The sequence below is a fragment of the Pipra filicauda genome, unplaced genomic scaffold (genome assembly GCF_003945595.2).
Source record: "Pipra filicauda isolate LSUMZ 115617 unplaced genomic scaffold, ASM394559v2 scaffold137_size4652046_pilon, whole genome shotgun sequence".
Lineage (NCBI taxonomy): Eukaryota > Metazoa > Chordata > Aves > Passeriformes > Pipridae > Pipra > Pipra filicauda.
The window spans coordinates 85952-150588 of record NW_024103851.1 but is presented as its reverse complement, the minus strand read 5'-3'; the positions used below and the strand labels follow the sequence as shown (position 1 = coordinate 150588).

General features: G+C 40.9%; 1 protein-coding gene across 1 annotated transcript; it reads right to left on the bottom strand.

The window, feature by feature from the left end:
- Window positions 1-43582: 43582 nt before the first annotated feature.
- PDIA4 (protein disulfide isomerase family A member 4) lies at window positions 43583-56677 on the bottom strand. Its single transcript, XM_027729068.2, has 10 exons — window positions 56324-56677; window positions 51104-51281; window positions 49128-49333; window positions 48317-48455; window positions 47597-47802; window positions 46773-46931; window positions 45715-45866; window positions 45154-45310; window positions 44826-45059; window positions 43583-44258 (listed from the first exon to the last, which is right to left on the bottom strand). The coding sequence occupies exons 1-10, from the start codon at window positions 56427-56429 to the stop codon at window positions 43843-43845; spliced, it is 1953 nt and encodes a 650-aa protein (XP_027584869.1). The 5' UTR covers window positions 56430-56677; the 3' UTR covers window positions 43583-43842.
- Window positions 56678-64637: the final 7960 nt, after the last annotated feature.

Sequence of the window (64637 nt, the reverse complement as noted above, 5' to 3'; positions counted from 1 at the left end):
TTTTAAAAAACTTAGAGGTGTTTTCCCCTTATGGCTTTTTTTTTCCTTCCTGAAGACTTGCTTACCTTGCCCTTTTTCTCAAACAAAAACAAAATAATTAAAAAAAAATTTAAAAAAGATTAAAAAAAATTTAACTTCCAGTAGTAGAAAAGGTCAAAGAAAATAGATCAACCATTAGTAGTTACCAGAACTTCAACAACTCTGATGTCTTGACCTGAGCTGCAGAATGCTTTTAATTATTGTAAATTATTCTGAATTTGAAAATTGAGTTTATGGGAAACATATGTATGTTACATAATTAATCCTACACTTTTTTCAGGCTTTTTCTTGCATGTTGGCTGATTGTTCCAGTACAAGATATTTCCTGATTCTAAGCCAATTTCTGCCCTCTCATCTGCGCTGCACTCTCTCAGAATGTTTCAGTACATTGAGCAGCTGGCAGTATTTTTTCATATATCTTATGATCTGACAATATTTGCCATTCTTTAAAAAGCAGGAATCCTTTGCTTTTTGCTTCCTCCAGGTATGAGATGGCAGTCCTCCAGAGAAGGACATGATTTGGCAAACAGATTGATTTAGCAAAATGCTGATGTTCTGCATATGTTGCCATCTTTTCCAAGTGTACTTGATCTTGATTTGGATGTCTTAAACTACGTGGCTAGCTTTACAGGGAGTAGCAATTTTAGGATTTCTGTGGGTTTACCTAGCCAAAAGAGCTATCTGACTTTATGAGCTAAATCAGTCACTGATGTATGTTCAAGCCCAATGCCAAAATCAAAAATTTGTGACTTATGCTCTGATGGAAGTCACGTAGGAATGTTCTAGTTATCCAGGCACTGATAAAACTAGGGTGGTATTTCATCCATGAAAAAAATTATAAAACCCAGGAATAAATAAAGGTTAAAATTATTGAAAAAGTTTTATCAGTTTATGTTTTAAACTGATTGGTAAAGGGCGAAAATCTTCTAACCAATCTCTTCAATCAAAACGTGTTCCTATCTGAGGCTACTACTAGCAGCTATTTTATTAAGAACTGAAAATTGGCTAACATTCTACTGAGTCTCCTACTACCAATTCCAAATATTACTACTGAATACAGAAGGCTGAACAACACTTCTATGAAATGGACTGTGTTTCAAAGAAGAGGGTTTGTGGGTTATTTCATTCTAGTTCTTCAGTTTAGGATTAGTTGCTGAGAATTTGAGGCGTGAGGAGTAGATGGTTCAGGATAAGGGAACAGATGTGATTTACTCTTTCTTTAATTTACTTCATGTGTTTTTGCTACTGCACTTTCATGTGCCAATTCTCACATTTTCAAAATGAGGATGGGATTAATGAATGTTTGTAAAGTGCTCTTGATGCCAAGAGAAAAGGAAGCTTGGGATGTAATTGTTAGAGTGGAAACTTACTTGTGAAATATTTAAATTATTTTCAAAGTACATTCTGTATTGGATGATTTGAATGCAATATTGAAATCAGTATTGGAAGATAAGTAGGAGTTAAATCGTGTCATATTTGGTTTAGGTGGCCAAATATGCAGAGAGAGAAACCTTGCCCACAGCCGGATCAACTTTTCAGATAAGAAAGGGCAATGTTACACCACAGAGCAAGCAAATGCTTGTCTGCATGTAATTCTTGCAGATCTTCAGAAGGTCACAGTCGGGCAGTGGCTTGACGTCTACCATGGATTGTGGAGGTTAACTGAAGAGCATTTGCTTCATGAAGTTATGACATGGTTTAACCTCAGCCTAAGCACCACACAGCCACTTGCTTAGTCCCCTCTGCCTTTCCAGGGGGATGGGGAAGAGAATCAGAAAAAAAGATAAAACCCATGAGTTAATAACAGTTAAATAATCAAAATAAATTTAATAATAATAATAATGATGAAAAGGAGAGAGACAGTAATAAAGACCAAGAGAAAAGGAGAGAGACAGAGAGAGAGTAATAAAGACCAAGAGAAACAAGTAATGCACAGTACAATTGCTCACCCCCTGCAGAGACATGTCCAGCCTGTCTCTGAGCAGCGATCAGTGGTTCCCAGCCAACTCCCACTCCCCCAGTTTATATACTGAGGGTGGCATTCTGTGGTACGGAATATCCCTTTGGCCAGTTCAGATCAGCTGTCATGGCCATGCTCCCTCCTGGCTTCTTGTGCACTTGCTCACTGGCAGATCATGTTTGACTTAGGGTAAGCACTGCTCAGCAACAATAAAACATCGGTGTGTTGTCGACATTATTCTCATACTGAATCCAAAACACAACTAGGAAGAAAATTAACTTTATCCCAGTAAAAACCACAACAGTATCCACACCTTACTCCATACCATTTACGTCATGCCAGGTAAGCATCATCATCCTTCTAGTCCTTTGAGATATAGATAGATAGATAGATAGATAGATAGATAGATAGATAGATAGATAGATAGATAGATAGATAGGCAGAGATATCATCTTAGTCTATGGACCATCCCTATAAAAGTCCATTTAGTTACAGTCTTTCAGGGCAAGAAAAAAGGGAGTGTGGTGTTGGATTGCTGCAGGTTTAAGCCAGCTCTCTTTCCGTCACCAATATGCTTGTCCAGTTTCATCAAAGTTTCATTCTTCATTAACTGTATTACCCATGATATGGCATATAGTCACCACAGAAGTGATGATATACAGTGTTGTGTAGCAATTAACATCATACAATGTAATTCATTGGCTATTCTCATGCAAAATCAAATTCCCTTGAGGCACACACCAGACTTCCCCGTTGTCCCCCATTACTCAGCAAGTGCACCCAGGTTCTTGAGGGAAAACAGTTGCGCAGACGTGTTTACCTTTGTCTGAGGCAGGAATAACTCAATAACTGTTTTCTCCAGTACATTTTTAATGTACATTACTGGAATTTTTTCCTTTCTACAGTATGTAAAAATCTTGATTGGACAGTGCCAGCCAAATTGGCAGTTCCCCTACTGTTGACTAACAGGTAGCTTTTGCTAAATGTATATCCAGATGTTTGAGGGTCCCACGACCCATTGCTCTCAGTGTCATCTTTAATAGTCCATTGTATCATTAGATTTTCCCTAAGGCTGGTGCAGGATAGGGGATGTGACACACCCACTCCATGCCATATTCTTTGGACCAGGTGTCTATGAAATTGTTTTAGAAATGAGTCCTGCTGTCTTACTCAGTTCTTTTCTGGGGTATCATGTCTCCATAAGCCTTGCTTTTCAAGGCCCAGGATAGTTTTGGACAGTGGAAGGATATGTGTCCAGCCATCCAGTGGCTGCTTCCGCTGCTGTAAGCACATGGCACGGGCCTTGATGGGCTTTTAGGAGTGTGCTATAATCAGTCTGCCAGGCTTCCCCATATTTACATGGCAAACATCATCCTCCATATCAGAGATGCTTTAACCACTTGGCTTGCTTAATTGCAGAGCATGTTTCACATTCATGGGAAAACCTTTGTGACAGCGTCCATGGTCGTCCACCCCTTGGTCATGAGCCCATCTGTCACTTGCATCTCATCCTTGATGGCCCAAGGTGTCATGGGCCCACTGAACTAGAAATAATTCACAGTTATGTTGCCAATCCAGATCTACCTGAGACACTTTAATCTTAGCAGCCTCTTCCATCTGCTGATTATTCTGATGTCCTTCAGTGACCTGACTCTTCGATACATAAGCATCTACGTGATGTACTTTCAAAATCAGGTTCTCCACCCAGGCAGCAGTATCTCACCACAGCAGTATTGATGCCACAATGGCAGTGCTGCCAGTTATTCTGCTTCCATCGCTGCAAGCAGTCCCACAGGGCATTTGCCAATATCCATGAGTCAGTATGGAGGAAAAGTCTTGGCCATTTCTCTCATTCAGCAATGTCTACAGCCAGCTGTATGGCTTTCACCTCTGCAAATTGACTGGAGTCACCTTCTCCTTCAGCAGTTTCTGTGACTTGTCATAGGGGTCCCCACACAGCCGCTTCCCATCTCCAATGCTTTCCTACAGTGTGACAGGACCCATCAGTAAACAGGGCATTTTGCTTCTCACTTTCTGATAATTTATTATAGAGTGGTGCCTCTTCAGTATGTGTTACTTCCTCCTCTGGCGACAAGCTATGAGATTGCACTCTGTTTCTTAAACTAGGCTAATAGACAAAAATAAATCAAAATCTGAGTTATTAATTCTGTATTTGATCTTCTGCCTTATAGTGATGCGTGCACAAAAGCAGAACCTCATGAATACTTTTTTGCGTGGGGTCATTAAAGATAATGGACTACCATCTGGTAGTGCTGCACTTTGCCACCTTCTTAGCCCATACTTCATGTAACCCATACAAAATTCTCCTCGTGCTTCCTCAGAGTGTTAATCTAAGTTAAACACATAGATTTTGTGCATGACATGCTCTTTCGTAGTGCCTCTTTCACAAAGTGTCTCTCTCAGGTCGAGAAGTTCACATTACTGTGAAGATAGAGAGGATCAATAATGAAGAACTGCTGCCATTTGACAGCTGCTCATTGACTCACTTTATGAGTATCCAAATTTATTTCACCAGCTTTTGCTGCCATTCTCTGTGTATAGACTCAAGGGACCAGAAAACTACTGCAAAAGCTGCATCTTTAAAACCAGTTTTTACAATATTGTAGGAATGTCCAACATGAACAGCTTCAGATTCATGCTTCGAGTAAATTTTGCATGTTCTAAGAGTTGTAACTTGATTATTTATAGTATGTACAATGTTTTCCCGAGAAACTGTATGAAGGCAGGTAAAGAAACTTTATTAATCCTGAGATTCAAGCTGTATCCAAAAGACACTGCCAGTTTAGAGGACTTTTCTAAACCACACAGCTAAGAAACACTTATCCCTGTGTGCCTTATCCAGCACACAGAGAATACCACATCAAAAGCACCAAATCAGCTTCATTTGACTGCATAAACAGAAGGCTTTGTGTTTTCATTTGCTTTCCTTTTTTAAAAAACTTAGGAAATTAGATGCAAAAATAAATAAATGAAGCCCTACACCCATACACACAAACAGTTACCCAGTTAAAATGGAAAAAGTCAGGAAATGCAAAAGTTAATTTTCTTATGTCAGCAATCCACACTGAATGGAGATAGTCTTTCTTGTACTGTTTTCTTTGTTACATTTTTTCAGGATGGTGGCCCCTCTCAAACTGCAGAAACTTCACAATTTTTGAGAAAAAGATACTAACATCTGGTTCAAACCAACAGAACTGCCCACACTTGTTTGGAAAAATATAACTAGACCCTTGCTTAATAATAAAACAGAACTCTAATAAAAATAACTGAATACTTTGATTGCTATACTTCTTTTGTATAAAGTGTACTGTAAAAAAACCCCAGATGTACATTGTGACCAAATTAATGTTGTTGTAGAAGCTTGATATTTGCATTAACATCCTACATTAGTGAATTAGAGAACAGTTCTGTGCTGTAAGATTTGAGTTTTTTAATTATCTTCTACTCATTAACCCAAAGTGAACAGCATCCAGAAAGTTACTAACAAAGAGAGGAATCCCAGCGCTTCTCTGCTGAAGGAGCTTCAAAATATATATCCTTTAAAGGACTGCTGAAAGGTCTGTATTAATTGGCATTTTCTTCATTAAATAATGTGTGACATTTGGCAATTCATTATCTGAACCATTTTTCACACACAATAATATATAAATAAATGTTTGGGACCTCAGTTAAGTGGTTAGCAATCTTTCTGACTTCAAGTGGTCTAGGGTATATTTATAAAAAGATTATTTTTTTTTTTTTGTGGCAGGGGAGGGGGTGGGGTGAGGGGACATGGTCCCTGGTTTTGTTTAATTTTTTTAATGGAGGAAACATCTGAACTTTTACTATTTACTGGTTTTTTTTAATTAATTAGAAGATATTTCATTTGATTGAAAGGACCAGTAGAAGTAGCATGTACAAAAAATCCCAATTATATTAGGATAAACACTGCACTGCTGCCCCCGAAAGCTACTTACAGTCATGTCTTCTAGTTGAAGTCAAGTCCACCAAGAAACACATAATTTTGATCTGTTTAGAAGAAACAGTCTTATATGTTAGAGCTGGATTTGCAACCTAACTTGCAAATAAGCCTGCCTTGAAATTATGAATGTTTCAAATTAACAGCTACTCCTAAGCTTCTTGTGTAAGTCTGCAGTGGCTGCTGAGTAAAGAAAAATGCAGCTTGTAGAAGCAAGTGGAGACCTTGAGTAGCTGTTATTTGGCCATTCAGTATTCATTGTCCCTAACCAATGGCAGTAAAAGTGTTTATGAACCCTGACCATTTCCCATGGGATTAGCAATGTAAGAATTGGTACAAGAGCACTTTATTTTCCATTTATATATCATACTATAGTTTCTAAATTTTTATCTATATGTTTCAAAATATGATGTGTGTGTAAAGGAGTCAGTTCTTTTTTATAATATATGTAGACTATGGAGCACACCAATTTATCAACTACAACAAATTTTCTTCTGTTTCATTTCAGAAATCTGACCCTTTTTTAATCCTGTCTTCCCTGAGGAAGACATCTAGAATTCACATTTACTGAAAGGAAAGAAAAGAAACCCAAAGCCTACGCACATGCTAGGAGAAGGAGGGATCAATAGAGGATTTAGTTCCAGTTGTTGAATAGCCAAAATTTAGACAGTGATGTCGGCAGCAGTAGAGACTGCTTTGGTACTAGGTTTGAAAAATACTCAGATTTAGTCCCAGTACCCTACAAAATGAATAATATATACATATAATATCAAAAATGAGTGTAGAAGTGGATAGTGAGGTGTAATTGAAAAATTATAGAGGACCTTGTTATGACAATCTGCCACATTAGACATGCTATATAAAGATACTGTAGGCCTGCAGAAAAAAGTCTTTACAGGATTTTTTTTCCCTGATCATGTTGCTGTTGACTTACTGAGAATGTGTACTTATTCAGAAGGTGTGTTTTCTATGCAGACTTTGCATCAGCCATGGTAAAATGGAGGCTCCATAAGGCATCTCAAGGTCAGAGTAGTTCAGAGAGAGAGAGACTACCTGCTCTGGGCTAAAGCCTACCACAGCAAAGTTCTCCACCCGAGACCATAAACACATTTGAAACATCTGGGAGAGTTTATGTTGGTTTAGTGTTTCAAATTACAGTGGCCATTGAGGGTTTTGTCCAGCACTGGTCTAAGTGTTAAATTCAAGTTTATGGTATCATGGAATCACGGTCAGACATTATATTCATTTAACATCGCATGCCGCAGTGAGATGTGATCATACCTCATAAGCTGCTGGTGTCCTAATTTAGGAAATAATGTCTGAGATTAGCCAGAGATCTAAAATGGATTAGCCCAAAATGTTAATGCTGGGAATAACCAAAAATAATGCATGTTTTCTATCCTTAAGGTCAATAACATTTTCTGTAAATATACGTCTTGTATTAAAAGGAGCAGCTTATTTCTAATTACAGAACTTTTTTTCAATTAAAAAAAAAAAGAAAGCAGTGTATTTGTTAGTCAAAGATACCAAGACAAACTCTGGAAAGAACTGTGCACCTCCTTACTACTGGAAAACAATAATAGGTGCAGCCGTTCAGTTCAGCATCTTTCAAAATTTAACGCATTATTGGTATCTGCCTTGCTTCAATAAAACCATGGTGTTTTGTAAATAGAATAATCCTAATAAATTTATGGATTGTCTCCAAATGCCTTGGTTTTTGAAGATCAATCAGCTGAAATGTCAAACTCTGGAAAATGACAAGCACACTGTGTCCAGTGTAGAATATTTGTCTTCCTTGATACTTCATAGGAATTTTTATATTGTAAGAATATGACACTTCATTTCATCCAAGTTCTTCTGGGGTTTGTTATCTGAGTGTTTTGTGCTAATATTTACACCTGTTTTTTAAGTATAAATTTATTTAAGATTTTTGTGGAGTACACAATAATGTCTTCAGAGTTATGAAGAAAAATATTTTTAGTATTGACAATTTCATTTTGTAAACTAATCATTTCAAGTGCTTTTGGACTGTTAGACCTATTTCCTGGCAGGCTTATCACACCTGGGCAAATCAAACACACAGAGTATTTTGTACTGGGGAAAGAGCCAAGAGGAAGAGCATTTATCATTAAAAAATAAAAATTACAAATTCTAGTCTGGTCTGAAACTTGGAAAGCTATGATTTTGTCAGATTGCATGATGCTCTCATGGAGTAATTCATTCTACAGTTTAATAAGAATGACAGATAGAGTTTTACAATTTACTGATTCTTCTCACTGATTTCTTATTTTATTGAATTATTGTCCTTTCTAATCGCTGGTTTCCAGCTACTTTTCCCTGATTTTGTCTTCTGTTCTGTTTTACTTAAGCTTACCCAAGCATGGATCAATCCACACATTATCTTTTCTCTCTTGCCTGAGTATCCTCACAGTTGGCTCTTGAGAACTGCAGGTCAGGCCTAGCAAGTCAATGAGATGCTTCAAGACCGTGATTATGTGATTACACGATGGTCTGAAACAGCCAATTTGTTACCACATATTGTATACACATTCAAAATAGGCAATGAAATGTATAACAGACCAGAAAGAGTTGAAGATGTTTGTAGTATACCTGGTCAAATTTTCTGATCTTTTACAAAGTGTATAAACTGTAAAGATTATTTGCACTATAAAGCATACATTTGCTGTGCAGCTGATTAAAAAAAATTATAGACTGTCAGATTTTTGCTGGAAAATGAAAGAGGTATTTACCATTTGATTTGCTTTTTAAGAATCGAGTTTGTTTGCTTTCACCTCTTTCGTTGAAAGAGCCATCTGGTAGCTTACTCACATGCCCAGACCTTGGGCTCCAGATGCTGAGACCTGCTCTAAATCTCTGCTAATTCCATATTGATCAAGAGAGGAGAAGAAATTTGCGTATTTGTAGAGGATCAGGGAACAATATCAAAACTTGAGTCTTAAGCTTACAGAGAAGTTATTTTTAGAAGAAGCCATGATTTTGTGCCCCTGTATATATCAATAAAGGTATACACAGAAAAGGACACTTATTGCAGGCCCTTATGTGTGTGTTGTCAATCTCAGCCTACTGAACGGCCCCAAACTTTGGTAAATTGTATGTTACATAACTTGACTCCAAGCAAGAATTTGATGGAAAGGGAACCGCATAGAGGAAAGTTTACAGCAGGGAAATGTATTATCATAGGTGAAGACCAGAAGAAATCATGTTCATATGTACCCAAGACTCCTGGAATTTTGCTACTCACGCCAGGCCAGACAGATTGGTGTGGATGAATTATATGGTCAAGAGTTGATCTTCTATGGATTTCTTAGCTGGAGAAGTATGTGTATCCAAGTAAGTTACTGAAAATCATCTTTACCCGTAGACATCTAATAAGACATAAAATAATTCACAATTTGTTGTGAAAATGGTTGGAAACAGGCAAAGCATGAATAAATTAAAACCAAGACACTGTAGACACAGCTATTTCTTCTCTAGATTAAAAAATGTGCTCATGCTTATGTAGGCATGCAAGACTGGTGATAGTGTACTGTTTAATTGATGACTGAAAGAGGTCAACTATATGTAAAATTATTAAAAGAGTGGCACAAATGCACTTTTTTTATAGCTAATAGATACACTAGCAGTCCAGTTTCTAATTTAGTATGAATGCAAATAAGTTTTAAATAAAGTCTACCTTTAGCTGATGGAATAAAACTCTACTTAGCAGTAAATTCATTCATTTAATAAATTGTAAGACTCTTTTCTGAGGTAATTGTGAAGTTGTCCCTCAGTGAGCCCACAGATAGCTGAGACATCACTTCAGCTACAAGGTGCACAAGGAAGGCCACCTGAGGTAAGTTTTGTCAAGTACAAATACACATTCAAGAATTAATTGTGTAGCTGGGGATTTCCAGGGTTTCAGTTTGTTGCAGCATTTTTAAGCAACTCTGATGTTCCTGAAATACACTGAAGTGTTAACCATTATGCAGGGCTTTCCCTGAAATGGAGCTGCCCTGGTGCAGCCAATAAGGACTAAGGACAAAAGAGAACGGTAAGCAGGGGGAGGAAGGGAGGGATTTCTCTGCATCCCTTTCAGGAAGTCAGAGTGGAAAAGAGGAAGGAAATACAAACATTTGAGTGTAAATCAGTGAAAAAGAAAAAAAAAAAAAGAGAAAAGGATGGATGCACAGAATGGGAAGGGAAAGGCTTTGAGATGTTGAATAATCTGTAAATAGGCAAAAGGAGGAAGAATTATGGATCCAGCTAGGGTTGTGATACAAATTACAGGATCTAGTGCTTGTGATAGCCAGCGTTAGACCAGATGAGCTAGAAAATAACCTTTAAGACTTCTGTCCTAAATATAGCATCTTAGGACTTCAGTCATGGGGGATTACTTTGTGAGGTATAGCAGTGATTTAATTTTTTTCTCTTTGGTTTTGATCTCGTTTTCTCTAGTTGTTAATATGTCTGTGTATGCCAACCATCTCCTGCAAGGTGCTGATGAGTTTTAGAAAGGCCACCAGCTCATCTACCAACCATAAACAAAATAATTTCCAGCACCCTTTCACTATTACCTCCTATTTAAATCCACTCAAATCCACTCAAAGCCTACATATCCTTTTCACGTCTCACTGGTACTCTGTTTCATTGGTGACACAACAGAGGAAATGGGTAGGAATCTGGAGGCTTTGTGTTTGTTCTTTGCTTTTCCAACTGTATCATGGTGTTTGGAGGAATTCACAATTTTTACTCCTGTTTCTTTATTTTTTTATCAGAGAATACTGATGATGCAGACTTTCATAAAACACTTCATAAACCTAATTAGCTGAAAAATAACCCCATTATTAGCTAAAAATTATTTTAATTTCCCAACATGATTTTAAAATACCAAACATTCCCTAAAAAAATAGTAGTAGTAGTAGTAGTAGTAGTAGTAGTAGTAGTAGTAGTAGTAATAATGGCAATGATGATAACGATGACGATGATGATGAAAATTCACAGCTCACAGTACTTAATTTTTTTCCCCAGTCTTTACTGTTGTTTTGATTTTTTTCTTATGGAAGTAAAATTTAAATAGATGTCAGAATGCAAATGCTCAGATTGGCTTCATGTAAGTTTTGGTTTACTGCATTATCCCAGAAAATTAAACATCATGTTATATATTCCTTATGGATTATGTAGTATTTTTAACACACACAATATATTACTGCAGGTTATGCACTGGTAATGAGGACAAGGGATTAAATTAATAATACTGTTATTTTCTGATTTGAGTTCTGTTAGTGCAGACAAAAACATAGTGTACAAACACTGATTTGAATGCAGGTTTCTAGTTAGAAAAATAATACTTTCACCAAAAAAAAAGCAGTTAAAATGTTTGTATTCATAATTAAAGTATTAGTTTTAGAATACTGTATTTATAACATATTGATATTTAGAAATATAAAGGATTTTAAGTCTTTGTTTTAAACATTTTAAAAAATGTTATTGTACTACGTGATCTCCCTCTTCACTCCCTGAATTTTATATGCTTGTACTGCCGACAAAAGTGGACCCTTAACTACTTGTTAACACTCCAGAGCTGCACAGCTGATGGAGAGTCAGCTGGGGTTTGCTGAGAAATATGAATCCCTAATGAAATTACCATTAAAATTCCAATTCCTTTCCTACCAGAGGCAATATGTGGAGCAGAGGGAGTTCTCAGATCACTGTCAGGCCACAGTAAGCAGGGCCCTGTGATGAGAAGGACAACGCGAGGCTCCGTTTGGGCGCTTGCGCTACGGTTTTCTTGGGGTGCTTCTTGTCGGCTGAGCGCTGTTTAAACGTGTTGCTCAAATGCCACTTGGCACGTGCACAGCTGCTCTCAGTGGAGGATTTGTAAAAAGGCCATCCAGCATGCTGGGGTCAAGAAAATCCCAGCCAACTTCTTTTTTGACTGAGAAAAAACCCCAGCCATTGTCTTGACAAACATGAAGAAAATCTGCTTGCTGTAGGTTCAGGGAAAATGAGAGATGAGAGAATCCATGTTTATCCAAATGTGTTGCATTAGTAAATGCAGTCATATATAATCCAATCCCCTCCATACTCAAAACTACATAATTTTCTACAGTTCTTTGCTTGCAATTAATATCTACTTATACATTCAAATGCTAATTATAAATGTCCACTGAGACTACTCACTTAACATCTTGATTTATATTCAGGCTTAACCGTCATTTCTAATTAATATTCTGTTTAAGCTTGTATAAATAGTACATGCCATGATTTAAAGTAAAACAGTTAAACCTGAAATAAAATAAGCAGATAAAATTTCTGAATGGTGCATGCCTTTTACACACAGAGAAAAAAATTCTTGTAATCCAATGCATCTCCCATTTTTTATTATCTTTTCCTGTTTCCTACAGAGCAGGAATAGATAATTTTACATACAAGAATACGTAACTCTAGGATCCTACTTTTTTTTTTTTACTTTTTACATTTGTTGTTTTTCTTTTTTGTCCTTTGGTATTTCACTGGTTTTAAGAGAATATATTCTCTCTCTTTGAGTTACCTATTTAACATAATTATCCTTTCCAGTATCACTATTTCTTGTAATAATTCTTTCCAATATCTCTGCATTCATCTGCAGAGGAGATTGAGCATTGCCTTATTTCTTGCACACACAATGACCCAAAGAACTGACTCTGCAGTATGGTTAATCACTGTCAGATTATTTCTGCTTTACCATAATAAAAGGAAAGCCTAAATCTAGAATTATTTTTTTTAAGAAAGAGTATTTAGATTATGAATTTGCCTCAGATACCTCTTTTAATATAATTGGTTTGGGGTTTTGAGAAAACATTGTGTAATTCTCCTCATAAAAATAAAAAATAGGCCATAAAAAGGCACTAAAGTGACAGGCATAACTTGAAATTAAATCCACAAAATATGGGAAGAACATTTGTTCTAAACACAGGTTTACCTAAGCATTCTGCCAGAAGCATCTCTATATGCCTCATTGGCTACAAAAAATGAGAAGATTAAATTTTATGTTAAGGACATATCCAAGATAGCTGAGGTTATACTAGTAATCTTCATATCTTCTCTGTGTTTGTTTGATACATATGGTGTACTAACATCTTTGTTTTAAAGACTAAAGAGCTGCTGTCATAGTTACTGTAAAGCTAGTAGATGATTTTACATAAATGCTTAGATAGTCATTCCAAATACAGCATAGAACAAGATGGGGTTTTATAATTTCAATTAATTTATTTTGCGGCCAGAAGCATTGCTTTATATCCATCACAATAGTGGCAGAAAATAGAGTTTTGCTTTTTCTCTAAGTGAGAATAATGTTAAAGTGAACTTTTTAAGCAAATAACCCCTGAAGAACAAAAGATATCATATGAACTATTTAGATGGGACGTCAAGAGGTTGGCCTCCAGGTTACTGTTAGTCATGAAATAATTATTTCATTTTCTTGACTATTTTTTTTCAGACTGTTTTTCTGAGGGCTAGCAACAAATATGTAGATATATGAAAAGTAGGAATCATTTTAAGAACATCATCTTCTCATTGTGAAAAGGAAAGTGGCACAGTCCATGATGAGCTGAACTGTGTGTGATCCGGGCTGATGCCAGACAGACAGAAAAGATACCCAGTTTTCTGTGTTGAGGTTTCCAGATCAAATCAGTCATACTTGGACTCTGCTTGTTTCCCTTCTGAAAGGCAATGAATTCTGCAAGATTATTCTTAGATCAGCTTCTCTTTATCAAAATACTTTTGCTTAAACTTAATACTAAGTATTGCACATATTAGCATTGGTAGCCCCAATGAAAATGGGCTATATGGTCATAAGTTTTACCTGCAGCATAGGTTCTGCTAGCCAGTGGTTAACAGCAATGGCTTGCAGTAGGCAACCATTGTTATTATCATCTAGTGATGGTATTTTTTTTATTTGTTTGTTTTGCAGTGGAGATAGCTGGCTGTGGCCAAAAAATGTCTGGATGTAATTATACATTAAAAAAAAAAAAAAAAAAAAAAAAGACAAAAAAAAAAGACAAAGAAAAGAAAGAAATAAAGCTTTTATTTACTATTAATTTATTTTCTGTTCATCACTTTCTTGGCCACTGAAAAAAAGAGAAAGAATAACTGTTCCTTTTTAAAATTAAAAAATCTCAAAAAGACAGTAACCAAAACTGTCTTCAGTTCTAGGTACTAAGGTACTTTACTTAAACACTGGTCACTGCTGGCATTTCCAAGAGAGAGGAAAGTCTAAGCAAACCCTGCAGGTGGGCTGAAAGAACGCTGATGAAAGGCAGGGAGAAAAAATGAACTCCTTATGGGTGCTTTTTAACGAGATCTGTGATTAACAGCGAATCTCATCTGCCTTTTCTTTTAAAGCTCATTTCTTGACCTCTTGGTTAAAATCAAGGGCAGATTCATTGGGGAGAAACAAGAGAGCTTCAATACCCTACGTTTGGCGCTGCCTGGGCTTTCCCAGTTCACAACAGTTCGTTTCTATCCTTAACACAAATAAAATTGTGGAGCCAAAGAGGTCAGAAAACTGAAGTATATACAGTTAATCTGTTTCCTTCCTAACTCCTAATCTCAAAGCCATGTTCATGCTTCTTTTGGAGACAGATTGGTGATGGCTGTGTTTCTGGGACTGGCCACAGGGATCTCTCTGTGGGGAATTTCAGCCATGGCTTCTGCTGAAAGCACATGCCTCAACGTGCACTGAGATCATAGTTGTTGTATGAGATTCACCTGAGTGTAAATCGTGTCCACTTGAAAAGGCAGCTACAGGGTGGCTGAAATCTCTGTACACATATGCCCATAATTCATGATTTCTAACAACTCATGTCCAAGCCACCTTGCAGTTCATCACCTCTGGCAACGCTGGCTCTCACTAGCCTACAGCCAGGGCAGCCACAACCCCCTTGTCACAGGTCACAGCCCAACATTTTAACTAAGAGTATCACTGATCTCAGGTTTGATACGTATTTCAGAAGTGGCTGAAAATCAGATGCGACACCTTTCAGCTAATTCTTCTAAATTTGTCTATATCATAAAGCTGGGTCTTGCACTGCTCCAGTACAAGCTGTGAGTTGGAGCCCAGAATTATTAATCTGACAGAATACAGAAAGAGCAGGGACAGCATGGAAGTTGGGAGTGGGAAGGACTTGGAAGACCTCCCTGCTGAAGGTCTTCTTAGTGGTATCAAAAGGAGGATTTTTTTTTTCTCCCTTCATTTTTAGTCAAATATTGCTAAAATTTTATAATAATCTCTCAACAACTGTCAATAATGCTTAATGTTTCTCAGTAAGACATGCCCTATTTTAGCTGAAAGTTTTTATAATTTTTTGCAGGAAATACTGTAACTGACAGCATTGAGGAGAGTTGTACTGCTCTTTTTCAAATAGGGATGAATCCATGAATTACTGCTTCTTAAAATCCATGAAACTGAATTTCTCTGATTCACCCTTTTAATTGCTAGCACAGGTGCTTTAAAAATATTGCTAAAATAAAGTCAAGATGACATTCTTCTTCTGAGCAGATGTGTCTAAGATCAGCAGCTATTTCTTTTCATTTATTTTTCTATTCATTTTATTTATTTATGCTCATAACATCTCAGTGATGTTCTTTTAAACTTGTAAAGGCATTCAACTTTGAATCTTCCCGTCTGATTCTTGACTTAAGACATTTGCTGACATATAGACTAAAGCAAGCTGAAATCCAGACAAGTAAAATGGAGACATTTAGCAGCTCTAGGCCAGGCAGTCGGTGTGAGGAAGGGTGAAGTCTGTGTGCTCAGATTAATCTTGAGATCACCCGAGGACCATGTTTCCTTTGTACATTACTGCCACCTGCTGTATTTTATCAGCAGGCTCGTGGAGTGGGTTTTTTCTTAATTATATGCGGAAGAGCTCAGAAAGTAGAACTAGCCTCACAAAACCCATCTCTCTGCACCAGTTTCAAGGCAGCCTATATTATTTTTAATTCAGTAACTAAACCTCTCACTCGATAGTTGCTCAACTCAAACAATGTTGTTATAGCACAGAAAGGAGAGTTTACAACTCAGTCATTTGCTTATATTTCCCATCATGCAAATTAGTTGCAAGCCAAGACCTAGTTCTGCTCTCTGCACTGCCACAGAAATGCGGCAAGGGGACAGAGACCTTGTTTACTGGTGCTCGTGACACAAAGTATATACTCAACATTAATCGCCTCCTTTGCTTGGATTAGTTAAATAGATCATCCTAACTAGAGTGGAACAGTGATTTGAGAGAGTTATATAAAAGCCAAGGCAACCCACACACTGGCTGGTCCGATGGTAGTGGGTAAACAGAAATTATTACTGTTAGTTACACTAACCTTTCTATATTCCACCCCACTGCTAACCTTGACTGGTCTTTTTAAAGCCTTTTAGGTGCCTGCTGTTTCTAACAGACTGACAGCTGCTGGGCACATTTATCAGTCTGCAGTTAAAGTGACCCAGTAGCTTCTTAGATAAACCCTTTGTGCTGTGACTGTCAATTCTCACTGCCTAGTGTAATTTTTAGAGAAGATAGTTCACTACATGGTGCATTTACCTCTGAAACAAAAGTGAGTCCTAGTTCTATGTATGATGTACAGAGCATTGAGGTTTTTAAATCTGTATGGGTTTTTTGGCAGAAGTAATAAATCTGTGATTCTAGGTACTTGGGCCATAATATCCACTAAAGAAGACTACCTAAAAATAGAGATGATAAAACTGGCTTTGTGACCAAAGTAGAATCCTAGTGATTGACCTTAGTTGTGTGATTCATACAATACCCCTGGGCATTTCAAAAGGTTCCTAAGTGACTGTACAGCACTGATATATGCAGCCAAGCCACTCCCAGGTACCACAGGAAGCTCTGCACTCCAGTGCCAGGGAAAGCAAGATGTCTTTAGTGTCATGTCTGGGCCTATGAAGCTTCACTTGAGCACACAGGTGAATCCCACTGGAGTCAATGAATGCCAACGTTTTCTATAAGGGAGTAATATAGTACAATACCCCACAAAGACTTGGGATTTTGGCATCCTCTGCCATTTGTTACTTTTTTCCCTAAAGTTTGGCTTGTTATTAATATTATGCAACAACTTCCTGGCAAATTGTTACCTCAGCGATATTTTACAATCTCCTTTAAGTACAACTTTTATGTTTTACTCTCTTGAATACAAAACTGTACTGATGATGGCTTTAAACAAAAAGCAACAGGAAAAAAATAGTATTTACACTTAGCTAAGATTTAGGTGGCCAGTGTTACCCAACCTGCAGAGAACAAAATAGAACAAAGGAAGCAAAGACCATTACTTTTAAGAAACCAAGGAGAACTGGAAAGTAAATACTGCAGTAGAAAAATACAAGTTGCACCCAGATGGGAGATGGTGAAAGGTGGGTAAACATATAGAGTGTAAACAACTTGCAGAAGCACTGCTCTCCAGTAAGATTTACTAGTGTTCATGAAAAATATTTTGTAGGAAAGGCCACACCTGCATGATCAATTTAAAGATAGATTTCTTAAGACTGCATGCTGATTTCTCTATCTTTGGAAGGGTGACTAGGAAAAAAAGTACATGACAGTTAATTAAAAATAAAAAATTTAAAAGATAAAAAATTCTTGTCATTGAAAGCTAAACAGTGCTGTAAGCCTTAATCTTGAAGTGAACAGAATTCGTAAAGGAAAGGTATACCCCCAGAAATCCAAGATGAGTAATTTAACCATTATGTCAAACATTTGTATAGTAATATCTTGAGTGTCTAAAAAATCCCCTTTATTTTGATGCAATTCTCCCTGACACTGAGCATAATGAGGGTATGGGGTTTGCTCTACAGGACAGTGAAAATGTGATGGGTTATGTTCACAAGACCTAAGTAATAAGCCCTCGTGAAAATCAGAGCAGTTCATGTAAATTCCATCCACAAGGAGCAGTAAGCAAAAGCATTCTTGTCTAACAGAAACAATTGTAAATATGTAGCTTTCCCAATGTGTTCACGGTGACAAATTATCCGCCTTGTATCTGCTGCCATGTGTTATCTGGCTCTGTATCTCTGCTGCTGTGAAAAGGTCAGCTAGGGCAGGAGGACTAAAATCCAAATGAAGGGTTTATTTTTATCTTCACCCTACAGAGGAGTTTCTAGTGTCTGCCCCAAAAGCCGTAATTTAGATTTGCTTTAACATTTATGCTATTTTGATCTAGGTTGTGAGGAAGATTGCATTTAAAACCATCACAGCTGCTTTATATAATATCTAAGACAAGTGAAAATACAACAAAAAGTGCTGGCCCTTTCTTCACCTGGCTGCTTTCCTGGAAGTGTCAGGGCTCATGTCTGCCCCTCTGGCCAAGGTTCAGCTGTAGTGACAGTGATGGTGAATTTAGCTGTTGGACCTACAGTTCCTCCGCACTTGTACTCAGCAAACTGAGTAAATTACATCACCTCGTTTGTTTTTATTTCATTAGATTTCTGGACTGGCAACTGAGGAAAACAGGCCAAGGATAAGCATCCTTACTGACACTGAAGTTATCAGGTAAGCACTGCCTGGGGTCACAGTTTGAGCAGGGCTGAGCAAACCAAGAAAGGGATATTGTGCCGAGTATTAGAAGACTTCAAAGTGTGGCTGTGTGAAAAGTTAAAATCATACGAAAATCCAAATTATGTCTTTCAGTGAAGTATTTGGTTATTGCCTTGTGAATGGCCTAGAAAAAAACAATGGCAAACTGTAAGTTAAGCCAGTTCTAACAAGTTTCTATACAAATTTTAAACTAAAGGATAAATAGCAGAGACAGTTTGCTATTGTAGCTGATAATCTAAGAGCTACGTTTCCAGATATTTACCCCAGCTTGAATAAAAGTAATAAAATATGTTGTTACAGGCAAGAATCCAACAGTTTTAACGAAAAGGAATATTATTTTTGAGAAGAGGAGAAGATGACCACAAACACATAGGATTTTTGTACTGAAACCTACCTAAATGCTGTGGTTTGAGCCCAAAGTCAGAAGGAACTTCAATTTCTCATCCCATTTTAATGTAACTGATCTGAAAAAAAAAAAAAAAAAAAAAAAAAATATTTACAATACGAGGAGAGAAAGTCTGGAAGGAAAACCTTCAGAATGAGCATCTCTGGCCCAAACTTGGATAACAGTCTATATTACCATAAAAGTAAACTGAATCCAAATGTGGCCTCCTTAGGTCATTCCTGAGTGTTGTAGCAACATAAACATTACTTGTGCTTGAATATATCCAGTAATGTGTGTGTATGTGCTTGCCCAGTGCTATTCAACTCCTTATTAAAGTACACTCTCAAGTATCACATAACTTTACTTCATCTTTCTCAGAGGACCTTCGACTAAAGTTAGAATTCTTCATTAGCCTCGACTGACACCTTAGAATAATTTTTTTGCATTAAGCTGTTGGTTTAAGGGTAGCATATTGATTATTATTATTTTTACCCTGATAGAAAAAACATTGGTATCTTTCCAAACTTTGAATCCTTCCTTCCTAGTGCACTGTAGTCTGTCAAAATAAACTGCTTTGATATTCCATAGTGTATTTTTGAAGTGTAGAAAGTAGCCATTGTTTAGGTTTCTAGAATATCAAATGTCTTATTTTTGACATCAACATTAACCTAAGCTGCAGGGGAGATAAGAGAAAAGGGGAAATAAGAGTTAATTATGTTTTGTTTGCTTTACAGCCAATCAGCAAATCATTGAGACTCACTTTTGCAGAGACACTTAGGCATAAAAAAGTTGGAAGGCACTCCACATCTACTCGCCAAAGAATGAATTATCCTAATTTTCTTGTGTCTCTAAGCCTCAGCCTTTTCTAACACTATCGTTTTGGTGGGGGGTTACTGTGAAAACAGCAAGAGGAGGACTGGTTTCCACTTGTAGCACAAATATGCAGTGTGCCAAAGCCTTTGCAGGAAAATATCTGTAACAGAGTCTAGACAACCAGCACAGATGAAACACTGTGTGGCATTGATTCAGCATTAAGCTTATGCACAATATTTTCCATACTGAAAGAAATAACTGCACGCTTACATACTATCAATATTTAAATATTTTGCTGGATCAGGACTTCAGTTGACACTGTTGATAAATGAGATTTAACTAAGCAGTGCTTTGCCATAAACCATTGAACTGCTTGCATTTGATCATAAACTGCCTATATAGGACAAGCTGGTAAACTTAATAAAAATACATAATGTAAAAAAACCAATAAATAAATAAGTAAATGCAAAGAGGCATCTTTTTTTTTTTTTTACTTGAAGGCCAGCTAAGTTCTAAGTACTGATCATAAAGATTATTTCAAACACTGTGTTAGAATCATGATGTAATCATTTCTCAAGGACAGCCCTAAATCTTTTTTAGCTAGAACAGAGATAATAAATATTGGAACATGATTATATTGGCACCCATGCCAATCACTTGTATTTTTATATTTAAATCTCTACTCTTACACCACAAAGTCTTATTCCCTCCTCAGGCCTACCAAAAGCAATTCAGCAGAGATGTTCCAAATGCAAAATGCAATTGATACACCAGTTTATACAGGGCATAACGTTACTACTGTATTAAGATTTCAGTGTCTGTGAGTTCCTGAATAAAATGACATGACATCAGAAATTAGGAAATTGCAATATAAACTTAGCGTTGGAAGAACAAGTTGGATTAGAAAGATGAACTACAGAGACTATCAAGAGACTCCTTGGTGGGCAATATAAATTGAATGGATTTGGCCAGGTCTGTCAGAACAAAATAAAAACCAAGATAATTTTCTTGTTTGAAATTGATAAAAATCAATTTTTATGTGACTTTTCCTAAATTTATCTGAACAGGATTACATAAAACTAGCTTTAATCTCTGAACAGATAATTTCCAAGTAAGCTAATAACCATGAACATCACAAGCCTTTAGCTATTTTGCTCATGATCTCTTGCCTGTAGAGGTGGGAAGGCTTGTTGCTCTGCTTAGTAATTTCAATAAATTGCAATATTTAGCTTATTCAGCTTGCAAAATCATGCTGTACCTTTAAAACAGAAAGAGAGAAATTAGAAAATCATTTTTCCTCGTGTCTGGAAATACTTGAAAGGTAGTATTTATGTTCAGATTTCTAATTACATAAATGCCAATTTACAGGCTTTCCCTTAGGTGAAACAACAAAGACTCCCTGTCCAACTCATCATGTCCCTCTCTGATCAGTCCTTCAATTTCTGAAATATCCTCCCATTTACCACTGCACTTATAGACACAAAGCAAAAGCAGAACAGCAAAGCAGTTGTTCTGCTGCTACACAGAATAAGAAATTAAGTTACTTTTTACATTACTTTGTCTTCAGTGGACACTTGCAAGCCTATAATGAATTAGAGAGCTCACGGTACTGAGAACAAAAAGAAGTTATTTTAAAGAAAATGAATATTATGCTGTCATATTTAGTTGGTTGATTTTGACCAGGAAGCTCAGCCATCAGTATGAAATTTGCAGCATCAAACACTGGTTTTACTACTGCTTCTTGGCCACAGTTATGATGCTTTTTAAAACTTTATGAGTCCAGGGACATTCAGGAAAACATTATAAAAAATAAATCGTATTTCTCTTAGGAAGTATAAAGTAGAGGAGAAAAAGGATGTTTTTGGGACCTTATCTCCACCCACTGCACCCTCTGGCCAGATTAATTCACTTGGAAGGGTCCACATTAAATCACTTGGAAGGGCCATTTGTTGGCTCGAGATGCCTTTCTTTTCTTTAGCTAGATTAGGGCTGTATGGAAATCCAGGAAGTTTTAATTTTCAGTACTTTAAATGAGTATCCTGATGAACAAAATTCTTTTCTGACATGTCAGGTATACTACTATTTGCTAAAATCAGCAATATTGATCAAATATTTCTTCTCAAGAATGTCCTTTTATTGAATAAAATATTTTGACTAATGTAAGTTACTTTTCCCTTCCTACATAGCAAAAGGAGATACCTCTTATTCTTTACATCGTCAGATGTTCATCAAATTGTGTGTTTTCTTGCATTCCTCAAACACTTTTAGGAATGTTGTGTACAATATATGTTGAAGTGTCAAATGAGGTAATCTGTTTCTTTTAGTTAATGCCTATACCCCTGTACCCCAATACCCTAAATATCGATAACATTAGATATTTAGGTGCTGTGCAGCATGCTATATTTGAAGCACGTTGTAAAATCATCATCACATTTTCAGTCTATAAAAATTATTCAACGTAACCTTACATAAGGATTCATAGGGTTTCTGTAGCAACATTGACTTAACATGTCAAATATTTTGACTGTAGGTTATGTCTCTAAAGACACAGCTAAACACAGAGATAGTGGGTAATGAGAGAGAAGAAGCCAGCACTAAACCTAACAGCGCTAGTCAGGAGTGGTTCACAACAAACAAATTCAAGCTACATAAAGAAATCCTCTTTAGCTCTTATGAAAAAAAACCAAAACTCTCTTGTTACATTTGAAGTGGGTCTCCACTGTAGATGGGGTCTTCTGGAACAAGGAGCAAGGCTCCAGCCTTTATTGTTACGTGTACATACAAAAAGGTGGTATAGAAGATGACATAGAAGATGAAGGTGGTATAGAAGATGACTTTAGCTCTGAAGCCCAGTCCATGCTGCAGGGCATCTAATTAGTGTACTAAAATAATACCACATTTGAGGCCTGTGGAGATGTGGCTGGAAAAAGGGCAAAGATGAAGCCCTGGGAATAAATGATGTCTTCCCATTGTCTGCCAGGCTTGCAAATATTTTGTGTCTTTGCTATGATAAGGGATTACTTAATCTGAGGATTTCATCCCTTGAAAATCTCTGCAACAGGTGAAAGATGTACCTGTGAAGGTAAGTAGGGCCCTGTTGTAAAACACTACACGTAAAAATAGGGGTATGAAAACTCAATGGAAATATACAATCCCTTTTAAGGGTGAAAAGAGATTACTTCCAATGCATATTCACTGGCTGGAGCCTGCTGTCAGAACGGCTCAAAAGCACTGAGAGACAGCTGAGAGCAGCACAATTTTGCAACTTCTTGAAGGAAAAAAATTCCAAAAAAAAAAATCCCAGATTTTGAAGTAGTAGCAAGTGAAATGGATTCCAACTGTGATAAAGTCCAAAAAGATGTTGTCAGATTAGGAACTTTTTTGAAAAAACCTGGATACAATACTATTGATGTCAAACATGTAAATGAACTGTGTTTCATAAACAAATCCCTAACCAAAATTACTTACAGCATTACCTATGGATATGACAAAAACAAGGGTAGAAAATAATATCAGGGGTCATGCCAAATTGTATGTGCATCCCGTGCATTGCATTTTAACTGATTTTATACAATGATACACTTTCTTTTTCCTGCCTGCCTTTATGGTCAGTAGGTTTATGTAGCCAAAAGAACTCTGCAGGAGGAAAAAAAACCAACCAAACAAACAAAAAACCCCAAACCGAACAAAAACCCCAACAAACCAAACAAAACCAAAAAAACCTCCAAAACAAACAAACAAAATTTAAAAAAACCAAAGCACAAAACAAACCAACACACAACTTTGCTGGCTGGAAACTACTTTCCCATGAAAGAGACTCTACTTCAGTACCCCTACTTGTGTAATACTAAGCTTTCTCCGACCCAAGTTGAACCTGCTGGATCTCAAGTACCACAGACTGTTATGCCTTCAGGAAAAGCAATTTAGATGAAGCTGTGAATTTCCACTTCCTGGTTTCTCTGGTTTCAGAACATCAAAATTCTGGCACTTAATGGGTATTGGAATGAAAACTAAATGCAACATTATTCTGAAGAAATTAATCCATCAATCATGGTCCCATCAGGATAACAACATTCCTCTACAAAAAAAACCCCAAAACCCCAAACAACTCCCCCCCCCCCCCAAAAAAAAAACCCTAAAAACAAACAAACAAAACAAAAAGCCCCCAACACAACCCCAAACAAAAACCTAAAACATTTTGTTTTAGTTCAAATTTAGTGCTATAAATATAGAGGCCAAATAGCCTGAATTTTGAAACTCAGACTTTATTCTAAATTTTTGCAAATAATTACATTTTCTATTCTGGTTTTAGAGCAAGGAATGTCTGTATTTTCACTTTTTATAGCCTAAAGAAGCCTGACAGATCACAGACATCAGGCTGAATAGAGTCTCTGGAATGTTGTAAGCCAACCTCTCTGAAATCACTAGGAGTGATATTTACTCTCTTTAGGATTATTTAACCTACTCCTCACATTGAGACAGTGAGCTACTGCACACAAAGCAATTTGAAGACCATCTAAAATCAGGCTCCCAATGATTTTCCAGGGCAATTCCTTGTTTCGTCACTGCCACTGTGCGCTGGTTGGGCTGCAAAATGTAACATTTGAACTGTTATTTGCCACTGTATCACTTTCTAAAATAAGCTGTGTTGATACAAGGAAGAGGGTGGGACTGCGCAATCAGGGAGTAAAGGTGTGATCTCAGGAGCTTAGATTTAGGTCAACAAAAGCGCCTGTACAGCTGCTCACAAGCTCTCTTTTGCTGGACAATCAGAAAGGGGACGGTAAAAGGAACTGCAGCACAGCGAAACAGCAGTGAGTGAGATGCTGATTTTGGAGGGCAGAAGAACCCCTGCCCCAGTGTCATGGTTTAACCCCAGATGCCAACTAAGCACCACACGACTGCTTACTCACTACCCACCCCCACATTCCTCCGGGGGGATGGGAAGAATGGCAAAAAGGTAAAACTCATAAACCGAGACAAGAACCACCTAATAATTGAAATAAAGTTAATAATAATAATAGTAAAAATAATAAGGAAAAGAAGAGAGAGAGAGAGAGAGAGAGAGAGGAATAAAGCCCAAGAGAAACAACTGATGCACGGTACAACTGCTCACCTCCCGCTGACCAGTGCCCAGCCTGTCCCTGAGCAGCAATCAACAGTTCCCAGCCATGTCCCCAAGTTTATTTGCTGAGCATGATGTTCTATGCTATGGAATATCCCTTTGGTCAATTTGAATCAGCTGTCCTGACCCAACTTCCTCCCAGCTTTTTGGACACCTGCTCGCTGGCAGAGCATGGGAAAATCCTTGACTTAGGGTAAGCACTGCTCAGCAACAACTAAATCATCACTGTGTTATCAACGTTATTTTTATATTAAATCCGAAACACAGCACTGTACCAACTGTTTGGAAGAAAATCAACGCTAATGCAGTCCAAACCTGTACACTCACTGCTGTGGTGCACTGCCCTCACAGTTGTGCTCTTTAGCACTGACCAGGACCCACCACATATTACATGGGGTTTCTTTGGTTTATGAAACTGAAGCCACTTTCCCCCGGTGTGGAAACTGCAGAAGCAGTTATCAGCACTGCTGAGGGGCAGGTGGATATGGGAATGTCTGGGACAGGAGGAAGACTCTTCTTCAACTGACTTCATTTGAAAGCAGAGTATTTCACTGAAATTCTGCCCTCTGGACTTGCTCTTTCCTTTATGCCCTTTGGCTCTAGCACTGTGAGGCTGTCACTGTTTTGTGACAATAGTTTCTTAGTAGCTGTTGAGATCCATATTCTATCCATGCCCATTTGCTACCGGCCTTTCCATCGCATGTGCAGCTTAGATGTGCTGTGAAGCAGGGAGTAAAAGGCTTCAGCAGCCCCTCTCAAACAGAGAAAGAGCTGTGTGCTGTTATAAGCTACAGCAGATGTAACTGAAATAATATATTAGTACAGAGATATTTGTGACACTGCTTGTTTGTCTCTGGAGGGTTGCAGTTGCAGAAATGCAGGCACAATGCAGGACTGCTCATGTAAACCCTGCACACTTCGCTTGTTAAAGGTTACCTGCAAATAGCTTTTTTTCTAGTGCCAGAGATCACCTGTAATGTCTGCTTCGCTACTTGGAAAAAAAATCTAAGGAGCAGTTCCCTTCTCCAGCAGTTCCCAGTTGCTGGCTGTAGGGTGCTCATCTGCATACCGCTTACCCGTCATGCAGCGGCTCCCGGCGCTGCTCAGAGGAAAACATCCACACGCAATATAAAACATATTGGGCTTTAGGAAAGACACATCTGCATTGCTTTTAAAAGAGAAACTCACAATCCTTCCCGTCTGCGAGGCTAGTGTGCTAGCACACCATCAGTATGACAGCGTGCCACTCTCAGAGCTATAAATAGTTTTCTAACGAATAAAACCTTCGGCTGGTCCGATGGCAGTGGTATTTATAATTGATCACAGTCAGTTACAGATTTCTTTGTTCTTTCTCCACACCCACTGCTGCACTTGACTAGTCTTTTGTCGCTCTAATTCCATGTCTGCTTGGTCTTTTTTTAAATATCACCTACAATCGAATGTTACAGAAATAGCATTCATATACAGCTCCACGATGGGCAGGGCAAAGCAGGGATGCAGCTGCCTGTGTCCAGGAATATTTCCAGCATTACACACATGTAATTCAACCTTCCTCATTCTGCTTCTGCTTTTTCAAGTGCCTTAGTGACTTGCACATTTTTTGTAGGTCCTGTTCCCTTTAATTTGCAAGCTGACAGTCTTTTTTTTTTAGCCTCTGATTTTCTGGAACAAATGAGGATCAAGTAAAGAATATATATTTTAATTTTAATCCCTCATGGAACAGACAGTGCCTGCTGCTTACTTGATTTTCACCATTGTTAAGAACACAGGCACTGTATTCCAAAGGCATTTGTGCAAGAGCACTTGAAAGTGTTACTCGCTGTTGGGGGCAGAGGAGGAAAGAGGAATCACTTAATTGAGAGTCTGCTTTAATTATATGGTTTTCATTTCTAATAGAAAGCATGCTTTTCAGAGATTAATGAAATAGTCAAAAGGATAAATAGCAAAAATTAAGTGATGACTGCCTAAACATTTCACATATTAGATACAAGAATTTCCACTCTAGGTGTTTCAAGCTAAAGTGCCATTCGAGTAACAGAGCAACAGAGCAAGGGGGAGGCCCTTGTTTTGTGCAGAAAGGTATTTAATTTTTAGTCACCATGAGCCTGAAATATTTCTTTAATGATCACTCCCACAGATGGCAGCTCAAAACTCAAAGCCTTGAGCCATCCCAGCCCCCTCTTTCTAGACTTGGAGGAATGTGTTGTGTTTTGTGCTTTTTTTTAAAGTCAGCTGTGAGTTGTTAATTGTGCTGAGAGTAATATATCCTCAGCCACCACAGATTCATTTTCCTGTACATTCTTTAATGAGTATTTCTCATCGATTTTATATCTGTATTTATTGCTCAATTATTAAAGCCCTCTGGCTAAAATGCTATTTTTCCTGTTTACCTTTCCATTTCCCTTTGGGTTTCTTCCACTGCCTTCCTTCCAGCTACAACTACCTTACAAATGCCTTACAGCCTTATAAATACATAGCCTATGAACAAAAGGTTCTTTCTGTGGACTGAGCTGAGAGGCAAAGTTGGACTACGTGCTCCTATCATGATCTCCACAACCTGCCTCTCACCATGTCTGCAGGCTGAACACACAAAGGCGATGACAGCTCTCTTGTGCTCACACAGTGGGACTGCACCATGAGCTCTGCAGGCACAGCTCTGGAAATCAAGAGCCATATACCTCTTCATAAATCTAAATTACATGGATATGCCAGTAGAAACCTGCATGCTGTCACAGATTTAAATCATATGCATTTTTTTCCCCCCACCTTCAGGATTTTTTTTACCAGTTCCAAACATCTCCCCTACAAGCATGCCACTACATCTCTTCTCCAAGGGTGTGGAAGCTTTTTCTTAACGAGGGCCAAAGATAGTCTTCTAATAACTCTCCTTTCCACATATTAATATTTAACTTAATCCAGTTAATCACCATAGTAATAACTGTGCTCCCTTTCCTGGCCCGGCAGTAGGTGTGGTGTTTGTAAACACTCAGTTCCTCTCCATCACAAGGCGAGCCATCCCATCCCTACCGCAGGGACATGGCCCTTCAGTATTCCAAGGGATCTGCACATCAACACTAAGAGCCTGGTTAAATGATCAGAATTAATATACGAGCCATTCCCTTGTCAAGCCACTCACCAGCCGTGCCTGCTGGGATCTCTGCAGGGAGGCCACCTGTTCCCTCAATGTTGAGACAACCACCTTTGAGTAACAGGTGTTCTGGAAGGCATTTTGCCAAGTGGGCACAAATTATGAAGCTGGTTCCAAACTCAACGCCTTTTCAGGGAGGAAGGGTTGCAAATGTCTTGGGGAAAACCCCTTCTTGCCCTCAATGGCCAGGCCCATGTGTGGCCACCTGGGAGCTGAGGGGAAGCAGGGCCCCTCTGTGAGGTGCAGGAAGCATCCTCCTCTTTTTTGACGTTGGCTTTTTTCACCATCATACCTCCTCCCTGTTGGTGCCAGCAGCCCACATGTCCTGCTGACAGCTCCCATCAGTCAGATTTGATGCCATTTTCTCTTCCCTGCCTCATTCCATCCCAGCTTTCAGACACCTTCTTGGCCCTGGCTGGGCACTGCCAGCCTCCCCAGAGTCCTGCAGGAAAGATGCCTACATTACCCATCACTGCATCCAGACGCATTAATATTTTTTTATTATTTTACGGTATATGACCCTAGTCTGCTCTGCTTTCACAGGGAGTTTTCTTTTGGTTTTCCCGCTTTGGAAACCCAATCTTGATTCTGTTTTCTAACCAATTCTCCCTCCCACTTGCCACATCATCTGGGCAAGCATACCCATTTTTAAAGAAACCTCTTAAATAAGCGAGACCTAGCAGAATTCACCCCAGGGCCCCCACAGCAGTTACATGAAGGATGAGTTTCCTCCTTCATTTCGGCATGCCATACATCCCTGCCACCCCTCCCAACACGTCTCTCCTGTTGGAAAGAGTCACCCCAAGCTGGCTGCTGCGAGTGAATAGGGATCTCTAGACATAAACAGCATATTGGTTATTTTCTGTTTGTCATTGCCAGTAGCTCTTTTCCTTGCATCCACCTTAATTGCTGATACACTCCATTTCACAGGGATTTGACTATGGAGTATTATTTCTTAGACTTTCTAATTTCTTTTCCTATTGGGTACAAGCAGCTTAAAAACCATCACTCTGATGTATTCCAGTTGTGTTCCAGTTGTTTTGTTGAACTCAGACACACTGAGGGGTGAAAGTTAAATGTTCTGCTAACCCTGCTAGTGCAGCCCCTGTCCCCACTGTGACTTGGTTCTGCAAACCTCTGAAGGTACAACCATGTCAATGGTATTTTAAGAAGCCTCAACAACCTGACTTTCAAACACAAGCAATGACCAAGTTTCATTCCTAGCTAGGAGGCCTGTACATATCTTGGGGTAGTACATACACCTGACAAGTAGAGTTCACCTTATTGTTTCCCAGAAATATCCTGGAGGTCACAAATTTTGAGTGGAAGAAGAGAAGACTGCACACATACTGTTACAAGAAATGTAGGAAAAGGTCGATATTAAAGAATTTCCTCCAAAAAAATAAGCTGTTGTGAATTGAAGGGAGATATAAAACTTAAAATTTTAGTTTTTCAAAATTAGGACTTTCTGATTTTAAGTATTTGGGAGTCCACTAAGAATATGTCAGCGAGCTCTGCTGATTACATCTCATGGCTGTCTTTGCAGTCATTAGATCAGTAGATAAATTCCTACTAAATGCAACTCTCAGCTCAACATACATTTTTGACAGCAAGTCTTTACGTGTGGAAGTAAAAACGACACAAAGTGTCAAGACTGTTTTTCTAGAAAATTCCTTCTCTTCATACCATTTCGAACCTGTAAAATTTGTATCCAACTGCTAGGTTTCAAATGAAATTTTATAGGCTGGTTTTATTAATTATCCGGAGTATCAAATAATAGCATATTAGTTACTAGAACACTATAAAGCAAATTCTAGTGAACTTTTCATTGCTGTGATATAAACTGCAACATCTGAGTCTCGCATAAATGAATGCGATATAAAGGTCAGTGACAGTGATAGCAATCATGTGCTCTTAGTTTGATCACCCAAGTGGAAATTTCATTAGGAATTTTTAATCACTTGTCTCAGGCTCATAGGTCTTTTTAGGATCAGAGTAGCTGTTTTTCTGAAGATGAAGAAAGAAGGGTTAAGGTAACTCAACTGAGATCAATGAAATTTCCACTGGGAAGACAAAATCCAGTTATCAGACATTAGTCCCAGTCCCAGAGACACATGCTAGACAGTTTCTTCCCCCTGGAGAAAAGGAAATATCCCACCTCTTGCAGCACCAGGGAGTCGCAGCACACTGCAGCAGAGTCCACTTTGCCTACTGGGGCAGTAATTCACCGGGGAAAGCCCTTGTGTAGCAGTGGTTGGGATCCTCAGACTTACAGCTAATGTTTTCCATGCATCCCTGCCCCTGCAGTGCCTGTTCCACCAGGCATAACACCTTTACCTTCTGCAGGACAGTCTGTCTGAGCCACAGAAACAGTGCTACATTTCTGCCAAAGGGTTGTCTACACCCATGTAGAAAAGAGGAGGACAGTCCCCAAAATAAGCTGCGAAAGGAAAACTGTTGTCTTCCTAGTTTTCACATCAGTCTTTGGACACCAAACACAATCACTTTGGCCACATCTATGCCATAAATCTGCAAGAGTCAAATGTGATAAACAAAAATGCATAAAAATAATCTTCCTAGTAATATGACCAAGTTTCTTGTGAAATTTGCTCGGTTTCTTTCAGCTGAGTTTTACAGAAGTAGCATAAGGCTAACAAATCACAAAATTCTCTTAATTAAAGCAGAACAAACATTTTGAACAGAACATAGCTCAAAGTACAGTTAGAGAAAGCACTTTCTCTTTGGGCAAAGTTATTCTTTCACTAGAAGTTTGTTTTGTTTAAACTGCATTCTGAAAGTATTAACTTAGATGCTTAGCGGTGAGAAATAATAATTGCATATAGGCAACATTGTTATGTCTGCTGAAAATCTGAGCTGTTTCTTCAGCAAGTGTTCCCTAGGGAGAGATGTTAGAAGACTAGAATATACAAATATCTGTAGTCCACAGAGATTAAATAAAGTTATTTTAATTAATTCCCAAGGGGGAGAGAGTCTTCCCAAACTCTAAATCTCATGGAAGCTCTGAAAGGAAAAAAAAGACACATTGTGTAATTTCAGATACTTCACAGGTTTTTATCCACTCTAAAAACCATGAAATATTTTCATAGTGATACAGGTTATCTCTCTTAGGACTGAAACCCTGAGCAGGGGAAAACCACGTCTTACTTGGCCTCAGAAGGAAGTGATGCTAACAGTGTCACATGAAATAATTTTCTCTGTTGTCTTGAAAGCACATATCTATAATTTAAGAAGTTGTTCCCCACCAATTTAAAACAATGGCAGGTTAGACATCTAATGTAGATATGCTTTCAGAATGTGCTGCAATAAGTGTGTATCATTCCCTGTTGCTGTCCTACCCCTGTGAATACTCCAAGGACCGTAGCTGAGGTAAATCAGAACATATTAAATCTATGCCTTAAGGAGCTTGCAGGCAAATGTCTCTTGCTTGCTGTTGGTACTGTTGTCTGTCAGAGGGGGAGCTGGTTTTGTTGAGACGTGGGTGCTTTTTCGATGTTAGCAATAGCTAACAGTAATTGATGTTAATAAAGCAATATTACTTTATTCTTACTGAAGGCATGGACCTAATTATCAGCAAGCATAAAAATAAAATGAAATGGAAACCTATTGTACATGCTAGCTGGAATAGAAGAGTTACAGTACAATGGAGCATTCTCTTGAAAAAAGCACCACACGTTTCAGAGAAGCAAAACAGTATGCATAAAATAAACCATTTTGCAAACAATTCTTTTTTAGTGAAAATTTCTGTAACCGTAATAAATGGCACCATGGCCTCCAAGTAGTTTCCAATACTTTCTGCTGTTCTAGAGTTCTCAGTCTAAGCAGGAGGATTAAGCAACAAATCGGATCTTATTTGTGTTCCTGTAATTGGTTCCAAAAGAGAAAGCTGGTCAGATAAAGATCTGAGTCCATGATCTTCTACGAAAAAAGTAAAAAGAAAACAAGGCTAAGTCAAACAAATCAAAACTTACCCAATTTGTAGTAATGACATATAATGAAATTTTCATAGAAGAAAAGAAGAAAGAATAAATTGATATCAAAGTGCAGGAGCTTAACCTCTCAGTGATCAACTATATTTATTTGTTGCCCATGCTCCAAAAATGCAAGGTAAAGATTAGACATGAAGGTTTTAGGTTTTCATAACTAGTAATGCTGCTGTTCCTGCTCTGAAACAAAAAATCAAAATGTTGCTATGGGCAATCCATCCAAACATTTAAACACCTATCCTTTGCTAATCCCCACCCTTTTACTACATCTTTTCTTTACAGATGGATATCTTCAGCATTACAAAAAATGAACATCCGGGGAAAATGCAGGGAACATTTATCATTCCATACAAAATACAGCAAGCGCAGCCCTTGGAGGATTTCTCTCTGCTTTACCATATTCCATGTTTCAGGTTGTACTGCTGCTCAGAGAGTTCATCCATCTGATTTCTTTATATGACACAGAGCCCTTCTCAAAGCTGTCTTTGTGATGGAGTAATGAGTTTCCTTCCCTGTTACAGTCAGTTTTACCTGTCTCAGGTTTCTGTCCAAAATCACAGGTCACTCCAGATCCAAGAGAGCCACCAGTTTCTTCCACAACGTACTTCATCACTTTCATGGGTCATGCAATAGTAAAGAGTGGCAGTTTGCAAGGCCACAGAAGGAAAGGAGCACCTGTCGCTGTGCCTCTGGGAAAGGCCAAGGGGGAGACATTATGGAAACTTAGCAGTGGGTAAGAGACAGAAAGTCTCCTCCTGCATATGTATTGGAAACTTAAAGAATCAAATACTTGTGTCTTCTCTGCAGTGAGCATTAAAATCACGTGCAGCTTGGGCATGTTACATTTCTCTATAGACTCACCAGAATAGGACTATGAGGATAAAATATTCTCCTGCTCATCCTTTAACCAGGACAGAGTTTTCCCAGCACGTATGCTGGCACCCAAGGATACTTTCAAGAGTTATAGGAGAGACTGAGCTGTGAAGTATTCATTGAAGTCAATTAAGGAAACACTTCAATGAAGAATTACGCCAGACCTAAGAGCCAACGGAGACAAGTACCCACAGGCCTTTAGAGAAAATCCAAGAAGCCCTCTAAGTCCAGGAAAACCTAGCTTCAATGATGACAAGGCTTTGGGAAAGGAAAAAGGTAGCAATTAGAGAGATTAACTACCAATTCCGTCTGCTTATTACAGAAGGAGAAAATGCAGCTGTGCCTGGCTCAGGGTTCTGCTAGGCAGAAGATACAGGTTGTATTCCCACAGCAAAAGCAGATTTCTTGAGAGAGGAGAGAGAAGAACAAGGGAAAATAAATCAGATGAATCAGTACTTATTGATGTCTGTGTTCAATACACGCAGAAGGAGCTGAAAAATATGCCAGAGAGAAACTCTTAGACATGAAGTTCCTTTCTGCAGCTGAGCAGATCCAAGAGCTTGCTTCTGGCGAGTGGGGCAGGTCCCATCTCCAGCTTATCCTAACCATGTGCTCACACTGCTCCGTGAGCTAATACAAGTTTACAGCACTGGACTGAAGCACAATCAATCAATCATTGAAGCGTGTACGCAAGCCATTCTTTGAAACACCTTTGTTGAAAACTGTGGAGCTTCCCTCCATCGGGGTGCCTAGGACCTCCTTACTTCAAGTCGGACATCTTTTTTCCCCCAGCTGTTAGAAATGGAATTATTTTTGCAATTCCACCTTCTGAAGCCATTAAAACAAGCCAAAGGAAGGAGATGAAAATGAGCGGTAATTGTGTGTGGATACTAGAAGCTTAATTTTCCTCAGAAAACACAGACAGGAGATGTGGACGAAAAAAAGTGCCAGCTCTTAGAAGGCTCAGGGAAAAACTCCTCAAACGCCCACCGCTCCAAGGGAAGGGCGGCGGGAGGTGATGCTGGGAACAGGGGCGGGACTACAGATTTGCATACTGCTTTCCCGGGATGCAGCGGGGCCTCCCAGTGGGAAGGGACGGATTTTTCCTGTACTTAAAGGCGGATCCTTACAACCGTGGCTTTCACTGAGCTATCGAGATTAGAAACCCGAATACCTTGGCAACGGGAAACTAGGGACGCCGCTCAACACCTAGCCCTAACTTGCAAGGTATTTAATCGTTGGAGGTATAAAGTGCTTTGGCGTGACATCCTTGCATCGGCTGGTCCGAAGGTAGTGGGGTATCTCAATTGATTGTTCACAGTCAGTTACAGATTGATCTCCTCGTTCTCTCTTTCCCCCCTTCCCACTACTGCACTTGACTAGTCTTTTGCACCCCGAGCAGACCCTCCCACAGCAAATTTTCATCACTGCTACCAGCGTCTGTTTGACTTACTGCAAGGGAAAGCCCACATAACAAGAAAAGTGAAAAATGAACTTTTAAATTTATAAAAATTCATCACAGTGCCTGTTATCTCAGCACCCGCGCTTCCAGCCAAATTCTTGGGGGTTCAGCTTGCCAGGTGCTGCCTACAGCCTCCAAAGCAACCTGCTAATTTAGGTTAGCTCAGCTCGGTGACATGCCAAAAGCACAGCAGGGTGCTCTGAGCAGAGGTGACCCTCTGAGACAGAACTTGCTACATAAGAATGGCTGCACCTTGTGCCTCCCAGCAGCACTGGGATGGCCAAGTGCAATGCACAGTGGCCAGTGTGTCACTCCTGCCCCTCTGGAGAGCAGGGTGACGGAGAGGACAGAGAGGTGCTCAGTCACAAAGGCCCCCCGCATTTCTTGTGGCCACTGCACTGCTTTTAGCTGAGCACAGGACGCAAAACGCCTGATGGCCTTGCACCCCTTTACCCTTTACTTGCCCTGAGGGGAGAAACGAGAGAGAAGCAAATCGACAGTGTAGTGCTGGTGCCAAGACAGGCTCTACGGCAAGTAAGGGGTTTAACATGTCAGAAATTGTGGGGGTTTAGTGCTCCAGGGGAAGCCCATGAGCATTAGGTCTGTTAGGAGAAGCCATAACAGTTTTGTGGGATGAAAATATTGATGGATCATCCAAAATCTGGGCTCAGGTAAGACAGGCATCTCAGAAGAGCCAAAGAGTGAGAAATTCAGGGCATTTTTAAGCTAAAGGGGTTTGGAGAAAGACTGGACATCACAAAGAACTATACATGTAATGTAACTTTTTTAGTTTTGAAGTAATGTGAAGAGAACTGTCTGTTCTTCTCAGAAGAAAAAACCCAAAGGATTGCTGAGAAAGATGGACATATCTGAAGTAGTTAACTTGTTCTTGAAAACTAATTCCTACTTCTTTATGAATACAAATGCACTTAGCACAATTAGAAGTATTGCTAAGTATTTTTGTGAAGCAGTATAAAAGCCTCACTTTTGAAACTACACCTAGTCAGATAAAGGGAGTTTCATTGGAACACTTCTAAAGGTACATTTTATCTGTTTGTGTATCTCAAGTCTGCAAATTAAGGCATCAATAGTTTCCATATATGGATAAAAGAAGGATGCCAACAGGGTTCAAAATTACTACATGAAGAACTAACTCATATTTTAATGCACATAAAGAAATAATGCAGGTTTGCAGAGAAAAAGAAACCCAAAACCACACAAACCAAAACCAAACAGAAAATGAGATTTCATTCTTTTAGGGTTAAAAAAAAAAATCTCATCTTTGGAAGTAAGAGATAGCTGATAAAGCATTGTATTACAACATACTCACATCTTTGTTTTTTCCTACCTCTTGATTTCTTCATCCCTCCACTGGTGCTCTGTTCTTCTCCACATGTTTTTTTTTTCTTTTTCTTACCCTCAGTTGCACAGTTCCTTGCCTCATCCCCAACTCTTTCCATTGAAGCCCTTTACCTTCAGAAGCCTTTCCCCCAAAGCAAGCAGAGCAGAGAAGTACTTCTCAAACCACCCTTTTCCCCACCTGCTTTGCTGTGTACGCAGGGATGAGAAGAAGATGACACCTCCAGCTTCTCCCAAGCTATACAGACTGGAAGGGCTGGGAGCAGCAACTCCATGTGCCAGGTCCAGTAGTCAAGTCATTGCTTCTGGCCCTGCTGTCTTGGGCAGCCTTTTCAGCGTAACACAGGTCCAACCTCAGCACTGGGTGAGAAGGACCTGTCTGCCCCATGAACGAGATCAGTAAGCTGGTCCTCTCCACCAGCTACCTGGGGAAGTTTTGTTTTTTTCTCCAACCTAACAAATTTTAGTTCTCTAAATGGATGCAGTGGAAGGGACAGCCTAGCTGTCTCTAATGGGTAGAGAACTAGAGCATTGTCTGAAAAGAAACACATCTGAGCATTTTTAGGAAGAGAGAGGTGTCCCCTTGGCCCCAGGCAAGTGCTACAACCACTGTTACAAAAATGCGGAGGGTCACACATTCTGTGTGAAGATAAATTCTCAATGGAGCATGTTACTCACCCGCTTTCCAGAGTTTTATGCTGAGGATCACAATAAATTGCAAGCACATTTCTGTGACCTCAAGAAATCTGCCTAAGTCTGAAAGAGAGGTGACTTTGAGGCCCTTTTCTGCTGGCTAGAGCTTGAATGCATGTTACTCACCACCATGTTTGTTTCGGATTTTGTCTGATTCTCCCCATCCAGGAAGATTTTTCCCCTGTAGGTGCATCCCAGATACCAAAATTCAGGCTCTACATTCCAGTGCAGGGATCAGTCACCTAATTTTTAGATACTGAATATTTTACAGGATCTAATAAATCATTACTTGGGAGGATGAAAACTTTGTTGCCTCCACAATTCTGGATTTATCTTTCTTATTCTGAAAGGTTAGCACTGGATTCGATTTAACAGAAGAAAGAGAAGTTGACCTAGGAGAAAGGAAACGTGACAGATAGCAGAGAACCACATAATAACCACTCCTTTCTTGTGGCAAACCAGCAGGATACTTTTGAATGCATTTGATGGATTCTCTGAAGTCAAAGTGTCTGAAGCAATTAAATTTACCTGTTAGTTTCTTTGTCTAGTAGAGGAACGCTTCTGTTCAGTCAGGCAATGTTCATTCATTCTTTTGTCACTATTAAAATGTGTGGTCTAAATTGGTTACTGACTTCAGCTAGTGATAAGATGAAAGTGAGGAAGGTTTCAAACCAAACCAGTTTTGTGCCAACATTATTTTTTTCTCCTCCAAACATTAACACAAGATTTACAGTTCTACTTATTCTATGTCTGAGCTGATCCATGTCTCGGACCAAATGTCTTCTCATGTTCTCTTGCCCTCACATAATTATTGATCTGTATTTGCTAGTGGCAAATACAGGTGATTAGCTGTAGTGTCTGGTACTACCTGTTATTCACTTACATATGTTTAGTGATCTTCACATATTATCCTAATTTCCTCTTTCCTTTCCAAGCAGTATGTTTTCCATCAATGACTTTGGTCTGGTCTTTCAAAGTGCAGTGTTTCACAGCCAAGGGGATGACTTCTTCCTTATATAGCCATAGTTCAACAGGATCTCTTCAGGCTGAAGTGTTTAAGTACTGTATGTCTGATAAAAGTTGAGCATTCCTACAATTCTCAGGAAACGGGTGCATCGTTAGGAAAATAATTCCAAACAAATACCAATTTGATCCTACCACTGAAGCTGTTGACGTACCACTGTGATCAAAGAAAGACTTTTTGATCCTTACCAGTTCTTTTGGACATTTTCCAGTATGAGGAAGCACTGTCCTTACACCCAGCAGGATTCAAGGAGATCATTAATATTTGCAGTGCATCTTGGAAGTGAAAGAATGAAAAAACAGTCCATTGTGACCTTTTTTTTTTTTTTTTATTTAAAGTGTGATTTTTCTATTTAAAGATTGGCTGGTTTGTCCAAATTGAACATTAAGGGTGATCTCTCAGAAAAATAAAGAGGCAGGAAGATTGTAATAAGGCCACTTACATTTCAATGGACTCATTAGTACACCATTAAACAGTTCTCTGCATCTGCTGTAATTGTGTGCTCTATTGCTGCTCCTTCAGGCTTAGTGAAAAGAGCTTGAACAAAGCTCTACCCACTTGTCTGTCACTAGGTCCTCTGTGAAGATCTGCTGGTTGGGAGGAGCTACAGCTTAATTAAGCTAGTGGAGTTTTACTTGCTATCCTTTAGTTGTTATATAAATGAGACTCTAAAAGACCAAAACCAACTCAAAATCACAAAAGAAGAGCCCCCCCCCATTAAAATACATGACTAAGGTCTACTGTCCAAAGGCATCAGCAAAAGTAACACATGAAATATTTCACATTGCAAGTGAATGCAAAACTGCCTTCCTTACTTAAAGCAGTAGTATCACTTTCTAATGGCAAGTTCCATTTCCTGAATGAATTCTGTGGTTTAGAAATCAGTATTAGTGCAGCATCAGCACTTAGCAGAGTTGTGGAGCTTTGGTTCTGTTGCATACTTTTGTTTGGAACAGGTCCATAGCTTAAATGCAAGTTATTAGGCTGAATAAGGAAAGCAAACAGCTGAGAACTTGGGGTCTGATATGTAAACCAGTCAGATTAGCTGAGTAAATGGTCCTGTCTAGCCTTGATTTCTCTGACTTCATTGACTCAAATTGAAAATTGAGTTACCATTTACTTTTTTTTTTTCTTCCCCTGAGACCACCTTCTGCTGTATTTTCCTTTACCCTGCTTTTATCATTCTGAGAAGCATTTTACCAGGCTGTACTGCAGAACAATTCTTTCCTATTGTAAAGTAAAACACACTGAATTTCAGGAAGGCCACTGTAACTTTGACAAAGGCAAGCAGCAAGGCATTAACTGAGAGCAGGTTGATAAGTGTCAGCTTTCACTATGAAGAAACAATTGGCTGTTCAAAATCCCAGCATATGGAAATCCTTCAGAGGATTGGGTTACTGATTGTGATAAGGGTTTTATTTGCACTAAAAATAGCTTTATCTCCTTTACCTTTACCAAGCCACACACAGCTTGGGATTTGAACAGCATTTCTGAAACTGAAACTTCCACCTTTCTAATGTAAGGATTCAGAGTAATTCACAGAGCAGATCTCTTCCTCTCTAGATGAAAAAAATGAAACTGGAGAAGAGTAACGTCCTTTCAGACCCAAGCAGTCTCACCCAGCCTCTGGAAAGACATGATAATTTAGTTTTCATGGTACATACAGAGCTTGTCCACACACTTGGGAATGGTGCAGAGAATCAGATTACATCACAGTGGCTTCATATAAAACCAGCTGCTCTCACAGAAAATCCAGCACTAACATGATATCAGTCTGTGGCCTGAGAGCATGCAGAGCGTGTCTAAAGGAACCAGCTTCGGTGCACAGTAACCTCCAAAGATGTTGAAAGAGAACAAGCTGACTTATGAGCGGGATTCTGGGCAGGTATCAAAATAGTTCACGCATGGCAGAACAACATTTCTCCAGCCCATGGCTGCATGGCTTCATGTGACCTACCATGGATCCAGGCAGGAAAAGAAGGGGAGCCCTTTGTAGTTGGTCATTGAGAGCCCTCCCCTGACAAATGCACTGCTGTGATGTGCAGCAATTCCTGCAACACCTCACTTCACGCTGTGCAGCACCACTAGCTGAAGTCTCAAAAACACCTGACAACTGAGCCAAGATGCTACTGCATTTCAGAGATTTTGGCTAGGCTTGCTCATAGATCCCTGATCTGCATTGAAAAAGGGAGTTTTGCAACTTAAGTACAGCAAACCAAAGCCATATTGCATAACAGATACAAGGGTCCATACCAGTTTGACTAAGTGGATTACACACTTGTTTGCACAGGGCTTGACATACCGCTACCCCACACCAAGGGCTGAGCATACAGACTGCAACACTCAACCCTCTGGCCAGTCCATTACTAATGAAGGCTGTGATCAAGAAGCCTTTTGGAGCATGGACAGCTTGCAGTGACTTCTCTTGCCTACCAGAAAAGAAAGGACACCAGTCTGACCGCTACAGTTAATGCTACTTTCCGAGAAGCCTTTAACCTGTATCATTTATTCATGTTCTGCTTTTCAGAAGCCCATTTCCTCAACACATAGCCTCATGTACAAAAGGACAGATCAACTCTGTGGAGTAGTTTCCAGCCCTGCAGTGCCTTGCTTGCTTCGTACCAGACAATCTTAGGCCATACCCAGGCATCATTATAATTCACAGTTTTGAAGTATAAAATTGCTTAGAGTAGAAACTAAGTAATAACTTGATTGCAAACCGTCTACTGCTAACAAATCTCCTCCAGTATCAAAAAAGCTAGCAATTGATGCAGTATCGAGATCCCAGGCCATATTTACTGTCCCAAAGACAGTACAAACTCACTCCTCAAGGAGCACCAGCTCTGCTACAGTTGCTGCTTACCTTAGTTCTTGACGCTTCAGGGGAAGGAACTGGCCCCAAAGAAGTCTCAAGTCTGACTACTGATGTACTACAGTTTACAGAAATAAATTTGTTTTCTAGAGGATGCATGTATAGGAGATACTTATGCCAGGCCAGGCTCCTTTGAGCCTATCCAGGAACTGTTAGTATTATACAAATCAGTTCTGCATGAACTGCAGGATTTCTTCCACCTGGAATCATAATCAGAAATGATGCCATATGCTTATGCAGCTGTGACTAAGAGTAAGCGAGGGGAGCTCTCTTATTATTCTGCACTGCACGCACTTTTATTTTTCTTCTATAAGAAGGGAAAACCTAATCAGTAGAAGGGCTAATCAGTAGCACTCAGGCAACTTCTTAATTAAAGAATTTAGAATGTTTAGAAAAGCATCCTAATGCACCAGGAAGGGAAAAGCAGACATGCATAATGCATTTAACAAATTCCGAAAGATGGTATGAGCTCTTCTCCTTAGAAGGCATCGATCACATCAATATCACTTTATCTACAGAGAAAACAGTCCTTATGATGTAGCCATCCCAGTGAGTTTCACAGAAAGTTCATGTGAAGTGGATAGCACAGACAGTAAGGGGTAGGATATGGGAACTAAGGAAAGCAGTTCGCTTCCCAGTATGACTCTGCCCAAAGCTGAGAGGCAACAGCGTCCTCACCTTGCCGGGAAGTGATAAATATATTTATTATGATATGCAGATGCCAAGGTGTGTGGCAAAGTCAAGGACTCACAGTAAACATGGCCAGGTGACACTAGTGTAAGGATGGAACAAACCCTCATTCTCTCTTCTGCTCATAACCTAAACCCATAACCTATTTGGGGTAACACTGCTTGCTTTTGCACCTATGGCTGTCAAGAAACTGTAAGCAACACTGCAGCTAGTGTATTCCTCTTCCTTATTCAGCTCTGACTTAAGCACTGGTGCTCCAGAACAAAATTCAGGTTTTTGAGCACAGTCCTGAAGTAACTCTGTATGTACCAGGTTGCCTCCACCTGTGAAGGCATGAAACAGTGAGGTGTCAGGAGCACTGAGCAAGCACACCTTGGACACTCCCCTGGGCCCTGAGCCTTTTATTGCCACAAGGCCTCCCAGCAGGCTGGAGAGGTTGGTTTCAACCCAGAATAGTGTCAGCTCCTGCTGGGAGGAAGAAGTTTACAGAAAGAGTACAGCATTGGCAATGACAGTGTTTATAATTTACCACCTACAAGAAGAGACGTAAGAAACTGTCATGCTCAACTTTAACTCAAGAAGAATGGAGCTTCAGCCCTGATTGCAGTCTTCACCATCAATAAGGGACTTTTCACCCTCCCTTCTACATGCTCCCTATTTATCCATATCCTCCTGGCGATTAAGCAGCATCTATTTTGGAATAAACCCCTGAAAGTCTGCAACTAACTTACAAGCAGGAGCAGTTTAGTTCGCTGCAGCATTTTGTGAGGTATTTGCTTAAGGATACAACCTGAACTACGTTTTAAGAACCAATCTGAAAAGTCTGTGCCAACTCCTTTGAAGAACTGAGTTGATATCACTGGAAGACAAGACCTTGCTACTTGGCCTATATGCATACTTTCTAAAGCAGAAAAAAAACACCTCTGGTGCTCAGGTAAGTCTGATCTCCCTCCTGTTGCCTGCACAACATATTTATCACAGATTATGGCCTTTGGAGGCTCTACAGAAAAGCTGCAAACAGAAATGGCAATTGATGGGAAGACAGTGCACTTGGTAAGGGTCTTGTAGGTGAAATACTGCCTAAGCTTAACAGACACCTGTACATTTAAGTACAGTAGAGAAAAAAAGCCCTCTAATGTGAAAAGAGGAGATTTACAATGCCAGGGCCTGAAGTGAATGATTACACTGCTCTAACGCTTGCTTAGCTTCTCAGCTTTTGCTGATAAACAACAGGAGCTGAATAGCACTCAGGCACACCTCAATACTCTCTAGAGATTTGATACTGTCCCCCTCATTCATCATTTGCTGGTGAGCTTTGTTTAGTAGCTTCAGCTAAACCATTAATGAAGGGAAAGCTTTCATGCAGTCCCACATACTTCTTCAAGAATAATTGACAGTCACACTCTGCTGTGTGGGTTGTTAACAGTCATTGGAGAACAGTCCCCTGTTAAGGCAACAGGGAAGCATGTCCCTTCATCAGGGATGCAAAGTGCAGTAGGAAAAGACAAGGACTGCATACCCCCTTCCAGGCTCTTTTGGGTACTCGGACAATACCTTAACAGCCACCTCCTGGACATGGTTTTATCCTTGCTACACAGAAGACTGCATCTCCCCAGAATTAAAGAATGATCGGGTGGTGGTTTTAGACCTCCAAAAGCTAAAAATTAATGAAACAAGCAATTACTGAAGGAAGACTGATGATACTTCACAAGGCAGAAAGCAGTGCTGCTGGAGTAGCACTACCTGTAAAATGAAACATGTATCCAGACTGCCTCAGTGACTCCCAAGTCGCACCCACTGCAGCAACACAGCTCTGAGAAGAGTCAGACAGTGCTTCTAGAGTATGTAAGTCTGTGCCCTCAACACAGCCCATAAATTTATGGACATACCTAAAGTGGGACATTCAAGATAAAACCCCACTTTTTAATGCATATACTCCCAAGAGGAGCACAGAGAATATGTGATCATCTTTTGTACCTGCAGTACTTGCTACAGGAATAAAGGCCATCAGAAAGTCTCAGTCTCCTTCCCTAAAGAAGAATCACTATCAAACTTTCCTCTCTGCAAAAGGAAAGGAGACAGTAACACACAGGTCTGATACCAGAATCCAAGCACTTCCACCCACTAAATGCTCTTTCTGCCACACTCCAACTACTCCAAAACATATTTAGGAAGACTAAGATATAAATGGGTCAATATGGACTACTAAAGTGAGGTAAATTAGAAAAACTTTCTATTTTAGCATCACCCTCTCTACAGAGAGGTAAAAAGCTAAAACAGACAGGCATATTTGGCTAGCAAGTCACTGTGTCTTATCTCAATAGGACCAAATAATTCATCCACACTTTAGAAAACCTCCATTCTTATCCTCCTCAATGAATACAGTGATACAGTCAAAAGAAGAGGTATACAGAAACATAACAAAAAAGACTGGCTGAAAAGACTGCTCACCCCAGTAACCCTAACAACAAATAAGACAAAGAAATCTGTTTGGCTGAGGAATCTGCTTCTCTCTTTTTGGTAGTATCTTTTAACTTAAAAACAGCTGCATTTGAGTCAAAGAATAAAGCTCAAGATAGTCACAAAAAATAAAGGATATATTTTTCTCCAAAGATCAAAACCATAACTAAGACAAGACATTCATATTAGAGTATTAAGTTCAGTGTCCAGAAAAAAACTCTTCTGCCATATATAAAAAAAAAAGATACTGCAATTACTTTACTGCTCAAGAATCTCTTTGCTCAAACTGCTTAACTCTTCTCTCACGAAGTTTTGTCAGTAACTTGATTTTAACTACAACGTACAAACAATTTTTCTTCACCACCCTCATCTTATCTAAAGCTCTTCTTTTGTTCTGGAGAGTTTTGTTGCATGCTCCTCTATAAATTTGCTCAAATGCTCTAAATCTCTGTCCCCGCCTTCAAATTTAATAGGGTTGTTCTTCTTGTCCCTCGGAGCAAAGTAGATGGTGGGGAATCCTTCCACTTTGTAGTGGTCATTTGTCACGTCGTTGGCAGTAGCATCCATCTTGGCTATAACTAGATTTTTCTCATTCTTGTATTTTTTGCCTAGCTCTGTATACACTGGTTCAAGTTTCTTGCAGTGTCCACACCATGGGGCGTAGAACTCTATGAGAACATCATTCTTTGGATCCATTACTATGGTATCAAAAGTTTTACCCACTACCACTTTCACAGGCCCTTTGTTATTTTTTGGCACTGGCTGGGACTTCACAATTGGCTTCAGTTTTCCTAGAAGAAAGAAAAACACACAGCACTGTTAGAATATGGTAAGAGCAGCCCTTACAATCTCCTCTAAGAAAAGGCAGTAGTACATCCTCCTGCCAGGGAAAAAATCACTGCACCAGCAAATGAACTTGCCCCTGAAACACAGGCTGGTTTGCTGGTGACCTTTTAGCCAAATAGCCTGGTGAAATATGGCTAACAATTTGTTTCGTAATTCCCTAGAGCCTTTCTTCCTCTTTTTACGGCTGTCCATCCACAGGGTACTAACTAGTGATTTATTACAGAAATTGCAAATATGAATGATCAGCTCACACTTCAGAGCCATAGGAACATTTTAGGCTTGCCAAACATAACATGCTCAGGTTTAGAGTATAGCTAGAAGTCACAGCATAGTCCAAGCAACGAAGTTAATGAACCAAAGTTTAAAAAAAAAGAGGCAAGAAACATCCAAAAGCTTCAAGTCACAGAACACTGCAAGGTTGCACAAATGACTTTATTATAGCCATTGCCTCAGGAAAAACTCTTGGGTAAACAGAGCAAATAGCTTAGAGAACCCTGTTTTAGAAACTGTACCTTTTTTGAATGCCAGCACAAACTGTCTGAGTACATCAGAGTCAAACTCTTCTGGCTCCATGGCATATTTCTTGCCACCTTCATCCAGAATGGCAACATTGACGTCCTCTCCACTCTCAAGCAGGCCCAAATCTTTTATTTCAGAAGAATAATCCTCCTCATCAGAAACAGCAAACACATATTCAGGAAAGTCTTTGGCCACTTCCAGGACTTTGCCTCTCCAGTACTGGGTAGCTGAAAAACCAGAACACAACGGGATTGGCAATTTCTAGTCACTTACTGCCTGCTTCCTCTCAAAGTGGAGGAATGGTAATCACAGCAAACTTACCAACTCGGTAGTCAAAACTGAAGTCCACAGAATAATAGACCACCACTAGAGGACGCTTAGCATATCTCTTAGCATCATTGGAAGGCTTCCGATGACCAACTAGAGGCAAAGCATGTTTTAGCACATGCTCTTTAATCTCTGACCCATCTGTAGAATCCTGTTCAAAAAAATTGCGAGAAAGGTTCAGACAAGGAGATTTAAGAGGCATTTCTGTTACACACTACTGAAAACTAATATTGATGCATACATGAATGAGAGAGAGGGGCATGTTATAAACAATACTGTCACCATACTCTTCAAATCTTTGAGCACTAGGGATAATTTGGTGTTCTACCTTTGAACTGAATATTGTAATAATAAAATTATTATTTGAAAATGCAACATCTGGACTAATTTCATAAAGTTTTCTTGAACAAAGCAATACAGTTTCAGTGGACAAACAGTTGCCTCAAATATCTAGTGGGAGTACTTCCAACAGGAAGATGCCAACTGATCCTAAATACAAGGAAAGAGAACCTTCAATCCGCACACAAACTTTCTAGCTCTGTATCAGCTACTCACTTTAAGATTCAGAATGTGCATCTTGGGCTCATGCTTTGACTGAAATTTTTCTGGCTGCATGACAACTAGTTTTCCTGGAGATGCTTTCAGTAGTTTTGCAATCTCATTGCTGAAGGTGTGATGAAACTTATAATCCTCTCTCAAACCGTTAGCTGAAAAATTAAGGTTAGGGTGAAGGAAAAGTCAGTAAGAAGTGGACTGACAGCCTCCAACTGAAATCTTGAGACTGCACTGCAAGGAAACTCTCTTCCTATTCTCAAAGGGACACAGAACAACCCAGTCTTGGACAAAGCTCTCATTCAAGGGTGAGAAGCATGTAAATATACATACAATTCTAGCAGCACTATTTGAATGCTGTTCAACAAGAATAACTTGTCGAGTTATTCTACATACCTCAAAAACCTTGAACAGCTTCCAAAACATACAGCAAAACAGCTATTTGTTTATAAGTCTTATATCTCTTGGCTTCCCCCCAAATAGGTCAACTAGCCAAACTATTTGCTTTGGGGCAGCCTGGGAAACAGTTCTGTAGTCTTCCATGCTGGAGCAACAAATTAGCTCCTAATCCAACTACAAATGACGGCAGCTCCAGAAGCAGACATAGACAGGTGGCCAGGAATGGTCTAGCTAAACTGATCCAGAGGTGGATGATGATTCTTTCTCCAGGCCACTCACCCCAAACAAGCTTGGCAAAGCCCAGTCTCTGGAACTGTCAGGCATGAAACAAGCAGTAACGGACAGCAAAGATACGTAGGCTTTAAGCCAGGAAGTTGAGATTTGTTCCTCAGGCACGAATTTTCCCTCCTCCCTAGTTTGCATGCTTTTAGGGACACAGTACTAGGAGGAAGTATCTTCTGTGACTGGCTGATACTTCAGCTACAACCCCAAAATCTGGTGTGAGCTTTTTTCTTGAGTAGATCACCCCTCCATCTACTTCTTGTTCCTCTTCAACCTCCCCTACTGAACTAAGAACACAAATAAATGATCTCTCTGCACCCAAAGTCCTAGGCAGAATCCTAACAAAACATATTTAATTAATATTTTAAAACATTCTGTACCTGCTTCCTGATAGAGCTGATAGGCTTTGTCATTCTCTCCACTAAAGACACCAATGATGATGACATCATCCCCATCCCTCAGAAATTCCTGTACCTGCTTGGTAGCCTGAATCTGTTTGGATGGAGGACCAGCCTGTTCAATCATGTAGTCGACAATACCTGTGAGACAAACCCGCCCCAAAAAGTTGCTTAGAACTTTTATTGAACTGAAAGGTTCAGGCATTCCACGTACAACATTGTTTAGTACCACATTTCCCACAGACATCGGGGACAGCCCTCCCACAATAACTTAAAGACCAAATCAGCAAGACCTCAGTCTAAGTTTTTAAAGCTGCAGTTCTGGATATTCTCCTTCAGGTTAGTTTCAGAAGAGGTGGCCAAGCATGAGATCCATGGATGCTGGCTGATCTTGCAAGTGACCTTCCTTTATGAAATTCCAGACACTTCACTGTCTCCTGAACCTGCTACGAATCAAAGTTCTACTTGGATAGTCTTAAGTCTTTCCTCTTATTAGAACTTAATATTGAGTATTTTGCCAGTCCTTATGGTGCATTCCAGTACAATTAAAGGCTGCCCATTTACTCATATTGCCACTGCTTCACCATGGGTATTTAACTTCCTTTATATTAAAAGGAGCTGATATACCACCATAAGATGTCAAAGATTACAGACAAATTTAAATTGCTGGCCTATGAAGAGTACAATTTGTCAAGTTTCCCCAGCTTCTATTGTTATGATGTTAACAAGCCTGCAAGTCCTATAGAGATGTTAAAATATTTGTGGTCAATCCCTCAGAAAATAAGAAAAAGCAGAAGTTGCAGTACCATATTTTTCCCGTGGCCCACTGTAGTCATAAGGTTTGCCCTTGCGGAAGATTTTGAGAGTTGGGTAGCCAGTAACATCAAACTTCTTTGCAAGCTCAGTTTCAGCAGTGGCATCAACCTTAGCTAAGGGAATTGGAGGCGTGCGCTTGCTGAGCTCCTTGGCAGCCTTCTCGTATTCTGGAGCAAGCCTTTTGCAGTGTCCACACCTAGGGAAGGAGAGCAGAGAGCAGTTTTTACAACCCATGAAGTCTGCCAGGCACCTTCTACCTCTGAAGTGGAAGAGTTAAGTCTTCCAGAATGCCGAGAGTAGAAATGGGATTACTGAATCTCCTATGGACACTTCAGCCTAGGAATATGTGTCTCTCCAACTTGAAGCTGGCCCCACACTGCTATAGGTAGTTTCATTTCCAGAGGCCATTTTTAAACTAAGGACCAACTATCTTTGGTTTTCAGTATCTCAACGTGGTCCCAAATCAGTAAATAAGGAGAATCTTCAGTGAAGCTTTCGACACCACCCCTTGCTGAGATATAGATCTAGTCTAGTCTTCAATTGATTTGCAATGTGATCCTAGGTTCAGATTAGAACTAATGTACACCAGAGCTATACACACCTGCACAAGGCAAAGATGTGTAAAGAGGCATAACAACAGAAATCAGGCTCACCAAGCCTGTTCAAGCCAGCTGTGCTAGGCAAGTACAGGTGACTGCCTTCTTGCTTACCATGGAGCATAGAACTCCACCAGGATTATGTCAGCACCATTCACGACATCGTCAAAATTATCCTGGGTCAATACCAGAGTAGCTTCGGGTGGAGGGGTCCAACTGGGGTCAGAGACCTCCTTCACTTTGGCCACAATTGCTGAAATACAGTTCAATAACCCAATTAGCAAGTGTGCGTTATTATAGCACTAGCATGCCAAATGCAAGAGATGATAACAAGAATTTAAAATTAGAGTGGTGAGCATGGTCTTGGACCGAGGCTTACACATCAAGCTTACGTGAGAATGCTTTCTTAATCAATCTCCTTTATGCTTTACTTCCTTGATGGTATTGCCAAGAAGGTCTTCTCTTCACACCATATTGCATCTTACTTATACCGAGCACAGATCTGTACTTTGCAGCACTGTAGTACATGAATTCCATCTCAAAAGAGACAGAAAAGGTAGTATTTCCTCTCTGACTGAAGCTGGGCACATCAATTAAGTGAAAACCAAGCAGCTTTATATACAGTCAGTATATAGATCAGACGTTTATTGGCTGATCCTTCAGCAGGCATGAGACTGTTTCCTCTTTTGGTCAAGTCATATCTCTAGAAACCTCCTGTCAGCAACAGCACTACCCACAACCTGCAAAACTGTCCTCTAGCATGCAGTCAGTTGAGAAAACAGGAAAAATTTCAGCCTTCATAGTATTATTCTGCTTAAGATAAGGTAACGTGAGACCAAAGTCCTTCAAAATAGTCACATATTAAGAAGCAAGATCATATACTACTTTGCTTTCTTACAGAGACCTGCAAAGGACTGGTGCTTACCATCTTCCGTCCTAGAACCGTCATAGTCAACAGGCTGGCCTTTTTTCAGGATTTTGATGGTTGGGTAGCCACTGACGTCAAAACGACTTGCTAGTGAAGTGGCTGCAGTAGCATCTATTTTGGCAACAGGAATAGGAGGGTCATTTTCCTTCAGAGTTTTGGCTATCTTTTCATACTCAGGAGCAAACTGCTTGCAATGCCCACACCTGTCAGAGGAAGACACAAGTAGATACATAAATGCACAATGGACTCGCAGAGATATTCTGCTGCTCTGCATTTCCGGGATGCCTTCTGACAGATGTTCACACAACCAACACAGAAATGTCTGTCTTGCTATGTGTTCAGATTATGGAGAGATAAAGCTAATGTTCAAATTAACAAAGTAACTATAGCTAGTTCGTTCAAATCCCAACGTTGTTTTTTTTCCTAATTTTCATTCAACATGCAGTGTATTTCCATATGCTTTATAAAGGCATTGTAAAAAAATTCAACAAGTGCTTTTACAACAAAACTGTAAGTCTTGTACCATGCTCCTTCTTCCTTCCCACCTCCACAAATACAATCTCAATTCAACTTCAGCTTCTCCCTAATCTAGTTTTATCTTCTCTACCTACCACCCTAAATTGAACTAAAGAGAAAAATGAACCAGTAGTTAAGTTGGTCTAATGAAATCTCACACCCACCATGGTATCAGAGCACCTGCTCCCTCTCTGGCCACAGCAGAACTTTCTGGGAAAAACAGAGGCTTCTGCTGCAAAAGCTGATGTGACAAAGGATATCAGCATAAGAAAAGCCAAATATAGCTTGACAAGCTGAACATGAAACCAGGAAAATGTAGGGGGAAGAAAAGAGGAAATGTGTGGCAGATAGCTTGGGCTCCTTAGCCTCTTAACTGGCAGAATGGGGAGTAGAAAAAAAGGAGAGGTGTTTAGTCCACGATGACACAACATCCTTCTGCTCAGATAAATTAAGCTTTATGTTTAGTTTCCATGCAGGCGAGCTACAGCTGCAGGATTAGTACCCGCAGACAAGGAGGGATGGGATTCTCTGTAACAAGAATGGCACCAGTTAAAATGCAACTCCACCTCAAGATCACATTCGCCCTTCTATTCAAAGACTAGGAAAGGAGCTATGAGTAAGTCATCTTTGTATCACTAAACCACAATGGAAAAGAGGTTCTGGCTGCAACGTTAACTCAGCAACTTGACTAAAAATATATTCTACTCTTGTCTTCCCCCAGTAACCATCCCTATTATTTTTGTCCATAAGAATGCAAGAGAAGGCACATTCTGGCCTAAATTCTGTGTCTCGGTTATATGCAGGTAAGTCCATTGTAGTTCCCCTGAGCACACTAGTGGTCCTGGGATGCCAGCAGAAACTATCATCATTAGGTAGATGTATGAGCCACTGCTCAAACTGATAATACAAACGAGCTATGTCCTTAATCACACCACACCCTTCTGGCAAGGACAGAAATGTGAATTTAAAAAGGAAAACCTTCTAGCAATTCCACTACTAGGGAAGTCACCTTCATCCCTCCATTTAGATGAGGAAGCGCAAAAGTTCCCAGTGGTCCAGCACAAGGACAATAGCAGGCTGCAAGACCACACCGTATGATTTTTCTGGGCCTCGCTGGGACCATTTCTGTTCCCAACAGGCACAAAGCAGGGAGAACCAAGGCTGTCCTTCCCTTGGCATGGGATCCCTCAGCCTGGCCCACATCTGTGAGAAGGAACAGGCTGTTGGCTATTGCATGGTACAGGGAAAAGGAAAAGGGATCCTCTACACCACCAGAACCATCTGCTTCCCTGCTTCCCTGGACTATAGTAGCATCCAGTGCATCTCCTGCAAGCAAGTTATTCCTATGTCATCTTTAAAACTGCAACTCAAGTTCACTATTTAGGAGTGTGTCGTGGCAGAGAAGACCTCAACAGCCATCTCATCTTGGACATAGGGAGGTACCACTGTGAACCTACCATGGTGCGTAGAACTCCAGCAGCACAGTATCCTTGTCCGCAGTAAAGGTGTCAAAGTTTGCATCATTCAAGACTAATACACCATTTTCTTCTTTAACTACAGAATCATCATCATCTTCATCATCATCTTCATCATCATCATCATCACTGTCATCATCGGCTTCTTTTGTAACAGATTCTGGAAAAGTAAAAATGCAATAGATATTAGATTGTGTCAAATTTAACACTGAAGTAACAGTACCAGGTTAAAGATGGATCTCCTGTGGTTAAAGAAAAAAGTACCTACACAAGTTAGTTTCTGCTCCAGATTCAGCGACAGCTATGTCAGTTTGCAAAGAGCTTGGACTCAAATGTTTGACTGTTTCATTTTTGTCCACACTACACCAGCCAACAATATCAATGTTTCAGTAAAGTGTCAACATCTATCTCCAATTTCAAGGCAAACTAACAAAATGGACACAACAAGAATTAATACACACGGATCCACATAACAGTTGCCACCAAGGTACATTGGATATATTGTTGAAATGTGGGAAGCGAGACACGTTCTGTTGGGCAAGAAGGGCACAGAAATGACAGCTAAATTCAAACAGAAGCCTTTCATCATGCAGTAGAACAGCTGCCATAAACCCAAATGTTACAATCTTGCTAGTACAAAGGCGGTTTGGAGGCAGCACTTTAAAATGAGGCTTCTTTCCTGACTGCTCCATCCCACCTCTGCCACCTCAATATATCTTGCTTTCAATTACAGCGATGTTTCAGGTCTGCAATTCACTGAGGAGTCTTTCCACTCACAGAAGCATCAATCACTCTGCTCTGGATCAGCACCAGGCTGCACTGAGTGTAAAATCAAGTAAGTGATTGTTTCAGGAGTCCCGTGAAAACCCATTCGTATGCACCTGGTAGATGCAAGGTAAATGGAGTGAAAGCTTCTTTCAAACGACTTTTGGGGAGGCCTTTGATTTAAGGAGACCAAAACCACTGGTCCAGAACAGGCCTTTCAAGAAGAAAGCAGATTTGTTCAATTCCTGAAGCAAAATTAGCACGTGAAAGCTGAAGCCAGGACATTTCAACTGGTTCATTCTTTGTTGGCTTGGAATTTGAGATGGTTTCTTTAATATTCAACCTTTCACATGTTCCTTTAAACTTTTTTTTTTTAACTGCTATCTTTCAAGGCAACCAGACCTTCCTGAAGCCCTTTAAGGAATTTCAGTTACAGAACAAGTAATGATAATACATCATCCCAAATGAAAACTGTAAAACAACGAAGCTAAGGCCCTTTTGACCACTGAGAGTCCCAGGAGTATACTGGGGAAAAAAAAAAAAAAAGGGAAAAAAGGATTTAGGTTTCTTGGTCAAAACTATTTTTTCTATTTAATTTTAACTGGCTTTTGACTAAGCTGACAGGAGTTACTGCAGCACTATTCTGAAAATATTCTGATTTCACCTGGAATTTGAAAGTTAAGAACGAGAAATATGTACTACCCAGCTATGAAAAAGTGAACAAAACAAATCCCACTTTTCTCAGACCAACAGCAGACCACAGGAACAATCTCACCATGGACAAAACTATGCCATTAAATTGCAATAGCTATTTTTATGTTAGAAGAAAGCATACAAGAATAAGACTATATGCCCTCAGAAAACAGCACAGGCTCTTGGGGAAAATATGTTCATTTTAATTAGAAGCCAACTTTACCTACCACCAAAATATTAAAGCTTCTGGTGAGGAGAGAGATCACAGGAGATCATTTACACACAACAGTAGTCACCTAGATTAGATTTCTTTAACAACTATTCCTGTTTCATCTGATCTTTGAAGCAGCTAAAAGCACTTTTTGCCAGCAGACAATGCCTCCTGTGTTGCAGCACTTGCTCACACTTGAGGGAAGTCACATAGCTACAGGACTACCCTGGTGAAACAGCTGGTTTTCAGGGGGTTTTAGCAGGCAAAACTTCTGCCTTACATGGGTGCCCAGCAGCTTTGAGGGCTATGTTTCACCACATAGTGTTCCTGGTCAGTCTGTGCCTGAACTTCCCGCAAGTTGTGCAATGCCGTTGCTTTTCCATGCAAATTGCTTCAGACTTGGTTTTTCCTGACACAAAGGAATTTGAGCAAAACTAGCTGGCCAGTTCTGCTCATGCATCTCAAACTAACCACCAGGTTGTGACCCTCATTCCTGCTTACTATGCTAACTACCTGCCCCCAACAAAGACAAAGGCCCCTGCAGCTACTGTAGCGCAGGCTCATGGTTTAGAAAACCAAGAACAAAGCATCACCTGCAAAAACATCCTGCACAAGTGGAAAATGTAACCATTAGATCCAACATCCATCACTGAAATAATTTTGTATCTTTCCCTGCAAGTGGCTGCACAGCCTGCCAACATAAAACTTCCTTGACAGTGACACATTGTCGTGGGCATTATACACACCCACTTCCTCCTCCTTGGAGATGGAGGCAGGACAATAGCAGTGTAACAGCAGGACTCCACCTTTTCCCAAGTGGGAGGAGGGCATGCATTAAAAAAAAGTTAACCACACCTATAAACTAGTCCTTAAGTGTGCAAACTCTATCATAGCTACCTCTAACATCTCCTTTACTATTGGGACTGAAAGAACTGCTTCAGGGACCTGACCAAGCACGGGAGTAGCAAGCAGGACATCTTTTCATTAAGAGCAAGAAACTTGCCTCTGTATTAATGATTTACAATTTAAAGAGAACAGATGCAGAATGAGTCTTACTGTGACACCTGAAATAGCAGAAGTAGCTAATAAATACTTGCATAAGACAGCTCATGAAAATAAAATAGCTGCCCCCAAACTGAAATGTCTTTGTTTCTTAAAGATACTTACAAAGCAGGTGGACAAGCCAACATGTGGCAGCTGTGGCTAAAACCTGCCCTTCATTAAAATATGGATTATTCCCTTTTACTCCAAAAAAATCACTTCCGCAAATTTCAACGTATTACTACACAAGTCAAAAAACATGATCAAAATGGTACTTATTTTAAGACTTGAAGTTCATGATACTGGCTGGCAGACCTTCAGGATGACAGCTACTCGAAGTGAAATTAATTCTTCCAGTAACTTCGCTGTACACTCAGCATTTATCATAAATCTGGCCTAGTAACTTTTTCTTAAGTAAAGTAAATCCCATACAAATAAAGCTGCATCCAGACATCAACAACTTCAGGATTCTGCCTGAAAGTTTTCTTCTGAGGAGCGCAGTTCCCCAACTGGATGAGCTCAGTTTTCAGAAACCCAGAAGTTAAGACTCATAATCTGTTGCTAGGGCACTCAAAAGTCTTTCAACAAAATCGATCCTCCTCAAGCTTTTCTGTAGTGGATCCTCTACACGATTCCTCCTTTTCCTCCATCGGGACGCTAAGGGTGTAACAGTCACAATCCAGGCTAACCTTACTTTGAGTATATTTGCCTCACTGTCCTAGTTGAACTTCACTTCCCAAACCATGCAGTACAACAAGCCGGGTTTAATCTGAACTTTTCATCTCCTGCACAATCAATGTACATAAAATCACTTGGTTGTTGCAAAGTAAACGTATTACACTTCATACACATCTGCATTCTGAGAGCAAAAATGAAAATCCCCAACTATGTGCATTTTTAATGCAAAGGCTTTGAAAAGCCTATTCATGATCTATATACAATTTCTAGATACACAATAGAAACCAGAAAACGATTCAAGTTGTGCAACGGATTAGTGCTCAGCTTCCACACAGCAGGAAAGACTTCCATCACCATGCACCTTTGATCCAGAGAACTCATATAATGAGAAGAACAGCACACGTGGGAAATACTGATGAGAGCCTGAGAGCCTGGCCCACGGGAAGCTGAGCTACCGCTGTCAGCCACGGGTAACACTGTAACATCACAGGTGTTACTTCATTCTATGAAGGTTGTAGGGAAAATCAGTACTTGGCTTTGTCACATGCTACAAAGCGAGGATAATCAAGTGTTCGAGCTAAAAGCGGAGAAATAGACACAATACTTGTATTTCAGTTTGCAACTAAAAAAAAAAAAGTGCTTCACAGGAAGATTCTGTATCTCCATCTCCTTTCTGCAGACTCCATATCCTTTAAAACAAGTTTCTTGATCCTCATCCTACATACAGTTAATTACACAGATAAGGTAACTGATTTATATGCACTTCTTTGAGTTTTAGTGCCTGTTCAGCGAGCAAGAATTTGCAGGACATGAGTTCAGAAGGTCATCCATAATCCAGTCTCCCCGAACGCCCTCTAATACTTAACATACAAGAAATATGAAAGATGCACGATTTAACAAAATTCACAGGAGAGAAACTTAAAACTAAAAAAAGAAAACCTTCAAATGCCTGCCTCCTACTTTCAGGCACATACTAAACTCAATAAGCCTGAGCAGCTTTGTTTCAGCTAATTTTGGAAGAGACACACGTCAGTGAAATTCAAAGACAATGGGAAGAAACAGCAAGCAACTGGCAACACTGGGCCTTCCTTCTGTGGGAAAAATACAACCCCATCAGTCTGAAACACGCAGAATGCATAGATCCCCTGAACAGAGGGATAAGGAAAAGAGTGCACAGCCATAGAATCCCAGGATGTTAAGGTTGGAATGGACCTTAAAGATCATTTAGTCCCAATCCCTCTGCCATGGGCAAGGGCATCTTCAACTAGACCACAAACTGGTCTTGAACACTGCCAGGGATGGGGCATCCACAACCCCTCTGGGCAACCTGTTCCAGTGTCTCACCATCCTCACTGTAAAGAATTTCTTTCTAATATCTAACATAAATTTCCCCTCTTTCAATTTGTACCCATTACTCCCTATCCTATCACTACAGCTCCTGACAAAGAGTCCATCTCCGGATAATGAAATCGCAACGAGTCGGAATAACGAGTCGAAACAATGAAATCGCAAATTTCCCGGTGATTTAAAAGCCAGGGACTTCCAACATGGCTAATCGTTAGATAGCTGTTAACTCCGTGCTTGGAAGAGGCGAGGCAGAGCCGCCCCACGGCGCTGGGACAAGCGGCTCGCCCAGACCTCAGCGCCTTCATGTGGTGGCTCAGCGCCCTGCCCAGAGGCCCGGAGAAGCATTCTGGCCCCAGCGGGGCCCTGCCAGCCCAGGCTCCCCGCAGCGCCCAGCGGCGGGGCCGCGCCCCCGCCTCCCGCGGGGGGATCCAGGATGCGCCGCCAGCCCGGCCCCGGCCCGCGCTCACCTCCGTCTCCGTCCTCCTCCTCCTGGGCCGCCGCGCCCCGCGCCAGGAGGGCGATCTGAGCCAGCCCGAGCAGCAGCACCAGCACCCACAGCCTGCGCACCCTCATCCTGACCCCGATCTCGCCGCTGCTCCCGGCCCGCTCCCGTCCGCTCCCTGCGCTCCCCACGCCCCGCCCTCCGGGCACGCCACGCACGGTGATTGGCTGCCGCCCCTCCACGCGCGCCGCACGGTCGCCAATCGCCGAACGTCACGAGGGGCTCCGGCGCGGGGTGCGCGGGTCTCGCGGGACTGGCGGGGGCGCCCCCGGGGACGCCCGGCAGCGGCGAGGCGGGACACAGGCGCGACCGACTGGAGCAGTGGCGGAGAAGCGCCCGCACTGCCGCGCCTTAGAACCGCCCGGGGGCTCTGAGGTGCCGCCCAGCCATTGGCCGCCGCGGCGCCGCCAACCGCGGACCGCCACGCGGGGAGCATGTGGCCGCTCCGGGGGCGGGTGGGGAGGTGGGAGGGACGCGGCGGCCCCGCCCCCCGAGCGCGAGTAGCCACATCGCCCTTCGGGATTGGCGGGTTGGCGCCAGGGGGCGGGGCCGGAAGGCAGCGGCAGCCTATGAAGGCGCTCCGCGTGCGGTGGGGCGGGGCTTCCCCAGTGAGGGGGCGGGAGAGGGCCCTGAAGGGACTGCTTAAGTAATTCTTACATTCTTAAATACTTAATGTAGAATTTAAATAATTTATTGCCATGTTCGACTGTGACGGCACTGCCGCCCCCCGGGAGCTCCCGTAGGGGTCAGGGTTGTCTGGCACAGCGAGCACATCGGTGGAGCCGTAATCGCACGGGAAGATGTCACACTGTAATTAATTTCTGACGATGGTTGTCCAAATGCTTTATCTGGTGGACATTTAAGATCTAACAAGACGGTGCTAAAACCTCGGTTCTCGAATCGCTTGTCTTACCCCGTGCTTGGGCAAATCACAGCTGCCCATTGGCTCGTGGAACAGTTGTTTTGTATTTTACAGAACTTCTGACCCTCAAATGAGTAGTTTGTAAGCATAAAGGACTGCTAAGTTCAATGCGCAGCAGTTACACTGTAAAGGAGTAGCAGTAGCGTGTGATAAGCAAATATCTTCGAGGTCTTGAAGTGCAAGCTTAAAGTACAAATTCCACAGTTTTGGGGGACTGAGTAGACATTGTGTTGCTTGAAAGAATATTGATGCATCTAGATTGCCATTTGGCATTTGTAAGTGGTCTGTGGGTTGGAAAAATGCATTAAAGACCTGCAGTGTTCTACATTGTGAAGTTGTAGCCTGGGAGTAACTGCATTTCTTCAGCTCAGCTGCCAAGCCAGTTATTTTGAAAATACAGTGGCTGATACAGTAGCAGTTCTTCAATTTATCTGTCTGAGTGAGACCTGATCTGAACAAAGTTAAAGCTGTCTGGATCTTGTCAAGATTGTGATCCTGATCCTGCCTGATCATAACATAGATATATCTATAACATAGATATTCAGTAATTTGATGATAGCACATAACCAGATTGGACACTAAGTGTTCTGAATGGGAAAAATTAACAGTATGGAAGGTTTTTATTTAGAGTCTTGTTCACTGGTTAACACAACTCTTCATTTGAATGTTGTATTGGTACGTGAAATATTTACTGTCTTTGTCATCCGAGTTTATAAGACAAATAGTGGCTATTGGAATCCAGTTTTTTCTGATTTACCTTGCAGATTGTCCACCTGGCAGTGACCTGTCAACGTATAGGAGTGCAGTCAGGCCTAGTACTTCATGACTGACATTGTCTAGGCCATTGGAAAACTGGTTAAAATAGCTTCCAGAAAAAGTGGGCACGTAAAATGAAGAAATGGTGTCAGTATTGCTTTTGTCTGCTAGAGTGTGAAATACAGGATCAAATGCTTTTTCTTTTGTGGTAACTAAGTTTCATGGTTATTTTGGTTTCTGTCTATACAGGTTAACCAAAATGAAAAATGAGATCAGTAGATGTGCTAGGCGGTCAAAGGTGTCAAGCACCAACATCCTGCTAGGAGTGAAAAGAAAGTGCAAATAGTACAAATATAGAGGTTTTTTTTTTTTATTATTACTTATTTGAACTGCAGGAGGAAAGCCTGCAAGACAGTGATCCCTGATCAGCCAAGGACAGCCTGAGAGATTTGCTAAATTGTTGTTTCATTAGCAGCCCAGATCTTAGACACGTCCCACTAGATAAACAGGACCTTGGCAAAGACCAGGATCTGGTCTGTCTTCAAACCAGCAGGGCTGTGTCTGTCTTCCTACATTGGGGTAGCACAGGATAACACAGCGAGTCAAAAATAGCACACCAAGCAGACGTGTAATTCATCACAGACCAGCTGGGGTGCAAACTCAGTGTAATTGTGAAATACACTGGGCACTGGAAAGAGTGTGCAAGCTGTGCAGCTTTTCCAAGAGATCCCTTACTGCTCTCTAAGGGCTGACTTACCTGTGAGACTGACCATATGAAGCTGAAAAATCCTCTGAACTAGTCACTACTGGTAAGAGCACTGCTGCCTTTTGCCAAGTACTTACTCCTCATGGAAGTTAATAACAGGAACATTCTCCTCTTTCCCAGGAGGGTCTCTAGGCAGAAGGTAGGTGGAACAGAGCCTAGTATAGGGTCATCTGTTGGTTAGATGCATGGAAAAGTGAATGTCACAGGTCTCTTGCAGCATGTCTGATGTGACAAAATGTCCATTCTTAAAAGTCCCTTCTGCCCCAGACATACTGGAGAGCAAACAAGCACTAAAAGCTCGAGGCCTCACAGAGCACCTCTGGAGCAGTTTCTGGGTAGAAGGCACTTCTATCTGATAACATCTGCTATGCTGCAGAAAAATACAGGTATTAGTGCACTCTGGTTATTTGAAAATGGATTACATTTTGCACATGCATATGTGTTTTCATATCCTTATAAGTTGTTATCATCGCCAGTGGTGGACTTGCATCCTCAGGAACAAGCAGACGATCGTAGCTCTTAAATGTGCTTTTCCTCAGGAACATTCAGTAGGTGTCTTTCCTGTTGGTTTAAGTTGCCAATGGCTACCTTAAAGTCTTCATAGGTTGCACCTGTATTCTCCAGCACCATTAAGTAAGTGGACTGTGGAAATATCTCTGTAATTGTAATTGTAATTGTAATATTACACTGTACTTTTCTCCTTCAAATTAGACACTATTAATCCTGTACATCATTCTGCAAATTCTGTGGGGTACAGTTGTTGATCTTAGAAGAGGCATATTCAGCAGTAAATATCAAAGAAGGAAAAGCTAATGTTCTTTCACAAAAAACATGAAAATTGTAAGGTATGTCAGACTAAGCTACACAAGTCTAACTTCTGCTATTAAATTATATTACAGTCTCAGAAATTAATTAGTATCTACTTGGCCCATCACAGTGTGTGAGTTGACACAGGCAGGCAGCTGGAACAACCACAAACTCGCAGCTAGAATGCAAAGAGTAAATTTATTTCCATTACCTTGCTAACCAGGGGATCCCTGACGCAACACCCAGGCAGAGGTACACAAGAAGAGAACAGGCAGCATGCTAGAGATCCATAAACTCAGTCCATGCTAGAGGATCACTGGGCTGCTGTTCACACAGACTCATCAAGAGTTATTCCCAGCTGCAAGGTCACCTGAGTGGCTTACAATCCTCTTCTGCTTTTAACCCATTCCAACACACAGCCTGATGATACTGAGTACCTGTAAAGACACTGAGCAGTTATAATGGTCTCACAGATGTGCTAGCTCATTTAATCTATTGTAATCCTTAACATCACAGAGTGATACTGACTAGATGCTGACTTATATTGACTGAATAAAGGTGCAACAAATTAATGTACTGTTTTTAAATATGAATTTTGGGTCTCGGTTCTATAGTAAGTTGCTGATGGTGCTTAAAGGATTGGACATTCATTTTAACAGGATGTGTGCAGCCAGTTAACTAAGGGGTTGGACTGTGATACACAGCATTTTCAGTAGGACTGTGTGACAGACCACCTTGTCTTCCTCTAATTTTTTTGAATGGAATACTTGTTTCATACAGCATAAGCTGATGGCATTTTTGATGCCACCCACTGGAAAGGTAAAATATGGCTGAAATTATGCTAATACACTCTTGACATAGCAGCATGTGCACAGTTTTGACTAGTTTTGTGAAAATGCATTCAAAAGTTGTTTTCTAAAAAAATTCATTTGCAAAACTTCTCTTTTATGTAAGGTTTAAACTGGCACAGGGTCACACAGGTGTTTTGAATGATTTTCCTGGTAGTTTTCTTGTGAACCTCAGTTATCTTTTTTGCATAATAGCTACACTTTCACAGCAAATGATGCTTAGTTGCCTTGCACGTAATCTTCATGTAAATCACTTCAGGGAATCTTGAAACTGCTTAAAATATCCATCCTGTTTTGCATTTCATCTAAATCTAGAAACAATTTAGAGCAAAACACTTGTAGGACTCGTTGGTTTTTGATCAGTGGTTGACTCGTATTATGATGCTTATTTTAAAATATGTTTCAATAATTTCCAGTCATCACTGTAGAAAGATGATAAAAATTTTGATGTGAAAATGTTCCACTTCAATACTACTAGATTCTTGCAAGTTAATGAAATATGGATGAAATATGGTAAGTGACAGTAATATAAATAGTATTGATTCTGTATTGTACTTTTGTTTTGTTGCAATGATTTTGAGAGTCTGTCTGGATGACTTCTTTTTACCAGGTTTTCTTCATATTTTTTTTCTCTCTCTCTTTTAGTTCTTGGATCTCTGTGTCCTGCCGCTACAGGCCTTGGTAAAAATTCTCTCTCCATCTTTCTTACAAGACCCCTTCATATATTGAAGGGCTGCAGTAAGAGTCCCTGGAGCCTTCTCCTTGCAGAACAATCTCAACTCTCTCAGCCTTTCTTCAGAAGATAGATGTTTTAGTCCTCTGATCATTCATGCGGCCCTTCTCTGGACTCGCTCCAACAGGTCCATGTCTTTCATGTGGTGAAGACCCCAGAGCTGGACAGAGTACTCCAGATAACATCTCACCAGAGCAAAGTAGGGGTATAGAATCACCTGCCTCTCTCAACCTGCCAGTGTCTTTTTATGCAGCCCAGGAGGCGATTGGCTTTCTGGACTACAAGCACACACTACTGGCTACTGTTCTATTTTTTGTCCAGCAGTAACCCAAGTCCTTCTCAGCAGGGCTGCTCTTGATCCATTCATCTCCAGGATGGTCCTGTGCAGGGCTAAGGCTTGGACTCGAGGATCCTTGGGAGTCCCTTCCAACTCAGGACATTCTGTGGGATTCCGGGTGGTGTCTTTGCCCTGCCATCCCCAAGCAAGAGGCGCCGCAGTTCCGCCTTAGTGGTGGCTCTGCCCCCTCAGCAGGGAGGGTGCAGACACCCACCAGCTCCAGGGGTGCCCTCGGGGCTCATCGCTCGCTCACAGGTAGCTTAGCCACGGGATCCACTCGGCTCACAGACACATCCCTGCACGTATCGCAAAGGCAGGGAGTGCCAGAGTGCTGGTGTTGGACAGCAGCAGAGGCCGCAGCTGTGGAGGTGTGATCAGGTGGATGATCTGCTCAGCCTGCTGGTGGAGCTGAGAGAGGAGCTAGAAAGGTTCAAAAGTGTCAGGCAGGAGGAGATGCACTGGTGGAGCCCTCCTCTGGCCTCCCTGAGACAGTAGCAGTCACCCGAGAAAACAAAAGATCAAGAGTGTCCCGCATCCTTCCCCCACAAGGCTGCAGGAAGTAGATGAAAAGAAAGGGGTGAATGGAGGCCTCCTGCTGGGGGCAGGAGGCAAAAGCCCTCCTTCACAGTCACAGACTGCTTGGTGTTGGAAGGCACCCTAAAGACCATGGAGTCGCAACCCCCTGCCATGGGCAGGGACACCTTCCACTCGACCAGCTTGCTCAGGCATCGCACCCTTAAGGAGAAGGCAGCCCCTACGAGTCTAAGGCCATACAAAGCCTAACTCTATCCAAGCCTAAAACAGCCCTTGGAAAAGCAAAAAGGGAAAACCTCACCCCATACTTAATCTAGGCCTCTCCTACTCTAACTCTACCCCGGCCCAAAGCAGCCCCCGGGAAAGCTGCGCCTGCCTATTCCAGGACCAGGAAGGTGCCCGGGCGGCCCTGCTGCAGTGCCAAGAGCAGCACAGCGCAGAGCCGCACCTGGCCGGGGCCGGTCAGCAGGAGCCTGCAGGAGCGGGAGGAGGGCAGCAGCCGGAGCTGCCAGTCGTGCCACTGAGGCAAACGCTCCCAGGTTGATTCCACCAAATTCTGCACACAGTTAGCAACTTTCTGGACCTCCAAGTGGGAGTCTGTGCAGAGGGTGCGTACCAGGCGCGAGGGCTGATTGTTGTACGTGGGGTGGACAAAGCACAACATATCCCCCGTCATCCTGGAGCGCAAGCACTCCAGCAACACATGGATGTCAGAGCACCTCTCTGGCACATCCATCCCATTGGGCAGCTGCAGTAGGAAAGAGTGCCTTGGGGGTGGCCTCAGGAACACTACCAGCTGGTACATGATGTGATGCCCCAGGTCATGCCAGGACTCGATGCAGGTGCCCTGCTGCCCAGTGGCCAGGTGCAGCTCTGGCATGAAGGTGTTCTGGGACAGCACTTGGCACACCTCCAGGAGGTCCCGCAGCAGCTTCTTCAGGGTCTGGCCCATGTAGGGCAGCAGACTGTATTGGTACTGGGGGCTGCCCTGACCCAGGTGCAGCACCTTGCACTTGGCCTTGTTGAACCTCATGAGGTTCCCATGGGCCCACTCCTCCAGCCTGTCCAGGTCCCTCTGGATGGCATCCAGAGCTTCTGGTGGCGTATCAGGTGTATTGGACACTCCCTGCTGGTGGATGACTAAATGTCCTGCTTCCTGTAAAGGACAGTTAAATATGGTGAAGTTCAGTGCATTACTGGCTCTAATGATTTTTAGCATACAGGGATCTCATCAGAAAAAAAAAAAAAGTAGCTGATATAGGTGTGCATAGAGCACAATGGAGTTTTAAGACAACAGTATTGTGAAAGTACAGAACTTTATAGTAGTATATTGATAATGGTTGACCTAACAAGATGAGAACAGTTAGTTGTTTTATGTTGTAAAACTGGAAAAAAACCAGTAATTACCTTCTAGATGAAGTGGTAACTTTTCTAACAGTTGGAGGTACCACAGTGTTTGGGCATATATTTCCATCTGAAGAAACAAGGGAGGATAAGATAGTTTCATGTAGAAAGGAAACAGACTCCTAGTTGGTTTTACCTGGCTTGAGTCCAGCTTGGAAAGTTGAAACGTTTCTTTGCAGCCAGAGAAAACTTGTTTCCACTGTGACCTACCACATAGGATCCCAGGAAATACAGATTTCCCAGCATTGTCTGTTTACACCTCAGTGCCTGAGTGGATTTGTATCTGTCTGCATTTAGCTCTGACTGATCTATCTGGCCTGTAAAGAGATCCATTGATCCCACTGGAAAAAAAAGATGGATGTTATATCCATGGATATAACATGGAACGAGCATCCCCTTGAAATGAGGGTCCCATCTCCATCAGAGCAGGAGTGTTGTCATATGTGCAGTTGGTCACAAGATAGTGTCAGAGAGCAAGGGCCAGGGAGGTTGAGATCTCCCTGTTCCCCATTCTGGGAATGCTGTAAGGAACAGTTGCTGCGTTCACCTCTGCTGTGTTAAACTAGTGTAGTATTGTTTGAGGCCATACTGCAGGTCAGGAATTTTTTGAGTCTTTGCGGGGTGGTTTTGGTTTGGTTTGGGCATCAGACCCAGCAGAAAGCTGAGAACTCTCAGAGGCAAGGTAAGAGCAGGAAGCACATAGGATTAGGAGCAGGAACAGATTCTGGCCTGGGGGGGAGGCTGTTGCTCTGAACAGCTATCCTTTGTGGTACAGTACTCCACTAGTCAAAGGTAAGTATCTTGCATACAGTTTTTGGCTGACACATGAAAGCACAGGCCTTCGAGGTCGCCATCAGTAAAGAGTCCATTTTTTTAACCAGGAGGATGATACAAGTGGTTTAAACCTGAACTGTCTTGGTATGGTCTGTTGCAGATTACATCAGTGAAAAACTGCCTATCAAAAACTGCTGTGTGTAGCTGGCACAAGATGGCACAGCTTCTCCATCTCAGAGTGTAGTGCATGGGAGTCAAGAGGAGGGGAGCTTGTGAGACTGTGGGAAACCCACTCTTACTGTGCTTTCATTATAATCAGCTGTATTGAGTTTGCATGGCAAGGGTTTAGTAGTATGAGGTGTTACAGGAAGGGTTTCTGTGAGAAGCTGCCAGAAGTT

Excerpts from the sequence above, each read along its gene's own strand:
- PDIA4 (XM_027729068.2), bottom strand. The coding sequence starts at position 56,429 with ATGAGGGTGCGCAGGCTGTGGGTGCTGGTGCTGCTGCTCGGGCTGGCT. Across the intron at positions 48,456-49,127 it reads CGGTTCTAGGACGGAAGATG|CAATTGTGGCCAAAGTGAAG; the intron begins GTAAGCACCAGT and ends ACTGTATTTCAG. Across the intron at positions 46,932-47,596 it reads TGGGCCACGGGAAAAATATG|GTATTGTCGACTACATGATT; the intron begins GTACTGCAACTT and ends TTTGTCTCACAG.